Consider the following 70,586-nt stretch of genomic DNA (forward strand, 5'->3'; position numbering starts at 1 on the left):
AAAGATTTGGTTTTATCTATTATTATATTTTAACCGAACACTTTTGCAGTTTGTGAGCAAATTTGCTACCCATGATTCCGTTGGAAAAGCTGCACTCAGGTTGCGCATTGTGAGCAGCAATAATACGTTTAGGAGAATTGCGATCGAAGTCCTGTATTTCACTATAGCTACCCGTATATATATGCATTTGATCAGAATTAAGCTGTTGAAATGTGACTTCTGGAAATACAGGTGTGGTTGTTTACGTGTATGCAACGCGCTGTGCGCTGCTGTTGACATTTGAACCTTAATCGAAGGACAGGTATAGGAGGTTCGATTCCCAGTGCGCCTTTTTTTTTAATAATTAAAGCCCGGCACTGTACCTTCGCGTAATCAAAAACTCACTTCTGACGACAATCGTTCACACAACGAGTTGGTTAAACAACCAGTATTTTTCGATTGCACAGTCGGAGATAGAGGAATATAGTTACGAAAAAAAAAGCTCTATCAAACCGAAGTCAGCAGATCGCGTCGCCCAGAGGAAGTTCTTGTGCACGAGGAACGTAATTACGTGTCGAGGACGTCGAGGCGTGAAGCGGCTGCTTTAGCCGTGGCAGCATATTCAGGAAAGCCGTGGCCTCCGCGGCTGTGTTTGCAAACGCGCAAGCCTCGATCATGCTAGCTGCGGCATCCGACTGCCATGGGCTTTCATTCGGTTCCTGAGCATCTCCGGCTTGGTAAACATTCCCATAATCTGTGTGTATATGTGCCTGTAAAACAGCTGCGCCGCCAGTATCCTGCATCGACCGCTGAAGCACACGTACCAGCTCGCCCTTACCTGCAGCTGTATGTATACAGGCATCTCGCCTTGCAGTGCGCCCGCACGCAGCCCGCCCGTAGCCCGCTCAAAATGTTATTAGCCCTCCGATACCAAAAGACATATCGTTCTCTTCTTTAAAATTTTACTGCCGTCCGAGCCACGAGAAAAGGAATACATATAACCGAGCGACGAGGCAAGCGACACGGCAAAACACTCCCACGAAGGCGCCGTCGCTCGCCATTCTCGCGCATTCCCGCGAAATATTGTGCATGTACGGCTACGTGGAGTTCAGCCTCACTCAAGGTGTTCGATTTGGTTTGGTTTGTGGGGTTTAACGTCCCGAATCGGCTCAGGCTATGAGGGACGCCGTAGTGAAAGGCTGCAGAAATTTCGCTGCCGGTCGCTGCGCGCAGCGATATTTTGCATTAACAAGCCTTCATTTCTTGTGCAAAGTAACTTAAAGGATATATAGAGCTCTGATCATCAGTGCTGACGGGAAACTTTAACAACCTGCCGACCGAGTAGCGCTATATGAAAACATCTAATTCCACACATGGGACGCGTTTCTAGGAGAACACGGCAAGCACACGAAATACCATTTAGCGTAAAAGGCCATAATGACTACCCATCTCCTAAGCTGGTGTCATTCACTCTTGTTCATCACTGACAATGTCTGCCATGCATGACTCCTTGCTTAGGCTATTTCTGGCTGTTACTGAAAGCAGGTACCATTCATTTCATTGAACCATTTGAATTTAATGTAATTTGGGAAAGACAACTGTTTCACTAAGCATGCATGTTGCATATCTGTAATAAATAGCCAGAAGAGAATAAGCATATATGAATGTTTTAATTTGGAATGACAAGTTTCAAACACATGCCTGCAGCCCTTCAGTGCATCAGATAGCTTGCACTTACTCCATCTCACAGCTTGCAGTTGGGTGTTATGAACGTGATGTGATGGCTTCCAGGCCCAAGTGACCTTGCGAACGCATGAGAATGACACATTCACTGGTAGAGTGGAAACCATCGCCTTGCATGCTGCAATAAGCCGCGATATAAGGTACAGGTGCGTTGAACGTGGCAATGGGTGTGCCACACGACACGTATTATACAAACATGCTGCTAATAAAATTGTGCTTAAAATTTCTACGTATGCCTCAAGTTTACTGCTTATACACTTGCACATCGCTGCACAGACACGCCTGGCTTCCTTAATTCACTCAGCCACCAACAGTATGCGCCGTCATGGAAAAATATGCAGTATCTACAAAGCATTAAATGTCGCTGAGGGCAGTCGGGGTGACTCTACACTCACCTCTAATGTTGAGCGCATATATATACAGTGCTACGCCAAGTCAGCGGGAGTACACGCCAGATATATGCGATTCCACGGAATAGGATCATCTCAGACAGCGGACCACACATACTGTGCCAAAGGCTGAGGTGTACCATAGGAGGAATAGAGTGCGCTTTTTTTGGTCTTCGCATCCCAACACTCTTCAAGATGATGCACGTAATTGTTGTTCTCTTGCAGCTTCCTCGGATACATCATTAATGCACTATCAGCTGCCCTTGTGGCCTGTTTGCTAACCTGTGATTCAGTATTTTGATAGAAAGCACATTTTGTATCTGCAACCTGTCTTGGAGGGTGGCACAGTTTTTGTAACATCACCTAGGTAATCCAGGCATAGATGTTTGAGTTATATTGATAATGGATATTGATGGTCGTTTGAAACAATATTGAAACTGATACCTCATTACTATATTTGTCCATCCAACCACTGTTAAGAAACAAGTGCTTCATTTCTATTGTACCATTGTGATCTTGAGGTTTTGTTAGACGTAAGCAAATGTACCTTCTCTCCTTGCCTAATTGCATGAGACATGTCGCATTTGAATATGAAAAATATAGTGTGATGTATCACCAGTGTGCCATAAGGGAGCTCTGAAAGGGGCTCTGATAAAGTTGCAGTATGCCTAGGCTGTTAAAGCATGCCACTTCGTGAATATTGTCCAGCAAGAATTTTTCTCAACGCACTTTGTAGAAGCCGAGTTATCTACAGTCAAAATTTTAATTTCAGTGTCTTCGTGCCTTTCCTTGTTCTCTCATCACTATATGTGTGCTGGAAGGTCGATGCACCTCCTCCGGCCTCACCTCCGGGGCCAGAGCTTCCAGACCTGCTGAAGCTACGCCGCTTATTGGCTGCACTCATGGTGGCTGCCTGTTGTCCGAAAGAATCTAACCAATAGCCACCTCTCAACATGTATACACAGGTGCGAGTGACGGAGGAGGCTGCGAGTATTAAAAAGTAGCTGGGAAGGGCTCGCCAACTTTCGAGCGTGTTTATGGGTTCTCGACTGTGTGCAGAAGTGTATTATTTGGCTCCAGTGTTCATGACAACAAAGTGCAGCAATTGAGAGAGTTGATGTGCTCTCCTCAGAAGGTATTTCAGAGCGCCTTTAAGATTTCAACAGCACACTTCTGACGGGATTCAGAAGGATTCAGAAGGCATAGGTAGCATACGAGTCGCCTTGTGCAGCACCACAAAATTTATCGTGTATGGTCTTTTACAGCACGTACTTTACCCATTGCACAGCATTCTGTATTACAGGTGCACTATGGCTCACTGTGCAGAATAGCAACCTGTAAACTCGGCACGAAATGGTGAACTTTAAGACTGCATGCTTAACTGAGATGCGTACAAAATCACTAAAATACATTTTGCACATGCATTCCTAGTGAGTTCCTCAGTGAGGTAGTGGGATAATGGTGCACAGTTGCAACATATATTCAGATCAAAGTGTACCTTGCCACAAACTGTGGCATTTTGTTCCAGTTTACGCGAACCACCAACCTGCGTGGTTCAAAATTCACAACCACACCTATACCAACAATTCACAACTAATCAGAAGAGAGGCTTCTTAACTCTTAGGCACCTTAATACTTAAGAGGCGTGTAGCCCACCATAATTAATATCCATATAAGTTTTTAGAATTTTGAAAACGCGGTTACTCTCGGCACTGTGGCCCAACAAATTTTGGCCATTTCAGCCAATTGCATACAATGGAGAGGTTGCTTTGCCTGCAAGCTTCTCGAAAGCACGTATATTTTGGCATAATGTAGACAGAATTTGTTAATTAAGGAGCCTAACATTAATAGTTAAAAAGATAACTATATTAGTTAACCAGCCTGCTAGTTAGCACGTCTTACCTGCATTCTGATGTCCTACACCGCTAACGATGGTATACCAAAATAGCACTCTTCTAACTCAAAAAGCCTATTTTAAAAATTGTGTAAAGTCTTAAGTGAAACACCCTATATATTCATACCTAACTGACACGGCCAGGCTTGCTTGCATATGTGATTATCCAGATCAGAACAGCTGTTGCTGCTGGAGTGAAGCATAGCGAAGTGTGAAGGGTAACAAAACAACCTAGTCAGCAGCATTTTTAATTTTTAACCCCTTTTTTCACTCTGCAATACATCATTTTAAGTGTCAGCAATAACCAAAGCCTGCATGTGAAAAATGTGATATGTTTAACAACCACTGACATTCACGAACAGTGCTGTTATAAGGCACCTCTTCCTACAGTCTAATTTACTGCTCAGTAATATATCATACTGCATCATGAAATTGTGCCATAGAGACCTTGGTGCTGTGGTGCTATATTGTAGAGGGGCCTAAATTTGGAGTATATGGCGTTTCTTCCGTGCACTAGTCTTTTCGCACTTCAGTATCCATTATGCAGCACGTAAATTTATTGACTGAATAGCCACGAACCTTTGATTTAATTTGTGTTGAATTTACTGCCTCATCAATGGACAAGGGCAAATACTCTTACATATCTACCTAGTTTAAGTGTGATATCACAGCAATAATGAAAATAGCACACAATGTTACATACACAGAACAGTAACTGATTTCTCTGCAACCACTGCAGGAGGATGAAAGAAGATTTGATGGAAATGCATTCACTCATTTGAGCTCCGAGAATTGAATCTTGCCTGGTCAGCTATATTGTAGCAGGACAATGTATCGATGAACAGGCTGACTGAACTAAACTTTCTTGGTTACCTTTAGTCTTACTATAAAATACTGTATTTATTCACATCATAAACGAACCCATTACTGTGTTCGTCAAAATATACATTTTTGCTAATAGACCATGCAAGAAATCATAGTGCTTAAATGTTCATTAACTTCTGAAGAACAAGTGCATGAATTGTGTGCCTAAATATAGTAAGCACAAATAAAACATCAACTATTGCCATGCACTAACAATCATCATCATCAGCCTGACTACACCCGCTGCAGGGAAAAAGCCTCTCCCGTGTCTCTCCAATTAACCCTGTCCTTTGTCAGTTGCCGCCACTGTATCCCCGCAAACTTCTTAATCTCATCCGCCCACCTAACCTACTGCCGTCCCCTATTACGTTTGTCTGTTATATAGTTTTTTCTTGAGAGATATTCTTAAATTGCCATTCATGATCTGAGAGAGCCTGTCATATATGCTCCATCCCATTCTTATTTTCCTAGTTATTTTTCTCTCATGATCCGGATCATTGGCCCCTACCTGCCTTAATTACCATTTTCAGCATCTCACTGCCAATTGTGAACTGTTTTTTCCTTGTGAGACATTTGAATATGACTTTGGTTTTCTGTATGTTGATTTTTAGCCCCACCATTCTGCTCTGCTTGTCTAACTCTGATCATGATTTGCAACTCGTGTCCTGAGTTACTTTAGCAAGGCAATGTCATCAGCAAATCGTGGATTACTCTTATCCCCAACTCTCTCCATTTCAGGCCCCAAAATACCTCCTGTAAACAGGCGGTGGATAGCATTGGTGAGATTGTGTCTCCTTGCCCGAGACCTTTTCTTATTGCAATTTTATTGCTGACTTTATGAAGGACTATGGTGGCTGTGCAATTGCTATATCTTCCAACATTTTCACATAACACTCTTCTACACCCTGATTCCGCAATGCCTGCATGGCATCAGAGGTTTCCACTGAGTCGAATGCTTTCTCGTAATCAATGAAGGCTATATATAGGGTTTGGTTATATTCTGCGCTCGTAATCAATGAAGACTATATATAGGGTTTGGTTAAATTCTGTGCATTTCTCTATCACCTGACTGATAGTGTGAATGTGATCTATTGTCGAGTATCCTTTACGAAAGCCTGCCTGATCATTTGGTTGACTGAAGTCTAAGGTTGTCCCGACTCTATTAGTGATTACCTTAGTAAATACCTTGTAGGCAACGGACAGTAAGCTGATCGGTCTGTAATTCTTCAAATCCTTGACGTCTCCTTTCTTATGAATTAAGATAATGTTAGCGTTCTTCCAAGCTTCCGGTACGCTCGAGGTCACAAGGCATTGCGTATACGGGGTGGCTAGTTTTCTAGCACAATCTCTCCTCCGTCCTTCAACAAATCTGCTGTTACCTGATCCTCAACAGCTGCTTAAATTTCCCCCTTTGCATTGCTCCTAAGGCTTTCTTTACTTCCTCCTTCATTACTGGCGGGATGTCCCATTGCTGTGCTCAACTGCCTCTCTCAGTAATGTTCTGATTGCATTCACTACTGTATAGATTTGTGTAAAACTGTTCAACTACTTTAACTGTCTTATCCATATTGCTAATGACATTGCCCTCTTAGTCTTTTAGCGCATACATCTGGTTTTTACCTATACCTAGTTTTGTCTTCTCTGCTTTTAGGCTACCTCCATTCTTTAGAGCATGCTCGATTTTCTCCATGTCGAACTTCCTTATGTCGACTACCTTGCTTATTTATTAACTTCGATAGCTCTGCTAGTTGTCTGTGGAGTTAGATGTCCTCATACTTTGCTGTTTCTTAATCAGATCTTTAGTCTCCCGAGGTAGCTTTCTGGTATCCTGTCGAAGCATCCTACCACCTACTTCTGCGGCGCACTCCGTAACGATAGCTGTGAGACTACCGTTCATTGTTTCAACATTACGGTTGTCTTCTTCATTTAAAGCTGAAAGTCTGTTCTGCAGTGATATTCTGAATTCCTCTACCTTCCCTCTTAATGCTAACTCGTTAATAGCCTTCTGATTCACTAGTTTCCTCCGTTCCCTCTTCCAATCAAAGCTAATACGAGACTTCACCATTCTGTGGTCGCTACAACGGACCTTTCCAAGGACCTCCACATCCTCTACGATGCCAGAGTGAGTGCACAGTATGAAGTCTATTTCATTTTTAGTCTCACCATCGGGGCTCTTCCACGTCCGCTTCCTGTTCTCTCGTGCGGAAGAAGGTATTCATGATCCGTAAAATGTTTCTATCTGCGAACTCTACTAATAGCTCTCCCCTGCTATTCCTAGAACCTATGCCATAGTCACCTACCGCCTGGTCTCCAGCCTGCTGTTCAAGACTGAAGCAATATACATCACTACGCCAGCTCCAAGACACATTTTGTCATATGCTTTGCCAGGGGGCATGCAAAATATGTGACTACGGGGCATGGTACGGGGCATGGTGACTACGGGGCATAACAACAGCTGAGTTATCAAGAAGTTTTCAAGTTATCACTCTTTCAGTAGGGGTCTTAAGTCATGAGGCTCTGGCCATGTGCCATGCTAGACTGGCCAGTCACCATGTCACCATGGCTATCACCAGTCACCATGGCCAGTCACCATTACTGGCCAGTCACCATGTGCTCTGACAGCTGGTACAGAAAATTCAGTTTACGAGCTAGAATCGAAGCACTCGCTAGCCCTTACAGGCATATCAAGCGGGTTCCTCTATTCATTCAAAATCATGTAATATTTTCTTTCTAGAAAATGGGATGGCACAAGCACCTCTGCTTTGAAGCATAGTGTTCACAAAGTACCAGCACTTTCATATTTCTCGACTGAAAGCTGTCGTTGTACGTTGCAGTCAAACAGTTTTAATCGGGTAAATAGTCTGTTTTATGTCATAAGCAGGGACTTCAATAAACCGCACTATTTACAGGCCTCAATTTCTCTCAACAGCATTCAATGATTATGGCAAGGAGGCAACCAGCCCTGAAGGTATGATTTTCTTTCAGAAGCATTAAATGATTATGATTATGAGGCAATCAGTCCTGAAGCTGTGAAGTATGAGAGGTATGCAGTGAGTTCCGACTTTTATATCTTGCTTGATTAGGTGAATGATTTTAAAGATGTCATATTATAACGAGAGCCTGGAGCAAACACTTTTTCCAAAATTATACTCGCTCAAATAGTCCCTCCCCAAGCTTTGACGCACTTTGCTACCAGTGCATTAATGTCAGCATGTCACCATAGAAGAATGGGAGTGACCTTATACGAGACCAACAGCGCACAGAATTGTTGAAAGAGGTGCAGTGAGAAAAGCGAACACTTTGGATTTGCCTCTTCTTAAGAAATAGCCATGGCCTAACGACATGAGGCCAGGGCTGCATGGCATACAAACAACTGCCCTTGCTCTACATCAGCAGTGACCCGCACACTGCTGGCAGAAATATATTTTTGCATGTGGGGAGTGCAGGGAACAGTGATGGGTTCCTCACGTAAAAGGACATTAGAAAATTACATCCCGAGGCTTTAATTATAGCACACTACTTCCATCTCATGTTCAAGCTCTACATTAGTCAGTTGTGACTTTTTGCAATAAAGTTCATTTACACATTGCTTTCAAGCAGTTATACCCCACACTAGTCTGCTTTCTGTAGGACACTACTGAGTTGAGATGATTTTCGAGAGGAGCACGTGGTTTTCAGAGGCGCAGCTGCAGCCCTGCCAGCAGATTTTGGGTGGCCCCGAAAAGGGCCGTTATCTTCAGAGATGAAAGCAGCGCCAGGCAAGGTTTCTTCTTCAAAGGCTTCAGGGCTGGAGATGTCGATGTAGAAAGGTACATACACACACATTTTGGTGCATGCACCTCAGAAAGGATGACTCCAAAGCTGTGTCATATATCTTCAGTGGCTTATGCCAGCACAACTGCTAGCTGTCTGAACGGTAGTGGCATCCTGCTACTAAGCACAAAGCTACAAGTCACATGCAAGCTGTGCTGCATTTCGATAGATGCAAAATACAGAAGCAGTGTGGCTTTGGCATCCCTGTGCTGATCTCAATGACACAAGTTTGATCCTAACAGCAGCAGCCATAGTTCGATGGAGGTGGAATGCAAAAATGCTTGTGTGCCATGCGATGTCAGTGCACATAAACCAAACCCAGGTAGTCAAGATGAATGATGCATACTTTGAGCTGTTCCCTTCATACGGAACATATTACTTATGGCAAAGGCTTGCCGCGGTGGCTCAGTGGTTACGGCGCTTGGCTGCTGACCCAAAAGACACGGGTTCGATCCTGGCCGCGGCGGTTGAATTTCTTTGGAGGCAAAATTCTAGAGGCCCGTGTGCTGTGCGATGTCAGTGCACGTTAAAGAAATCCAGATGGTGGAAATTTCCAGAGCCATTCACTACGGCGTCCCTCATAGCCTGAGTTGCTTTGGGACGTTAAACCCCAATAAACCAAACCGAACTAATGACAAAGGTTCTGCCAATACCAATTCTGGCTTTCAGTGCAGGTGAAGCAGTGGCAAAATGACATGCCCTCGCTTATATCTCAACTTCAGGCATTGGACCTTCTCTTTGATGTCTGACAGGGGCCAGGTCATTATCTCATCGCCAAGAGCACGGCAGCGCCAAATGTTCAGCCTTGATGAGGGGAGTGGGGTCTTGTAAAAATCCTTGGCATTGGGCAAAATGCCAGCCTTGACAGTATTTTCATACACATCGATGATGACAACAGGGCGATCTTCTACAAGGTAGCACTCCCCTTCCTTCACACTCCTCTCCATTTGCTGCGTGCTATGGTGTGGCAGCAGTCCTTTCTCCGACAATCTTCTGCTTAGCTGCCCTAGAGGCTTGCTGGACGTCCGTAGCAGCTTCTTCATTCTCCCAAGATGGCTTTCGAATGGGAAAGCACTGAAGCTGTCCAGAGGCCCATGGTCCAGGCATTGCTGTGGCAGATGAATAAGCGAATGAACGTTGTAGACAAGTTGCTTGTGTCCATACAGCTTGCCGAACTCCTGCACAAAATACATGAGCAAGTCCCGAGCAAACTCGTTCAGTGCTGCATGATGTTCTGGCGACACGAGTATGCGTACAGCCACATGAAAAATCACAAAGTGCTCGTACTGCTCTTTTGTTAAAATAGAATTCAGCACAACTGGCCCCAGGTAAAGGAGAAATGAACGAAATTCCGTTGCCTTCCACCTGTCCAGTTCTTCAGTTCCCCTCGGCTTCCGCTGAAAGAAGCTGGGGAAGTCTGTGGCTGCTTCTCGTAACCTGTTATTGAGCTCAGCCCTTTGAACTCTGCCCAGCCTTGCTGCGTGTCCTTTGCAGACCCAGTTTCTGAGAAGGCGCCGCATCACGCCCAGGCAGACGAGGTGCATGTATTCCGTTGGGAAACATGCCACCATGTCGATATTTAGAGATGTAAATGGCGAAACGCCAGTGTGGTGCCGCTGGTCTGCCTGGGAACGAAATGATTCAATTGTGCGCTGCGGTGCATGCAGCTCAGGAAACGTGAGCCTGCCTTCAAGGTAGCACCCTTTCTGACTGCAGCGTTCACATGCGTGATAGCCACTATGGCCAGTAATGGCTTTCACGAAGCTCCTAGCAGGGGCATCGCAGATTACAGCAGCGAGAGTAACATTCGCATGACTTCCTTTGATGACCAGTCCATGACAGGTCAGGTGGTCAACTTCTTTGAGGAATGGGGCCAGGTAGTCTGCAAGGCACGGCGGTTTCCCTGCACCACAGTATGCGCTGACCATGAAAGGTGCAGAAGCGGTAATGTTGGTAACACGGCACAAAATAGGCCACAGCGCAGTCTGGGTGCTTTTATGCAATGGCAGTCCATCAATGTTCACATGAAGCTGGACATTTTGTGGCACAGGTCCATGCCCAACTGCCTGTGCAATTCCGTCCGCAAGGCCAAAATGCACAAAAGACCCATCGTGCTCCAGGTTGGCTTTTCTTTCGGTTTTCATCAAGGTCCTTGCGTCTTTAGGAAGGCCTGCGATCCCTTGCCGCCGGCAAAAATTGAGGACGTCATTAAGGCACGTGTGAGTCATATTATGCTTGCTTGCAATGAGGGCTAATTCTTGTGCTGGAGAATGCTCTGCTTCCACAGGCATTTGAAAGAAAGCTTCACTTTGCTGGCTGCCCGCTGGGTTGACTGGGGATGCAGCATCAGCAGGCATTACTTCACTGCTATCGCTGTCATCTGACTCACTGTCATTTGAGTCACTCTCGCTAGAGTCGCTGCACTGGCTGTTCTGCGCTGAACGATCACCCTCATCTGCGCCGCCTTCTAAACGTGATGTGGGCAAGCGTCCTCCTTGAGAGTCTACTTCGTCGGCTAGTCCGCTGCCGCTGGCGCAAGCACCGTCGGCGCCGACTTGCATTTTCAGCCGCTTGCTTGCCCCTGATCCTGAGGGTGACGGGCCTGGAATGCCGCACAAGACTTCCGAGGGGGCTTCGCAACCTCGTCGCATCGGAGGGAGTGCAGGGGAAGGCTTGGCTGCGACTTCAGGGATGCCGAGTTCCTCCAAGATTTGTAGATACTGCTTCCTCACGGTGCGGTACTTTTGCCACTTCGATGGCATCGCGAAGCTGAAATAAAGCTGCGCAGTTCCAAGCAGTCCCAAATGTCGAACAAACGATGACCACGAACGAGAACCGACCGCGTGCAGGGACAAACGACAAAAGAGGAAAAGAGGAGAGCGCCAGCAATAGCCAAAGCAGCGAGGCAGCCAGCAGTAGCCAAAGCCAGCAGCGTCAGCGACGTTAGCAGCGTAGAGGAAGGTGGAATTCATCAATAAATGATTAATAAATGAATTCATGATCAAAACTCTGTAGAGGTTTTTTGACCGTGGGTGGAGTGCTTAAAAAGGACCCCATTTGATTCTGCCACCTCCTTTAATTGCTCTTCAGGCCAGTTATCTCTTGCTCTCTCGGTCTGCTGGACAGCACTTTCGCCCAATGTTCAAGTGCTCGGTTGTTACGGCGAAAATATGTTTTAGCAGCTCATATACGCCGGTATATGGTGACGCTGGACATAATCCCGTTGCATGCGCCGTTGGTACGTCCTGTCGTTCCGCGCTTCCTGTGCACCGAATAGCCAAGTGTGAACGTGGGGACGAATGTTGCAATAACCATCAAAGGCTGCTGTCATGAATTAGGGCAACAGTCATGGCACTGGCAAAGGCGCGTCATCGTGCAGGCCTGCATGTTTTCGCGTCCTTTTGTATAGTGTACTTGCGATGTTAAAGAACCCCAGGTGGACGAAATTTCCGGGGCCCTTGACTACGGCGGCCCTCATAGCCTGAGTCGCTTTGGGATTTTAAACCCCCATAAACCATAAACCAAACCTTTTGTGTAGTAGTGGTAGGTTTATTTCTTGAGAGCCCATGCATGCAACACAGAATGGACATTTATTCTGATATCTACTGCGGTGTATCTTGTGCAAGATTCTCCGAAACTCCGCTCGCTCCAAGGACACGTCTGTTCTGTTCAGTGTTCAGTCCTTCTGGGCTTCATTTGCGCGCGCCACCAGCGTGGACCACCACATGTGAACTTTTCTGCTCTACTCCCCCTCCCAATAGGTCACAGATCAAGTAATCGTGATAGCAATAAAAAGATTTAATCAGTTTTCTTATGGTAGGTCACGGTGGAAGAAACAGTGTGGTAGGTGCCTCTTATTTACTTGTTAGCTTTTCTCGCTGTCCCTCCTGCGGGACTTTGGATGAAAGCGCTTAAGTCCTCGGGCAGTGCCGTGCCCACCGTTTTTATCGTGAGCTACTACATATGCCTTATGGGCTCGGGGATTGCTGCAAGATTCGAACAACGACTTTCGATATTTGACTGCGTGTAGTTGCTGAGTCATTGCTGTTTCTTCAGCTTCCTTTGGAAGCCTCGTTCGAATTGACGCGCACGCTCTTACTCCTAGCTTATTGTCCACGATTACTGCTGTCATCGCGTCCCTGTCACCGTATTCCGCCGTACGTTATACATTTATTCGCATTTCATTTGGTGTCTCGTAACATTCAGTATACTCCGGGTGCATACTCCTCGGTACGGGGGAAATGCGGAAACTAAATATGCATCTGCTACCTTACTTCCAGTGACCTTTTTGGCCTATCATGACGATCTTTTTCAGAAGTGTACCCTCCAACGAGTTTTACTTGTGACCATACACCTGAGCCCACAGTGTACCTGAACCACCGTGGCGCTAAAACTTCTCATAAAGAACTTGCAAAACAAAAAATTAAAAATTTTTCTGTTTGTCGCCTGTGGCCGCTTCGTTGGGAGGGAAAAAATGGCTTTTTACCTACGCATCAGTTTCAATACGCCAAAAATTGAGGGTAGTGGCGCTAGTCAACGGTACGCTTCAATGTGTTTTTTTTTTTTCAAAAAAGACCTCCATGACGCGTGTTCTTCCTCGATCTCAACGTGCTGTCCGCGCTCCCACACGTGCGAGTTCGATTGTCCCGCACGTGTTTTTCAAGTGGAAGATCCCCATTTGAAATCATCGTGCGAGCCGTAAAGTCGATTCGCGTAAGTATACCTGCTGTTCTGTTACGTCGCCTGCTTTGGTTAGGTTAATGCCGTGATTGTGTTCTGTCGAATACCTGTGGTTAGTTGCTCAAAGTTTCACTGAGAAAATTCGGAAGAAAATTGCGCGGGATTGTTGAATAGGTCCTGACAGGGTCCCTATCGCTTCCCCGTGCAGATCAATTACTGAGAGGCGAATTAATAAGAAAAAGAGAAGGTGCTCCGCGCTCAGCGCAACCGTGCGCGCTGGAGCGATAACAGTGAATGCATGCCAAGCCCTTTCTACTGAACTGCTGTGAGCGTTTTCTAGAGACGGCCGAAAAATGCGATTTGGGCTTATTTTTCTCCACTAGCACCAAACGCGAATTTTTGCACGCGACTTGGTTGCCACGTGCAATGGCGTAGCTTGTCACGGTCGTATTTGCTCTCATTGGCGCTGAATTCTTGCTTCAGTTGTGTGATTTAGCGATCTAAAATGCGATTAGGCATGTTTTTTTCCCCTACCTCTTAACACGATTTCCTATACGCGACAGTAATTGCGTAAGATGTAGCGTAGCTTCTCTCTCTAGTATTTTCTTGATGTGTCGCCGAGTTCCTATGTTTAGTGCTGCATTAAGGCATAATTCCGCGGCAGTTCACGTTTCCTTTGCTAATTGATAGGCGAGCCTTGCCGCGGTGGCTCTGTGGTTAGGGCGCTCGACTGCTGAGCCGGAGAACGCGGATTCGATCCCGGCCGTGGCGGCCGCGCTTTGATGGAGGCGAACGCAATGCTCCCGTGTATTGTCCGATGCCAGTGCACGTGTAAGGCCCCCAGATATCGGAAATTACCGGCGCCCTCCATTACGGCGTCCCGCGCCGATGTCGCTTTGGGAACCTCGTGCACCGCTATTGATAGGCGAGTAGTTGGATGTGTTCAGCTACTGACATTGAAGCGTTGCATGCGCAATGTATGGAACGGCATGTCGAATTGCGAGTGTGTGTGAAATTTATGCTTCCCAGCCGTCCTTTTTGAACCCTCAAAAGAAAACATTCGACAGAAGTCTGTCTGGTTGGGAAATTTAATGTTAGGAGAAGGTAAGTGACGCCAACCAAGTAAAATACAGGAAAAACACGACGTTTCGGGACCGGCTCGGCCCCTTCTTCACGGTGTGACTACGGGCGAGCGCAGCTTGGCTTTTTAAGCCCCTGTGTGGAGGACCTGCGGGTCAATGGCCGCAGCCCATGGACGTAGGATGAGGGGAGAGTCCCCAGGGAACGATTAACATTCTCTCGTGTTTGCTGTATGCGCCACGACTCGAGTAGAAGCCTCCTGCGTGGGTTAGCTTCCGTTTCCAATACAATGGTGCTGTCGAAGTCAATTGGGTGGTCACACCCTTCACAGTGTTCGGCCACGGCGCTGCGTTGACGATTCATGTGACGGACGTCCGCTTTGTGTTGGTTCATCCTTTCCGCGTCTGTGCAGCATGCCTAAGCGCTTTGCTGTGGTGAGGTTCCCAGAGGAAAACAGTGTGGCAGCTGTCCCCCTGACGTGGCTGTCAGAAGACCACTGTTCATGCCAGTGGCCAGTGACAAGAGGAGTTGACGTCCTCCACCTGGCAGAGGAGGAGGCTGACCCAGCCTCTGCTGACGGCGAGTGGCCACAGTTTCCTGTGTCTGTTGTCGCCAGGAGCCGTGAGTAATTGCATTATAGACATTATGCAATGAGGGCATAAATGATGAGTCTGCTGTTGTGGAAAGCTCACTGCCTGCCGAGAAGTTTCATTCCCAGCTGCTGCTTTGTCACATATCTGCGAAAGCAAGAGGGTGGATGCATTCTCACCCACTACATGTATAAAGTGTTGTCTTTACTTAATTTGCATTAACTCTACATGGGCAGTATGAATGTTGCATCTCGAAACCAGGGGATGGGAAGCCGCCACTTTTTGAGAACACTTGCTGCTCCCAAGGATCATAGTTTAAGGGTTTAAGACGGCGAGATCTGGTCTGTGGATGTGTCTCTGGCTTTACCATGGCTGTTTGAGGTGTTTTGGGCTGCAGAGCAAGAATCCAAAGGTCTGCTGCTAAAGAGAAGGAATAGCCATACGGCAAAAAGGCTAGTTTGCCTGCAGTTATCATGAACCAGTGCACAGGAATAAGGCTGTTGTGCATACAGGTCGTCAACAAAAATGCTTTGAAAAATGAATAATCGGAGGAAAGGATATTTTCTAGTTATACCTATGTTTACAACATTTACTGAGGCACTTAAGCCTCTTCTTCCTTTTGCCGTCGAGATTGTTTTGCACAGCAATGTACTGCAGGCAAGCTTTTCTCGATAGATGTGTGCTCAACAGTGCAGTGAATGTTCACATGTCCACTCTCAAGGAGGGACATGCAGATTATAAAATCAAACCTCGACTGGGTACCCTGTTTGATGCCGGGCCATGGACAACTATGTAGGCTACTGCCTCGACATCTTCACATTTCCATTGCTGTAAACACTGACAGTATAGGTCAAATGTTTAAGGGAATACCCCAAGGTGGAGTAAATTTGTAATAAGGGAGTAATTACTCATTGGCATCCACCCGAGCGCAGCCATAAGGCCACAAAGGAAAGCTATACAGTTTTCTCAGAAACTTCGTAGTTAAAGAAAAACTACTTTAAATACGAAGTTTCTGAGAAAGCTGTACAGCTTTCCTTTGTAGCCGTATGGCTGCGTGTGGGTGGATGCCAGTGAGTAATTACTCCCTTATTACTGACAGTATAGCAAGTGGGATGCTGTTGCAGCGAGCACGCTCCATCCACTGTGGGGACGCCTTCGTCCCCTGCGTTCACTTTCCCGCACTGCACCCCACTGTTGTTAGCTGCCCCGGAAAAGCACTCCCTTTAGTTTGGTTACTCTAGCTAACAGGGGAGGGCGCTCGCGTCGCAGCGACAGCAGCGCCACGGATGGCGTGTTTGGCCGCTCGCGCGCGGGGGAAGGCTAGGTCTCTTCTCTCTGGGATCGGGAAGCGAGCAGACGTTTCGCTCGCAGCTTCGCTCTTCGTCGACGGGCGCCTCTTGGCCGGAACTTACTCCCGCCGAGCCCGTCCCGCTCGACCTCGGAGTTTATCCCTTTGCCCTACCGTGGGCGGACGTTCGCTCGTAGCCGTGCTGGTGAGTCGGACATCCTAGATTCCTCAGTGTATTTTGTTGCTAGCTGGCGTTATTGTTGCTATAGCAATAAATGCCTTGTTTGTGTCAGCCATTGTGTCGTTCCTTTGTTCCCGTAGAGCACGGCCCGCCGTGGTCGGCATGCGCTCGGTAGCGTACGCGACCACGGGGTGGGGTCCGCGCGGCTTTGAACTGTGTCAGCCGCGCTTAAACGGGGAGAACGTTTATATCTCCCCGATTTCAACCCCACATCTGGCAGCCCAACGTGGGGCCTGCTCTTGGAACATTGGACGACAGTCTGTTCGGTTCGAGGAACGCTCTTTGTCCGGACTTCTTGAGGAAAAACACAGCGCACTCTTAAGACACGGACAAAGAAAGGCAAGACGATACAGCGCTTTGTCCGTGTCTTAAGAGTGCGCTGTGTTTTTCCTCAAGATGAACTACCAACTAGCCCGCTCTTCCACCCTTGTCCGGACTTGACAAGTGCTAGGCCTAGAGTGAATTTTGATCGCTAGGACCTGCGGCATGCTTTCTTGAGTGCGAGGTGTATTGCGCTGCAGCATGTTTGAACTTTTCGACATGCTCAGCATGTTTTTTTTGTGAAGTTTTCTTCCTGGAGTTTCTTCAAGAACCACTTGGTCCGCATCGAGGGAGCGCGAGGCCTAGCGCCCGCGGAGTTGCCGAGCCCGAAGCGAGTGAGTACGGAAGCCGCGTGGGTGGTCCGAGTTTTCTGTATATATTTTCTCGCTGTCTCTTTTTCGACTCTGGGAGTCGCGGCTCTGGGAGCCGGGTGGCCTGGGGCCACGGGTGCCGTAACGAGCTCGCTGGTATTGCAGCTCGGCACCGGGCGTTCCGACACCGTCCGATACGGTGGGCGCCGATCACTCAGCAGCTGCTTCGTGCAGTGAGCGGGGAGGACCACCCCACAACGCTGATGTCTCCTCGCGGCTGCGCGCACGAAACCCGTTTCGGGTCTTTCTTTTGTTGGGGGTCGTCGACCTTCACAGTGGTAGTGAGGCCTAAGGCTATTCATAGCTGCCTGCACCTTGTCAAAAGTGACACGACCACCGGACCGTGGTGTTGAGAGGGGGCGCACTTTGCTGGCCGCCTGTTTTTTTTTAACCTCGCATGAACCGAGCATTCTCGTTCAACTCAAGAAAGGGCTTTGTTCACTCGAACTTTGCGTTGCACAGCCGCCCGTCACGTTTTGCTAGCGAGTTGAGCATTGAGCCACGTGGCCCTTGTGTACGCCGTTTCTCCTCCCGTGACCTACGTTAAAGGCATGCGGAGTGTGTTTTGGCAATCTTTCAGATCCAGTGGAGCCACTCCGGCTTGCTGGCGTGTGCACATCGTCTCGCTGCCGCCTGCTGCGACGGAGCGGCCTGTATCCTGTTCGCCGCATCCATCCGGGGCAGCCGTGGCGAGACCAGACAGCAGCCACCTCCGGCTGCTGCTGCCCTGGCGACTACTGCGGAACCTTGGCCTGCAGTGGTCAACCGGCCCTCCTCTTCGCGGGCCTGCGGGCACATAGCCCGCGGGCCATGCGAGTCGTCCCAGCGGAGACCTTCACGCCGCTTTCGGAATACCGCGGAAGACTGCGTGCACCCTGTCGGCGTGACCTCCGCTGCACGACCTGCCTCAAGTGCATGAAGACCAGGAGACTCCTCCATAGCATGTAACTTGCAGGCGCATGGGTCTATTTAAGGTTGGGCGGATGTGGGGACGCCTTCGTCCCCTGCGTTCACTTTCCCGCACTGCACCCCACTGTTGTTAGCTGCCCCGGAAAAGCACTCCCTTTAGTTTGGTTACTCTAGCTAACAGGGGAGGGCGCTCGCGTCGCAGCGACAGCAGCGCCACGGATGGCGTGTTTGGCCGCTCGCGCGCGGGGGAAGGCTAGGTCTCTTCTCTCTGGGATCGGGAAGCGAGCAGACGTTTCGCTCGCAGCTTCGCTCTTCGTCGACGGGCGCCTCTTGGCCGGAACTTACTCCCGCCGAGCCCGTCCCGCTCGACCTCGGAGTTTATCCCTTTGCCCTACCGTGGGCGGACGTTCGCTCGTAGCCGTGCTGGTGAGTCGGACATCCTAGATTCCTCAGTGTATTTTGTTGCTAGCTGGCGTTATTGTTGCTATAGCAATAAATGCCTTGTTTGTGTCAGCCATTGTGTCGTTCCTTTGTTCCCGTAGAGCACGGCCCGCCGTGGTCGGCATGCGCTCGGTAGCGTACGCGACCACGGGGTGGGGTCCGCGCGGCTTTGAACTGTGTCAGCCGCGCTTAAACGGGGAGAACGTTTATATCTCCCCGATTTCAACCCCACATCTGAAATCGGATGTGGGATATACAGATATCCCTCGCCTGCCCGCGCCGAGTCACGAGACGAGAGCGCACGCCGCAGGGAATGGGGAGAGGAGGGCACCCGGCAACTCTCCTCACTCTCAGCTCGGACGTGACGTCACGCCTACGCTCTGGCGTCTTAGGAACGGGGTGAACGACCCCTCTTGGTTGCAACCGGTTGCTCAAGGGGGTGCAATGTCGTAGGGGTTTAAGGAGAGCTCACGCGGGAACAAAGGCTGTCTAGTCTCTCCTCTCGCGGTGGTGACTGCCCGATTGCCCCGCCGACCCCGTCTCCTGCCCGCGCCCTCCCGGATTATCCAACGCCAGTCGACGACGACTTGGTAAGCTGCTGAACCTTCTATTATCGGATAGAACATTCTTCCGCAGTGTGCTTTGCCTTGCGCTAGGTAAATAAACGGTTTCCTAGCGTACTCTGTTCGTTGCCTACTTCGTCCGAACCCGCCGTGGCTGTGACTTTGCGCCACGGGTTGGGGACACGAGAACGCCCGCGCATAGCTGGCACGGAAGCGCGCCTTCCAGGCCGGCTGCACGCGAGTGACCCCATAGCTTGGCACCCGAACGTGGGGCGAACTAGGCATTGAGCAGTGTACTTTGTTGGAGCGAACGACTGTCGACGCGCTAACAAAGGATGGCAGCTGATAGGCCTGACTTCCAGTCTTTGTTCATGCTGTCAGAGCTAGCGGCACAGAGCCAGGGCTCCCTACTTGACTTGCCTTTGGAAGGCGTAAATCTTGAGTGTTCCACGCGGAATAGCCGAGTTGCATTCCCGGGCGCGTCGGCAGGACTTAGGCCTGGTACGGAGGGCACCACATCGGGCACCTCGCCGCTCCGTGGTGCGAACAATGGGGCACCTACGCCTCATCATTCGACACCATCAGCGGCTGCGCCCAACTCCGGGGGCGTTAGTCCGCAGTCATCCGAGGTGCTCTTGCAGAACGCGATGCAAGTTGTGCAGAGCTTAGCGGGTATGTTGCAAAACAATTTGCAAGCCCCGGCCCAGGCACCCCGTCTTAGGTTAGACGTACCTACCTACACGGGGTACCATGACAGAACAGGGGCTAATGAGTACCTCGACCGTCTGCTGCATTATCAGCAAGCGACAGGGATTGCAGACGCCGAACTGCTCGCGCGTGTTGTGCCTGTCTCTTTGACGGAGCAAGCGGCCCGCTGGTACCGACTAACCGGTAACCGAGCGAGGACAATGGAGGAGTTTAGCGCAAGCTTCCGCGACGAATTCCTCCCCGCAAACTACGAGTGGCGTTTGAGGAGGGAGCTGGAACTCCGCACCCAGCACCCCGACGAGTCTTTGTTAGAGTACGTCCGAGCGATGGACGAACTGTATCGCCTCGCTGACCCTCGCGCCACAAACACGGAGAAAGTTGAGCGTGTCACACGACAAGCGCACCCGACTTTCGCGGCCTACCTGAGAGGAGGCAGGTTTAGAGACCTGGACGAGCTAGCAGCTGAGGCGAAGCGCATTCAGGGAGACATCCTCTCTGCGCGAGCGTATCGGCCGCCGCCACCTGCATCGCAGTCACTTGAGCCGCGCTGCGCGTGGAATGGCAGCTCAGCGCGTAGTCCGTCTAGAGCTGAAGCGACAGCACAATTTGCTGACGAGCGTGTCCCGAGGGGTTGGGAATTGTCCGACCGCGCTTTGGACCCATTCAGCTACGCGCTGCGAACAGCACACGCTGCCGCAGAGCGGAACACCTGTAGCCGAGATCGCGAGGCCGACACGCGGCCGCACGAGCGGCCCCCACGGTCCGCACCGCGAGATCGAGATCGAAACGACCGACCGGAACGTGGCGACCAGCGCCTAGCCCGTCGGAGCCCGAGCAATCGCTGCTACAGGTGTGACCAACCGGGGCACTTCGCCCGCGACTGTGGCCGCCTCCCCGCCCGTGACCAAACACAGTCGGGAAACGGCTACAGCCGCCGGTGATCGACCTTCGATCCCGCGCGGCTTACACAGAGAACCCCGGTTTATTAGCGCCTTTGGCATGTCGCGTAGGAAGTTCTGTTGACTTGCCAGCGCCGTTCATTGAGCTAACGATAGCTCGAAAGAAATTCACCGCGTTACTCGACACAGGGGCAAGCGCTTCTTTGTTCGGTGACGAAGTGCTAAACCACCTCCGCCAGAACAAAATCCGGTTGAGAGAGTGCGATACCACTTTTCGCCTCGCGAGCGGCACAGCGCAATCAAGCGGTGCAGCTAGGATAGTGGTTCGCTGGGAAAGACGCGTGCGGCGACAACGCCTCGTTCATCTTCCCTGTTTATCCGTTCCTGTAATTCTTGGTCGAGACTTCCTAGCCAAGACAGGCATTGTGATAGACATAGCCAGCGGAGGCTATCGAGAGCGCACCACCGGCGCCTTGAAGCTTTTTGCAAAAGCGCCCGCGGCCTCGCAGTCAATTACGGCTCCGAACGCGGAGCTAGCGGGGAGTGACCGTGGAAAATCACCCCCGCCGGCCCGGAAACAAGCATGCGAGCGGACAGTCGCCGCTGAAAGAGGGCCCACAGAAAATGTTGTCGCGGTAGAAAGCTGTTCTACCGTGCCAGGGAGGGCAATGCACCCTTTGTTGTCGGAGGTGAACAGCGTATCGGAGAGGGAGAAGGCACGCTTGTCATCTCTCCTCTACGAATTCAACGCGACATTCACGGACCGGCCTGGCCTGACTACACTAGTAAGGCACAGAATAGACACGGGTGATGCACTGCCTTGGAAGTGCAATCCTAGACCAATCAGCTTGGCTAAGAGAAAAGCACTAGACGGCGCCTTAGACGAACTTATCGATACTGGCGTTGTTGAGAGGTCTAACAGCCCTTGGGGCTTCCCGGTAGTCTTAGTTCCAAAGAAAGACGATACATATCGGCTTTGCGTGGACTACCGCAGACTGAATGAGGTTACGAGAAAGGATGCGTACCCTCTACCAACCATTTCTTCCCTAGTGTCCAACCTAGGTGGGGCGAAGTACTTTACTACGCTCGATGCTAGCCGCGGATACTTTCAGGTTGAAATGGATGAGCGTGATAAGGAGAAGACTGCCTTCACTTGTCACAGAGGTCTTTTCCAATTCAAGAGAATGTCTTTTGGCTTGGTAGGAGCACCCGCTACTTATCAGCGCCTAATGGACCGTGTTCTGGGAGATGCGAAGTGGCACCACGCGCTCGCATACCTAGACGACATCGTGGTGTACTCGAAAACGTTCGAGGAACACCTGCGCCACTTGAGGGACATCCTAGAGAGGCTGAGGTCCGCGGGAATCACTTTGAACCCGAAGAAGGCGCAGATCGCCGCGACCCGAATAACACTGTTGGGGTTCACGATCGACAAAGGCCGCATTCTGCCGTGCGAGGATAAACTCGAGGCTTTGCTTACGTTTCCGTCGCCGTCAGATCTAGCTGGTCTCAGACGCTTCCTGGGAATGGCGAACTTTTATCGCCAGTTCATCCCGGATTGCGCCGCGCTGCAGGCACCTTTGACAAAGCTTTTGAAAAAGGGCGAGCGCTGGAGTTGGGGTCCCGAGCAAGAGGCTGCACTGCGCAACCTCGTTAAGGTGCTCGCGGACACGGCTGAGTTGCAGCTACCCGACCTAAACAGGGAGTTTGTGATTCAAACCGACGCAAGCGACCTGGGCTTAGGAGCAGTGTTGCTTCAGGAGCATGAAGGCGTCCTCCGACCGGTAGCGTTCGCGAGCCGCTCACTGACGCCGGCAGAGAGGAACTACTCGGTGACAGAGAAGGAATGTCTCGCGATAGTTTTTGCTCTGCGGAAGTTCGACTACTACGTCGACGGGGTGGCATTTGTGATCGAGACGGATCACATGGCGCTCACCTGGCTGAGACGACTCAGCGAGCCGAGCGGCCGCCTGGCGCGTTGGGCCCTGTTGCTGCAGCGCTACGACTTTACCGTGCGCTACCGCAGAGGGAAGAACAACGCCGTGGCTGACGCACTCTCGCGAGCGCCTGTCCAGAGCGAGGAAGGTCACGCGACCGACCACCCGACAGAGAGAGAGAGTGAGGGTTTGTCCCCAGCCGTAGCCGATGTAAGGGACGCGGACCGACCGTTGACCCCAGGCGAGAGCGTGAACCACGTGGACTACGCGAGTTCCGTGGGGATCGCGTTCAGCAGAAAGGAGCTGCTCGAAGCTCAGCAGATGGATTCATTTTGTCGAAAAGTGTTCGACGGGCTCAGGGAGCCGGGCGGCCGGGCCGCCGCGCACACGGGGACAGCTGGTTTTGCTGTCGGTGCGGAGCGCTTGGAAACAGCTGGTAGTGCTGTGAGCGCGCTGGATTCTTATCTGCTGGATTCCGACGGCGTCCTGCTGAGGTATATCCCCTCCGAGAACGACACAAGTGAGGCGTTCAAGGTGGTGATACCGCGAGTGTTGAGAGCGGCACTGTTACGCTACTTTCATGACTCGTGCATCGCTGGGCATGCAAGCGGCCCCAAGACTTACATTAAGTTGTGTCGCTTTGCTACCTGGCTTGGCATGAAAAGGGACGTAACACGCTACGCCCGCTCGTGCCATGTGTGCCAAAGCGTGAAGCCCCGGGGTGGACGACCGCCCGGCCTCATGCAGCCGATTAACAGCCAGACTCCCTGGCAAATCGCGGCGTGTGACATCATGGGACCGTATCCCACGACACCGAGTAGGAACAAGTTCCTGCTGGTGGTCACGGATCACTTCAGCAAGTGGGTTGAACTTTTCCCCCTTAGAAAGCTGACGGCACGAGTGATCATGGAGAAGCTGATGGACGTATTCACCAGGTTCGGTTTCCCAGAGCAGCTGATAACGGACAACGCGTCCTACTTCACTGCGAAGGTGTTCGTAGATTCGTGCGCTGCACTCGGCATTAAGCACAAGAAAACGACCACCTATCATGCTCAGTCGAACCCCACGGAACGAGTCAACCGCAACATTAAGCACATGCTTGTCGCGTACTCTGAGAGGCACAAAGATTGGGACTCCTATCTGCCAGAGATCGCGTTCGCTTTGCGTTCGACCGTTAACCGCTCGACTGGGTATGCGCCGTCTTCTCTCAATCTGGGTAGAGAGCTGCTAAATCCGATGGACCGGGTTCTAACGGACAGCAGGAAGACGCCAGTCGCTTCGTCAGCACGAGCTGAATACGCGACGCAGCTGCGCGCTAAGATGACGGAGGCCTTACACAAGGCTCGCCGAAACCTGAGCACTGCTAGGGCGCAGCAGAAAGCACAGTACGACCGCTCGCGCCGGGATGTTCACTACGAAGTGGGCGATCTGGTGCTTCGGCGCCAACACGTTCTCAGCGATGCTAGCAGACAGTTCGCGGCCTCGTTGGCGCCGAAATGGATCGGGCCGTTTCGCGTGCGAGAGAAGCTTTCCTCGCTCGTTTACAGGCTCGAGGACTTGCGGTCGAAACCGACAGGCGGACCGGTGCACGTATGCGACCTGAAACGTTACGTGCAGCGAGATGAGTGGGTCCAGGACACAGCCCGACCCGCGCCGCAGTCGGAGAACGAGCGCTGCGATCAGCCGGCGAACTCCGCGTCCCGCTATAACTTGCGCCGTAGGCAGAAATAAAATCTGCCTGCGCGGACTAGAGCGAGGGCGCAGACCGACACGCAGTCTCGTCAAATGCATGAACGTACGGGCCGCTCATGCCGATCAATGTTACGTAAGACTTACTTGCGTTAACCCTCATGACTCTCGTGAGGGCCTAACAGCTACGTAGCACGCGCTGCGGGAGTTGGTTACATCTGCGTTGACCTCTTTCAGCGCAGATGGAAAAGAAGCAGGGCGCATCAGAACGACATCGTTCGCCACTACCACCAACCATCTAGAGCCACCATCCAGCTTCGGCAACGCGCCGCGCCCATGGCCCGCCGCTACGCCCAGCCCACGACCTGAAGCCGCCTCCCTGCTGCAGCCAGGCGTCCCTGCTACCTGCCACGCCGCATCGGAGCCAACCGCCTGCCTACCGACTGTACGCCGCCGTACCCGCCTACACAAGAGCAAGCTGGCCAAAAACAAGAGCGCTGCCGAGACCCTTATTACCACCTCAACCCTGGGCCCTCACCAGCTGATCAAGTATGCCAGGGCGGCCCAACCGCGGCCTCTACCATGAAAGCGTCGCGGCCCTCGCCTCTGAAGCCACCTGACCCAGTCTCTCAGAGCGGCGCAGCCACGGACCTGGCCTCCAAGCAGTCGAAGCCGATGCCACGGAGGCGGTCAACCACCTTCACCGGAGCGGTGCAAGCGCGGGTAATCGGAGGACGGCGACCGGTGGCAAGCTAACGTTTGGCATCGGAATTGACATCGGCATCTTGCGGGTGGCCAAGCCTACGGACCAGCTGATCGGTGCGGGCGTGGCGCGGACATCAACAAGTGTACCAGCGGGAGCCGAAGAACTTCGATCCCTGGATGGCGAAGAAGATTAAGTAACGTTGCGCCCGCTTCTCTGTCCGGGAGGCTTCTTAAAGAGGGGAGGATGTGGGATATACAGATATCCCTCGCCTGCCCGCGCCGAGTCACGAGACGAGAGCGCACGCCGCAGGGAATGGGGAGAGGAGGGCACCCGGCAACTCTCCTCACTCTCAGCTCGGACGTGACGTCACGCCTACGCTCTGGCGTCTTAGGAACGGGGTGAACGACCCCTCTTGGTTGCAACCGGTTGCTCAAGGGGGTGCAATGTCGTAGGGGTTTAAGGAGAGCTCACGCGGGAACAAAGGCTGTCTAGTCTCTCCTCTCGCGGTAGTGACTGCCCGATTGCCCCGCCGACCCCGTCTCCTGCCCGCGCCCTCCCGGATTATCCAACGCCAGTCGACAACGACTTGGTAAGCTGCTGAACCTTCTATTATCGGATAGAACATTCTTCCGCAGTGTGCTTTGCCTTGCGCTAGGTAAATAAACGGTTTCCTAGCGTACTCTGTTCGTTGCCTACTTCGTCCGAACCCGCCGTGGCTGTGACTTTGCGCCACGGGTTGGGGACACGAGAACGCCCGCGCATAGCTGGCACGGAAGCGCGCCTTCCAGGCCGGCTGCACCCGAGTGACCCCATACCACAGAGCCTGGAACATTGCTTGAGCTGCACTATAGGTTTCAACGCAGTTCAGAGCAGCCCCAGGAAACATTCAGCTTGAGCTTTCATTTGTATAGTTTTGAAAGTTGCCGAAATTTTGCTGATCATATCCTGATTTATGCAGTTCTTTTTCTGAACACTACCTCACTTTTTGCAAGCCCCGTACGGCTGTCGTAAGCAGTGAAACCATAGCACAAAAGAAAACAAAGCAATCATTGTCTTACAGGAACAAAATGAGCATGAATGCAGTGAGTTTGAACGAATACAAAGTTTTACTTCAGTAGCAACATATGAAAAGGCTGTAAAGTAACTCACTAAGAATGATGACACGCTTTGATGCAAGCTGCTTTGTTGCTATGCCATTCACCCATCTGCTGGTAAAGTAATTATACATAGCTGTACAAGGACTTGTCATCTGCAAAGTGAAGTGATTTCTCGAGAAGACAAAGCAATTTAGCGATGCGAGTGCATCACATTCAGCGCAGCATTCTGCCAGATGCAGTTTGTAAGGATCGGTGCCATCACACATTTCAATTTTCAGTTGGAAACATAGTAGACTTGGTCTCGTGAGCTTTTCAAGCTACAAAGGACCAAGCACATGCACCTTTTATTTTGTCATACTGCTTAAAGTAAACTGAATTAAGACATCAAGCTGCATCACAGTGGTAAACAGCTATGCATCCAGACTAGGGCGTTCTCAAATATAGCAAGTGCTTGCTTTGCGAGCCTGAACTGTCAACATGTGCGAGTGATGTATAGGCCATTGCCAGTTCCTTCTTGGGTTTTTATTCTTCAAAAAGTGGTTGGAGTTGAGCGTAATAGATGAGCTGAATTCCAAAACAGTGTGTGGCAGATGCCTTGGGCTGGGCTGCACTGTGTTTCGTTTTCAAACAGTGATCAGTCCTTTTTTTGGCATTTCATGTTAAGAGTTCCAATGAGGTCTGTTGAGGAAAAAAGTTAAATTTTTCAATCCGGTGTCCTTGTAAATAAGTGAAGTTCTTTGCTCCCGAATAAAAATCAGTTCTAAAATAGGAAACAAACTGGATAGAGTTGTCGCTTTGAGGAGTATTTGTGTAATACTTGAATGCAAAATGGGGAAAGCATGCGGACTACATATAATCTGCAGCGATGTTATTGTTCACCAGCCCAATCATGGATCTCTTTTAGAAAAGCAAGAAAAGTTAGAAAAGTTGATCATAGATGTGCCGGATTCCTGTGGATAGTTTAACTCATCAATATGTAGTGCTCTTTTTCTTTTTTTTGAACTTGAGGTTAGTCACAGGCATCATGCAGCAATAAGTTTCTCTTTCACGCTTTGGTTTAGGGCAAACTCAAAAGCCGTGTGTGTACCATGTGATTTCAGTGCACATTAAAGGTGGTGGAAATTATTTCAGAGCCTTCCACTACGCTGTCTTTCACATCTTATGTGCAGCTTTGGGAACGACAATAAAGCCACACATAACTGTTCCTGGTAGCTCTTGGTTTGTGTATTGTAGCTGGAGCAAGCAATGATTGTTTTCGAAACTTTTACCAGCGCTGCAACTGGGGACAGGGAACAAGGAGAGACGGAAGGACGAGCGCTACTAACAACTGGCGCTACTAGCAGTCAGCAGCGCTTCTCCTTCCATCTCTCCTTGTTCCCTGTCCCCAGTTGCAGCGCTGGTAAAAGTTTTAAATATGACCCAACCAGCTCAAATCTCTGTGAAACAATGATTACAAGAAATACTCTAAGCTTAGGGAGTGGTTTGGAATACGGGCAATTATCTTTCTTCGCTTCTTTCACCCCCTTTATCCCTTCCCTTACGGCACCGTCGGGTGTCCACTGAGATATGTGAGACAGTTACTGTGCAGTTTCCTTTCCTCAAAACCAATTTTTATTTTTGTTTTGTATGTGGCACTTCATTGCCCATGTGTGTGCGTGCGTGTGTGTGTGTGTGTACTCTCCCCAGGGCTGTACTGTTCTTTTAAATCACAAACACGCATTCCTCTCAGGCTTTGCACTGGATACCTGAAAGAGCATACCATCTGTGCCAGTGCATTAATGCCTAGAATTTTATGTTGTAATTTCTTGTTTTATCAGTGTTTGTGAGGCGTTTGGATGCTTTTTGACGTCCAAGTGTAGTCTGACTTTTGCTTGCACTCAGATGTATCTTAATCAGGGGTTGACCTAGCAAGAGCCCAGGCTTTTGCTTTTGTGTTCTGTACGAGTACTGCCTCATGTGAGTACTGCCTCATGTCTGTCGGTGTGTCACTGCCATGTCCTTTGATTTTGTGGAAAATGCCGCTTTCAGCATACCTAAGATTTTCCCTTTTTTTCAGGCACCTACTTGAACGCAGAGAGAAAAGTCAAGCGATACCAATACAACTCTGCAGTAGAGAGCTCTGCAGTTTCTGGTAATTGAAAACATTTAAATTTATAAATAAATTAATGGAGGAAGAGTATCTCAGAGAAAAAGAATGACCATATTTACTCGCATAATAGGCGCACTTTTTTTTTCAGAAGGTCTGGCTCAAAGTTCAGGGTGCGCCTAACTCGGGGTAAAATTTCAGAAAATTTTTCGTCTGGCATTCTCGCACTTTAAAACTGAACGTACCATATAAACGCACACGTGTAAGGGCCTTACCATGGTCTCCCGAAGGAAAGATTAAATTTAAAAAAAAAAGCTTTTTGTGGCTGTCGAAGGCACGGGTACAGCAACTAGAATTCTAGGCACTGTAGCACGGGATCTGTGGTAGCGTGTTAGTTTATTGTAATTGTAGCTTTCGTGTGCCACAGCAGAGCGGTGCAATTTTTCCACAATGGACAAGCACCTTAATAGGTACACGGCTGGGAGTTTGCTCTCAAACACAGGAAGTGTGCAGCGGTCCTGAAATCGACGTAGCTGAGAAATGCAGCAGTTGCGACTGGGCGTGCCTAAATTTTCGTATGTGACTACAAGTGCCGTGGTTTTCGTGGGCTGAAGTCGGGAAGGTTTCCAGCTGGAGATGAAGCTTTCCAAACAGACATTTAAAGTGAGCATCCCTGTAAACTGCGTGTGGCTGTTCCATGCGATGTCGTTGTACGTGCTGTGGGTCCGCAGCAGCTGCGACGGCAGTAGCTCCAGTGAGGACTAGTAGTCAGTCCAGCTGTTAAAATAAGCTCGGGTTGTGGAAAGTGCACGAGTGTCTTCTTTTTTCTTCACCCGAGATGGGGGAGGCGGGAGGGCGTCGGCTTGCAGTTGTGTAAATACAGTATTGATCAAGTGCAAAGTTCTGGGTGCGCCTATTATGCGAGTAAATACGGTATTTATGAAGTCTCAGTTACGAGATCTTCATGGAACATGTGGTTCTGTGTGCCGATTCCAGTTATGCCATTTAATGCTATGTAAAAGAAGCCCTTGTGCATATGATTACTATGTTGCAAGGTTTTTGTCTGAAGCTTTTAAGATTATTTTACTGCTCCAAACTTGCTTAAATGGATGTCATTAATTTGTCGTGACAGCAAGGAATGTAATAAGGGCAAATTTATCACCTTGCTAATCGCATAACTTGTGGAAATGGAACCAAGAACTTCCTTTCTCATTTCTAAACTGACCACTTGAAAACCTTGACAGAAATTTTATGACAGCCAGCATGACGTATTACTCGTATTGCATTGTTTACAAGGCAGTGGTATGCATTTTGTAAGTTGCCTGCAGTGAAGATTTCTTTAAAGCCAATGAGAACAACATTGCATTGCATATACTGTAAAAGCTTGTTAATTTGAACCTCAATGGACCAAGAACATAAATAGTTTAAATGTCTAATGACCTTGAAAAAACTTCAGAAGTTCTTCCATGACAATAAACTTATTTTGTAAGACTGGGTGATGGGTTCCCAGCTTTTCAGATAACAGCTTGGCACTGACTAGTTTTTCATGTTTCCATTAATGATTTATTTTGGGCAAACTTTTGAGAGTATTTAAGTAGAATTGCTCAAGATCACAAGGGCCTTCCTGGCATACTGTGCGGTTCAACACGGTGCGCTGCACTGCTGCTGTGTCAAACCCCTCACAAGTGGCACCGTCAGCGGTGAGAAGACTTCACTGCACAAACAGCAAATGGCACATGACAAGCGCACAGTTTCAGCTACTCTCGAAAGCTACTCTGCAGCATGGAATTCATCTTGCCATGCCAGTCATTCCGGTTCGATATAATATAACAATTCCTTCCTGAATTGGTTCCACTTTTGACTTTCCCATCCTTTGCCATTCACTGGAGTGACACCATGCCCTAGACTTCAACAAATAACCAAGAGTGAATGAGGGGCGTGGCGTCTCTACAACCAATGAGCATATGGGGAAATTCAAAAATGGATTGGGATTGGTTTGGGAATCATTATATTATACCACCCCTGTGTGTTGCCTTCAGTCAGGGGCCCGTTCAAATAAACCGGGGCAATACCCATAGCATCTGAATTAATCATCGGTATGGCGCCATAGACATACTGTATTTACTCAAATGTAACGCGACCACGATGGTAACACAGTGGTCGACTTTGTGTACACAAAACAGGAAAAAAAGAGTGTGTGATAGTGATGTGAGAAACGAGGCTGAAGTTCGACAGAGATTTACTAGCAAGTATAAAAAAAAAGAAATGGCTTTCCTGTGGCTCATTTTCATAGAAAATTAAGGACATGCCTGTACAGGAGTTACTACCAGCGTTACCACGGGAAAGTTTTGCGTGCCCCTTTTGTCATGAGAGTAGTGAAAAAGATCAGATAAGACCAATATGATAATCAAGGATTCCCGCCATGCTGTCGCTATGTCAACTTCTTTTCAAAACTGAAACTTCTCGCAGTCTTTCAACCACGAGGGTGAGCCTTCCGAATGCCAGTGGTCGTCCTTGGCAGCATTTAAAAGAGCTATCATCCAACGCTTCGAGCCGCTGTAAAATTTCGTGAATTTGATGCTAGCGAAAAGTCTGTCAGGAACGGAGAAGAGCAGCGAGGGCACCTTTTCGGGCGCAACAGCAGCATTAAGCTTTCCGTGCTCCGGAATCTGATCACTAGCGTTAGCTTGTGACATCAGTGGTTCTGCAGGTGTTATAGTGTTCACTGAACTTTAAGAGAGCAAAACAATGGCCTTTACAACCTTGTGTGTTGTACTGTTTCCTCTGGAAGGTGCATGGAATTTGCGCTCAGTGTGCTAGGGAGCCATCTCTGGTGAATAGGTTCTCGCTGCTTTGCTGCTACTCTGATATGTGAGGTGCCGTGCCGCCGCCTCAGCTAAGTACTTGTGGCTCAGACTTTCTGTTGGTAAGCCAATGCGGTATTCTAACTTCATTCTTGTTCTTTTTTTTCGTTTCCTGAACTTTGGGACTAACTTGTCCTGCACCTTCAACAAACATTTGCATAAATTAGGCATAGTGTAAATTTTTCTTTTAATTATACTCGATTATAATGCAAGGGCGGACTTTGTATTTTCACTTCTGGTTAAAAAACTCGATACATTTCAGTAAATACGGTAAAGCACCTTTGGCCAGTACTAAGTAGTAAATAGGTTTTTGAGGAAAGGAAATGGCGTAGTATCTGCCTTATATATCTCACACCTGAACCGTGCGGTAAGGATAGGGAGGAAGGTAGGAGTGAAAGAACAGAGAGAGAAAGAGATGCCGTAGTGGAGGTCTCTGGAATAATTTCGACCATCTGGGGATTTTCGACGTGCACCGACATCGCACAGCACACGGGCGCCTCTTGCATTTCAGCTCCATCAAAACGTGGCCGCTGCAGTCGGATTCGAACCTGGGTACTCCGGCTCGGTAGACCTTACCACTGAGCCGCCGCGGCGGGTAGTCTAAGTTGGCAGTTTCAATTTTCCGGGTTTCTGAGTTCAGGGGGGTCGAAACAACGAGCTTTTACTGTATTACATAAGGAGGCAGGCTTATTTTTGCATGTAATCAAATGGCATTTTTGGAATCTGCAATAAACATATGTATTCCTTAAGATTTCATAAGTGAATTCATTCACAAATTTTGGTCGAAGATCCTCTTTCTTGTAATGTGCAACGTGTATGCTTACCTGCCTTCTGTCTTCTTTAGGGGATGAATTGGCTGCCCGTTTGGAGCCTCCGGTTCAACTGCCATCGCCCCGTAAGCCATCACTAATTTTTGTGTTCAATTGTAGAGTTCAATTCTTTTCACGCAGCCTTTTGGCACTCACTTTCTTGTAAAAAGTGTGCTCATGTATTATGTTGGCAAGTGTTGGAGAGAAGTGTGAATTTGAACTAAGGGAGGGAGGAAGGACTCCATATGCTGACTGCTTTAACAAGAGGTAGTTAAGCGCCTTCATCAAATTGCAGATGAGGACAAGTTTTCCATCTCAAAAACAGTGGTCACTGTGCTGACGCTTTCCTCCCGTTTAAGTTTGCACTTATTCCTGCTCAGTTCTGCCAAAGGAAGCTTGGAAAGTTCCCCTGCCATTTACCAGTAGCACTGTTATTAATTGCAGTTTTTCACGTTGTTTGCATTGCCACTAATGCTGCATTTCTTGTTTGCCTTCAGCCTCATTCTGCAATGCCCAAAGGGATAAGGAGGGAGAGGAGCACGGGGACATTACAGAAGCTGAGGCCACCAGCCATCAGGCCGCCGCTGATCGTGAGGCTCTTAACTTTCATTACTCATATATCTGTGTCACCTTTTGGAGTACTAAAGCTTGATTTGCCAGGTTTCAAAATTTGTGCATTATGAATAGTTGCTGCTGGTGCAAACACTCGCTGCAGCATTTTTTCCCCTTTTTTTTGGACTTAGAGTTTGGAACATGTAGAGCCGATCACACACAGTTCTGTACTGCAACGAAGGCGGGAGCTGGGAGGGGAACTGACAGCACTGGCATGCTTGGCTTTCCTACAGCATTCACAGTTGTGAGCACAAGAGGAGAGACCACGCCAGTGACGATGACTGTGATTTTTCTACGTATAAGAGCGTGCCTGGAGGGAGTGTGTGGGCAGACAAACACATTTGGTCGGGTACCATATCCATATCTTGAAAACAGGTGCTGCACAGTGAGAAAGCGCTGGCACGTAGTTCTGTCTGTTTGCGTGGTCTCTCCACTTCGGTACTGGTGCAGACAGAAGTAAACGGAGCGTGCTGCACAAGAAAAAACTGTATTAGCACTGCCTCACTGAGCCAGACAAAAGCTTAAAATCGCCAGGTGCATGTGCACATCCCTAACCGGTGCGACCCTCCCATTGCTTTGCTTGCCTTGCTTTCGGCCGGTGTCAGTGTTGCACTATTGATAGTATGATCTGATGGTTGGGCCCTTTGTAGTGAGTGAGCATTTTGGAATGTGCAGACTGCTGCCTTGCTTTATCTGGGACAGCTGTAGGCATGTTTCTGCAGCAAATATCCAGTGTGTTTCGAAGTTTTGTTGCCGCTGGAACTCGACCGCGTGTCTCTGTCGACCAAATATGCTCGAAACACTAGACATGTCACCATAGTTTTCAGTTGGTTTGTAGTTACCATTTATTTTCTGCCTTGTTTTTGCGTGGCGCCAATGCAGCCAGCAATGCAAGCTCCCTGTACATCTCTCCTGCAGCACATTGCTCCTGCACTGGAGCGTGCTGTAGTTGCTGAGCTTAAAATAAGGTGAAACTCCTGCTCCTGGCGCCGGTTGTAGTGCATTCCAGCGTCGCCAGGATAGTGCTTGGTTGCAATATGTGTACTGTAAAACAGACTGATGTCTGTATATAACCCATCGCAGTTAAGCTCTCTAGCTCGGACAGAGCAGCTACAACTGCTGGCTGGAATCTCTCGTGGTTCATTTCATGATTAGTGGGTGCACATGGGTACGTGGGCCAAATCGTGCTCGGGTGGCACACACCAGTGACGCACCCGAGCTTTGCTCCGCACATGAGAGCATGATATACAGCCGACTGTCTCGGTGGCGTTAAGGTAAGGCGATAAGAGCAGGTTTCAGTGCAGGAGAGACAGGACGTATGCATTATTGCTGCTTCGGCACCCCGCAGGAGCAAGGCAAATCATCAGTGTGACTATAGTAAATGAATTCGAAACTGTGGTGGTAAATAGAGTGCTTCAAGTGTGTTTGGCGCAATTGAGTGCCCAAACAACAAAACTTCGAAACACGCAGGTTGTTTCCGGCACAAATATGCCTACAGCTGGCTCAGACAAAGCTTCTTAGTGGCAGCGTTGTCCTTGCTGGTTCTGCCATGTCAAGGCAGTGGTCAGCGCATTGTGAAATGCCTGCTCGCTACAAAGGGCGTGACAATCCCATCATAATCATCATTAGCGCAACACTGACGCTGGTCGAATGCGAGGCAAGCTAAGCAATCAGAGGGTCGCACTGGTTGAGGCCTGCATATATATGCACGTGGCAATTATTAGCACTTAGCATTAGCGTTAGATATCAGCACTTTGAGGGCACAACATATACAATGATCGCAGCATCACTGGCATAAACAGTAAAACCTAATTTAATTGGAAGTCATCAGGACTGCAAAAAATATTCTAATTAACCGGGTTTTCGAATTAACAGACCGCAGCAAAAAAAAAATGGACGCAGACAAAAATTTTGTTGCAAGAATATGCTACCTTTGTGATTACATTATAATTACCTACGAAAGGTTGACTCTCCAGCTTGTAGCCCTTGCTGGCCCTCCCCCCGAAAAAGGTCATTGCACATCCTAGCCCTGCATGCTTTGTCCCACCGCTGCATTTTGTTTTGTAGTTTCCCACTGGATGGCATCGCGGCGCACGCGAAACTGAAAGCGACAAATGTGTAACTACGCAGGAAGCCACTGGAAATAACAAGCAGAAAAGCGGTGTTCCACACTCTCATGTGGCCTCTATGACAAGCAACAAACTAAAGTACGATTCTGTAGTTGCATACTGCGGTGCGATGCACACCCTGGATATTAACGGTTGTAAATGTGCCCTTGTACTACCTACCCCTTGTCCAAGGAAGTGATCGCCAGCACAAATGAGCTGGGTAAACAGAGCACAATTTGAATTTTCTTCAGAGGAACTGATTAGCATGCGAATTAGCAGCTTTTTTTATGTAAGGAGCCCCATGCATCCTGCCGGTGAACAGGCACCAGCACGGGGTGCGTACTACCTGGTGCTCGTCCAAACAACCTTAGACACCATTAGATAGATTAACTCTGTGTGCAGGTCGATCCCGAATTTCAGAATGATCCTAATTTGAAGGTTGACCTAACCCTCCTATCATGGCGCACTACTCAAAGAAACGGCGCAGGGTGGCATTGCGTGCGAGTCAACCTGTCGCGGGCACATCAGAATGGTCGCATTGTGAAGCACACACTGACGATGTTAGGTGCAGGAGGTGCTTTGATGCCAGCACCTCTTCTAGGTGCTGTCTTGACCACGACCAGGCTGGAGATGAGCAACAAGCATGCACACCACTGCCTCTAGTTTGGCCATGTCTTGACGAAGCGTTGGGGAGCCTGTCACGTGGAAGCTGGTATTCTCGCCTGTGTTGCAGTATAACATGTCTTTTCCTCTGAAGGCGCATGCTTCAGCGGTCCACAAGTCGTAGCTGATTCATTTTTTGCTGAGAGTACTGGGACTGGGGTGCTTTGCATATTGAGCATCGGCATTACTAATCGGCAATGCTTTGCAGCGCTGCCTCGCGGCTGGAAGTGGCTGTCACTTCATCGGTTTGTGGCAAAATCAGGATCGGACATCCTCGCATGGCATCTCAGATCATCAAATAACCGGGCTAGTGCATGCCGCTGCTTTGAATTATATGAGCAAATTTTGCAGTATAAATAATGGGATTGCAGAAATTCTTCAAATTATCCGTGATTTCGAACCAACAGAGTTCGAATTATTGAGGTTATCCTGTATGTGGATGTGTCACTGTCTGATGTGCAGAAGCCTCCTCTGACTTAAATGTTTGTTTCAGCGATCACTCTGCGGGTGTTGCACCTTCTCCTGGAGGTGCGCCAGCAGCTGCGTCACAATTCTCAGGAGAATGAGAAGATTTTGGAGAAGCTGGCGGCGCTGGAGGCAGCGAACGGGGCTCAGGCTACCGCTTCAGCCCCTTCAGCCCCAAGTGTGGAGCTGCCCACCCTACCTGCCTATACCCTGGAAGAATTGGAGGTAGCGGAAGCAGCAGTTCGGGATTCGGGCGTGGCCGCTGCTGTGGTAATCTCCTGTTTGTTTAGTTTTTTGCAGTGATTGCAGTGACCAGTAACAAATGTATGTCGGTTTTGTGCTTGTTTTTCCTAGTTCTATTAAGAAATAAGACACCCGCCAAGATTAGTTGGATGCAGTGGTTAGTAATGATGCTTTTCTTACCCATAATCCCTACTTAATGTGGCATGTGTATATACATATTAACCTTTTCTGGTCAGGTATACGGTATTGTTCATGTTTATCGTGAAGGCTTCAAAACATTTTTTCGCCTCAACCGCTGGCTCGTTTGGGGTAAAACTGGGCACAGAGCTTGTGTGCTGTGGTAACTTTTGTCCCATAGCATGCTTTGCAATGATACTTACTTGAATCAGCCGCAAATAATGCAACTCTGTAATCGTTTGCACCGAGATCCACGAACTGAAAGCCGCCGCCAACACCAGATTGCCACGAAGGGCGGCAGTGGCGCCGTCGAGGGACCTGCGCAGCTTGTGATGTTGATCTCGACACTCTTTGTGTCGTGGATAATTCCTCCGTAAACAACAGATGGCGCCACGAACACCATTTTGTCAAAAACCTACGGTTGCCGGCTTTCAGTTCATCAGTTTCGAACCGAACGATTACGGGTTTGCATCATGTGCGGCTGAACCAGGCAAGTACTGTTGACAAACTTACTACGAGTCAAAAGTTACCTGCAATACCCAAGTTCAGTGCACATTTTCAGTATAAACGAGCCAGCGGTTGGGGCGAGAAAATTTTTTAAAGTCTTCGCAATAAAGGTGTGCAATACTGTTCTTTCCCCACTGACTGCTTCACGAGTCAGTGTTCGTTTAGGTCTTTAGCCTCTCGCAAAGAAAGGGAGTGGCATGTCATGATTTGGTTATAAACACTTACTTGGTTATGAAGCATTTTTTTTTCAGCTTCGCTGGGGCTTCAGCGGAACTGCGTCTCCTTTCTGTTTTGTTTTCTGTTTGGTGCTGACAGGTAACTACTACGGTTGAAGATACAATGTTATGACCAAAAAGAGGTCGTGTCGCATTTCTTATATTTTTGTAGCAGAGGAACCTGGTCCGCTTGGGTGGACGGTCCTTGCGGGAGGTGGGGTCGAATATTATGACGAACATCATGGGTGTGAGGGTGCAGGAGCAGTTTAGCCTTCACGGACGGAAGGGAAAGAAGGCATTCATCAACATGACGCTGTGCAAGGTGGCGACAGGTATATTTCATTTTTATTTTCTATTCTTCTGCTGCCTGTAGACAGTACTACGTGCTGCCACATATTTCAAGAGTATGCAAATATTCCAGCAGTTTGAATAGTGAAATGAGCACCCTCCTATGTGTGGGATTATTCAAATGAATCAAATCTGTTTGTTCAAAATTGTTCATAATGTTGTCAACTGCTGGAATGCTTTCAAATAATTGGCACAATGTTCAAATAAGACCTGCTGCATTTTTCTTCAGCTGTTTCAAAAACGGCGCCTACACCAATGCCATGAGCCATTCTGACGCAATTCATATGCATGGGACGAAGAGTTCAGTGCCACAGCATGGTCCATTTGTGTAGCAGTATACACAGGACTCGTACATGGCCTTGAAATCTGGACGGCACATAGGGGCTCAAGCAAGCTCGGAAAACCATGCTTTGATGGCAGATCTCTGAGGCTATGGCTCATATGTAGCAGGCACCCATGTTTTGTTCACAGGTGCAGCCTCTATTTTATTCTCATCAGTCAAAAATAGCCCGTACATATAACGTTATGCTTATAGATGTAATATGCTGACTTCATGTTACAGCCACTTAGAGGAGATTAGGGTTGCATCTTTTATCTGCTGGGAGGTTAGCCTTTAGTATTGTAACACAGCACCGTCACTGATGCTATATTTGGCACGATTCTCATTTTGTACGAATATTAGAACAAGTAGTGAATATTAGTTTGATTCCTCTTCAGTTTGGTTTTTAGCTAAACTATTTGTATTTGATGTTGAGAAAATACTGTCGCATGCCCCTAAATGTTGTATTTAATGTAAACTTGTTTTACACAGGTGCGATTACTGAGAAGCAGGGGGTTGACCAGGCTGAAGCACTGGGATTTATTCGAAGGTGGCTGCCGGGGTCAGTTGACCGAGGAGGCGGCAGGAAGAGGAGGTATGCCGAGGAGTTTAGGCAACCCCTCCAACCTGCCGTCTCGGCAGCCACCCAGCCCAGCGCTGGCTCTTCCCCCTGCTCGCTCGCCCTGCACCCCACCCCAGGCCCTGCCCTGCACCCCACCCCAGGCCCTGCCTGGCACCCTACCCCAAATCGAGCATCCCACCCAAAGTCCTGCCTCCCACCCAGTCCTTGCCCCCACCCAAGCCCTGCCCCCACCCAAGCCCTGCCCCGCACACCAGTCCTGCCCCGCACACCAGTCCTGCCTCGCACCCTTGCCCTGCCACGTACCCCACCCCTGCCTCGCACCCAAGCACAGTACCCCACCACTAGCCCTGCCCAGCACCCCACCATGAACCCTGCACAGCACCCTACCGCAAGCCTGGCACCCCACTTCACCACGAGCCCGGCACTCCATCCCAAGTCCTGTCCCCTTCCGAACCCCTAGCCCTCCCTGCCTAGCGCACCTCACGTTTCAAAAAGATTTTCAAAAATAACAGCGCGAAAAACGGGGATGAAGTGTAGAAAAACACAGGACAAGCACTGTCCTGATCAGTGCTTGTCCTATGTTTTTCTACCCCTCGTCCCCGTTTCTCGCGCTGCTATTTTTGAAATGTATCACCAACTCGCCCGCCTAGCTATCGTGTCGAAAGAATAAAGATCTTATTTTGTGAATACTTTTGGTTGCCTCATTTCGTGCTTACCTTCCTGTGGGTTGGTAGGTGGAATTGTACCATATTTGCGAAAAGTAACCAGGGTGCATAGTTTGCATCACAGTTGTATAAGGGAATCCTTAATTCCCTAACGATGAGTTCTGGACGGTGAGGAGATCCTAGGGTTCTTACCCTACATATGTTTGTTAATCCATGCAAGTAGCCAGCCACGCAGCCTGGTTACTTTCGAAGACGATCGAAAATGCTGGTCAGTAGCCAGCGGCTGGGTTTGCATGCGCCAGCGTTCAAAAGCTGGATGCCATTATTCGAAAGCTGGAAACCATTATTCGAAAGCTGGATGCCATTATTTGAAAGCTGGAAACCATTATTCGAAAGCTGGATGCCATTATTCGAAAGCTGGAAACCATTATTCGAAAGCTGGCTACCAATGTTTGAAAGTTGGCTACCAATGTTTGAAAGCTGGCTACCAATGTTTGAAAGTTGGATACCAGTATGAGACCTTTGCTGGCCCATGCTGCAGAACGAACATTGGTCTTGCGTTGGCCGCTTGATTGGCTGAACGTTGGCCCAAAACTCGCATGAAAGTAGGGCCAATGTGTGAAGTGGTAGCGCTCGGCCCAAATGCCAGTGTAGGACCGATGTTCGTGCCAATTTTTGCCAACAGTTGCCCGACGTTCGACCAATGTTGTTGTGCTGCCTGGGGCGCCTCCAAATCACGTGACACGATGATGCCACACCACGTGACACGATGACGTCACGGCAGTGGCGAAACGGGGGCCCACCTCGCGCCGTCGCTGTGGTTGTGCGCCTCCAAATCACGTGATACATGGCGTCACACCACGTGACACGATGACGTCACGACAGTGGAGAAACGGGGGCCCACCTCGCGCCGTCGCTGTGCGCCTCCAAATCACGTGATACATGACGTCACCCCACGTGACGTCACGACAGTGGAGAACCGGGGGCCCACCTCGCGCCGTCGCTGTGCTTGTGCACCTCCAAATCATGTGACACGATGATGCCACACCACGTGACACGATGACGTCACGGCAGTGGAGAAACGGGGACCCACCTCGCGCCGTCGCTGTGGTTGTGCACCTCCAAATCACGTGATACATGACGTCACACCACGTGACACGATGACGTCACGACAGTGGAGAAACGGGGGCCCACCTCGCGCCGTCGCTGTGGTTGTGCGCCTCCAAATCACGTGACACGATGACGTCACGACAGTGGAGAAACGGGGGCCCACCTCGCGCCGTCGCTGTGCGCCTCCAAATTACGCGACACGATGATGCTTCGCATTCTCCAGGCTTAACCAAGTTAAGCCTCAGCCATTTTTCCTCTGATCTTTCAAATCTCCTCTGTCTGAACGTGGCAGCGGTGGTGGCTCGGCTCAAGCCAGTAGGCAGGCCCGTGCAATTTCCTTTTCACCCTTCTCTCAGTCACAACAATAAATGCTTTTTGTTTGTTCGCCGTTACTGGAGGATGGGCTCTGTGCCCGTAGTCTTATTTTCGCGCCTTTTTCTCTCGGCTGCAATGCAACAATATGGACAAGCGACTGGCAACAAATGCCTAATTGCCATCAGGTGCCTATCTATAATAGTTCACCATGAGAGTTTAGTTGATCACTGTACTAGTTAACATGTTTCTTCTGGTTTCGTACGTCCGCCAATACTGGTAATCACCATCAGCTTGACTACGCCCACTGGAGGGCAAAGGTCTCTCCCATTACTCTCCAATTAACCCTGTACGAGCTACGGCCACCATACCCCCACAAACTCATCCACCCATCTAACTTTCTGCCGCCCTCTTCCACACTTGCAATCCACTCCGTTACCTTTTAAGGACCGTCAGTTACTTTACCTTCTCATTACATGTCCTGCCCAAGCCCACTTCTCCCTTTTGTTTTGGACAAGAAATTCAACTGCATTTTTTAGATACAATCCCTGGTATGCCACTTAAACTAGGGCTGGGCTCAAATTGCAAACATTTCTGGCAGGTCTAAGGCTTGAAACACGCTCAAATATACAGTTGCCAGGGAAGAATCACAGCTATGGATGGGCTGAGCTTCAGTCTCATTGCCACCAACTCAAACCAATGGCTTGCTGGAATACAGAGACGCCAACTGTTATAACAAGATAATACTATACAGATTTGGAGCAGGTAGTAACCGCCGGTCTGGATCAGAGTGAACTAGAAGAATCAGAATGGGGTGGTGCGCAATAAACGATAGTCAGCTGCATCTTACCAGTACTCATTTAGTGGTCAGAAAATGGAGGCTAACAAAAGTGTGCAACTTAAGTTGAGGACAACGCAGCGAGCTAAGGACAGAAAAATGACAGGTGTAATGTTCAGAGACAGGAAGAGGGCAGAGTCAGTCAGGGAACAAATGTGGGTTAATGACATCCTGGTCAAAATCAAGTGGAAGAAATTGGCTTGGAGAGAGCATGTAATGAGCTGGCACGATAACTGATGGCCCTTAATGGTAACGGAGATTACAAGAGGAGGCAACCATAGCAGGAAGTGGCAGAAAGTAGGTGGGCGAATGAGATCAAGTGGTTTGCGGGGATACAATGGCCAAAGCTGGCAAAGGACAGGATTAATTGGTAAAACATCGGAGAGGCCTCTGCCACCCATCAACATGGGCTTCGCCGCTCTGAGAACTCCTCCCTCAATATAGTGCTCCTTGAGCAGTCTCTGGGAGGCTATGTACCATTTATTTGCCTCATAGAGGGAGAGAAGAAACCTTTATTTTGCAAGAAAGTTATGTAGGGCCTGGTTACACTGCCCTGTTATATAGGCAGCAGGTCAAGTTTACAGGTGATCACATAGGCGCATTTGAGGGTCCGCCGTTGCATGTCCAGGTCCGAGCAGCAGGGTCTCCCCGTCGCCAGGATGCAGGATTTCCCTGAATTCTGGACAGTATGTTTGTGGACACAATGTAGAGTGGCCACTTTTTCACCCTGTTCACCAGTCCCATGTCATCAACATATTGTTGAATGCTCGCCAGCATCTCTTCCTGCAGGCGGACACGTTCACCCTCTTCCTTAAAGGGGCCCTGCAACGCAGACAAAGCATCAGGTTTGCATGCCGAGTAAGGAATATTGTAACTCCTGAACGCCCAAAGAGACAGCCGAAATTATAATAGTTAATATTTAAATTTTCTCCAGACATGCCCACTTCGAGCTGATGGTATCGCGAATATTGTTCGCGATTGATGGTATCGCGCATATGAATATTGTTTTTTCATACTTGCGAAATGGATCCAAAATATTATGACTGAGTACTCAAAGCTTTTCGCATGCCAAAAAAACTGGAAAGTAGCAGCAAGAAAGAAAAAACCAATAAGAATACCGCTAGAGACGACCATTTCATTCCGCTTCAAGAATTCGTGGGGGCGAGCGCAGTTCAAATCACACAAAGGTGGCAGTGAAAAATAAAGAGAGCCAGTTGACATCTTTCCCAAAAAAGTCAAAGACTGGACAAGAGATGGGAGGCAAGGTTGGGGACAGCCGACAGCCTTCCAATCCTACTGACAAAGAAACATCGTGGAGCTTCCATTGTTGTTAGTCGTCCCTGCCCTGTCTATGGCACCGTGTTCACGGGGAAACGATGCTGTCAGCTGTGGGTCACTCAGACAAAGCAAAAATTGCACGGAAGCTGCAGCTGCATGTGCGCTTGGCGCGGTTTTGATTGGTGCTGTTCAATCTCAGTACTGGGTAAGTAAAACGCGAGTGCTGAAGTTCACTAATAAAGTCCTTAGGCTGTAGCTCCCAATTTTAATCCAACTGAAATGCCTCCCGGAGGCATTTGCATTACAGTGCTTTAAATAAACATCACCTGCATGCTTCTGAAAAAAAAAATTATTTCATGGATACTCAACCCTCTAGTTTAAGACTGGAAAGGCGACAAATTCTCAAGGGGAACTGAAAAAAATAAACCCAGAGGTGCACGTTTAGAGGCAGCTTTCAATGTATCTCGTCATCTGAGAATTTACAGAAAAAGCTTATAAGTTTTTAGGATACAAAAAATGTCCTAGAAAACGGATCTACCACATAATCAAGCCACGTAAGCTCACTCGGCTAGTGACCTCAACAGTAAAGAGCCATTACGTCCACGAAAAGGGCTGGTTTTGAAACTGTGAAGTAGCAAGGTAGGTAAGTACGAAAGACTTATTGCTCTAGAAAGGTGCTAGTACCAGACGAGAAAGAAGAGGTCCATCTTCCTTCTTCTCACAGGGTCGGTGCCCCTATTCCAGGGCTCCGCTGAGCTTCGCTGCTTGTTGGCAACCCAGATTGCCGCTGGAGAGCCGGCTCTCCGACTGTTCTGCACTCGGTTCTTTACGAAAGCTGTCGTTCTTTCTGCATTCCCACGTGATGTGGTACAACTATGGTTTGCTGCCACACCACAGGCAAGTGTCCCGATATTGCATCGGGTAAATCTTGCTAAGGATATGCAGGTTTGGGCGCTACACTGAGAGGTCAGCTGAAAATATCCGTTAATTAGCTCCTGTGCCAACTGAAGCCGCAAAATGCAATTTCTTTAAAACTGCAGTGTTAAAGAGACACCACATCACAAGTCGGGCACAGATATCTTACCAAAGTTAAACTAATGAAGGACCTTTCCTTGACCTTTTTGGCTGTTTTCATCGTTAGTACTGGCAGTGACCTTAAATAATTGCGGCGCAACTTCCCATGTCTTCCTCTTCACATCTAAGATCACTCGTAGACACAACGGTGGGCATTGTGCCTCTTGTGGCCACATCTGGATGCTACGTAGGCATTGCAGATGACTTCTGCAAAATATTTAGAACAGCAACGTGTGCTGTTGTGCGTCTGTGTGTGCGCCCCGGCGGCAGGTCATTTTTGAATACGCAAACTTCTCTAAATATGCTGATGCACTAAGTGGATTGAAATTGCGTCATCAATCTTTTAGATACTATGATATCTATATTACGACTGAACAGCAACAAATAACTAGTTCCTTCTTTTCTGATGTACCCGAAACTGCTATCACTACACCACAGAATTTGTCTTTTTACATAGGAAAGGATACTATCAAAAATTAGTGGCGGGCTTCCCTACAACACCTGGTATATACCTCGAGTCGGGCTGTCATCACTTCCCTATATCACAAACATATTAAATCTTTGCCGTAGGTCAGTGGTAGAAATGGTGGCTGTTTTATATATGGCTGTGATGTCGATAAATCAGTCACAAGCAGCGCCTCTCATGGATGTGGAACAAAGAGAAGCACAGCAGATACTTGGTACCCCAACTCCGATGGCCACAGAACCCCAGGCCATGACCGACGCCGCTGCTGTACACATTCTGACGAAGACGCGATCAGGCTTCAGAATGACTACATCAACCAAAAAAGCCCCGAGAACGCAAACTACCTACCATACACATACCCAACGAAGCCGTGACCTGATGCACCGCCGAAGGGCATCTTATTAAGCCAACAGGGTGATGCAAAGCGCGAGTGGCCGTCAAGGGACACACCTTTCCCGTGACCTTCGTAGTACAACAGCATGTTCTCGCGACGTGATACTGGACATATTGAAGACTAAGAAATATTGAAGACTATTATGCTTATTATGTTGTCCAGATTCGATTCGAGAAAAGCATATTCGAAAATTTGCAATTAATTGGCAGCGACCGAATACTGTGCCAACATCAAGAACTCGGACCGTGGCAAAACGACAGTATACATGAGCAGATTAGAAGAAGATCAATTTTAAAGTGTCGGCAAAATGATATGAAGGCATCCTCTCAACTTTTTCACACAACCATTTGTCACGTGGACTGCTGATGTTTGGGCACTGATAGGCTCGGACCTCAAAAAAATGCGAGTGAGCTTTCACACGTGATAGGAACAAGGGTACCCGACCACGAGCTCGAACAATGTCAAAGCGAAAGCACACAGTTTCTCGCTTTATCCATCCGTGTTCTTTTCATGCTAAACCCCACACCTTTAGCAGTATTCCTGTGACATCCAACACTCTTTTTAGTGAGGGCTCTGAAATCCTGTTCACACAAACCGAGACATACAGGAAAGCCCATTAACAGAACACTACATACGACTCCCGCAGGGTGTCTAGTTGAAGTTTCACAGGCCATGCAAGGGACCTTTGAAGACCGCACCTTTTGGATGGCGCGTTTAGCTAAATAGAAAGCACTCGCAGAATGTCGCATCGAGCCCAAGAAGCCTACCTATGTTTAAACTTGATCAGTACAACCCAGGAATGACGGACGAGAGAAAGAAATAGCGCTTTCGTACCGAGTCCTTAAAGGGAAACTGAAGCAAAATCTTAAAATTAAAAACGCAGGAAATAGATTCTCGGAATGTGATTACACCGAAATTTAGTCGTCTCTGCGCATATTGTTCAGCGGATGGTTTTATTTTCGAAGTTTCATGAGCGCGCGCCAAGCCCTCCCGGCCGACGCGAGGTGAAGAGCGTGACCTCATGGCACCCTCCCGTGGCGACAAATATTGCGGCGCTCTTCGATGCATGAAGCTTCGCTCCGGACTGGTTTCGTCTTTGTTACTGCCTTCTTCAGCGCGTTCACTGGCCATAAATGGGCCACCGGTCTTTCGCTCCGTCTCCTGTCGCCCATAAGAAAACGTACGAGTAATAAATTTGCTTCATTTTTGTTTAGAGTGACGATTCTGCCTCGTTTAGGCTAAGAGGGGCGTCGGTTTGTTGACAACAATAGTTCCCCTCCTAACCACCAGATGACGCCACTAGTCTGAATGTCGTCGGGCTTCTGTTTTAAAAGTGAGAATGTTAGAAATGGTGCAAGGTCCGGAAAAAATAGCTGCATTTAGCGGACGTAAGAGTGCATACGGTTATGGTATGTAGAGAGCATCGATTAACATCTTGAAATATCTGTGTAGGCCGTGAGCAGACGACAGGCTTGGAAAAGCAGCGAGTAGCGATGGCAATCGTGCTTCTGCGGGAACGGTGGGCGCGCGGGTGTAATGACGTCTAGTCGCAGCTTCCACAGGCGGCCATGCGGCCGCCAGGTGCAACGATACGGCAATAAATCGCCAAAAGAAAACGTGTTATCCGCCTTTTTCGCTAAAATGCTTATCGCATTTATAAATTTTAGCAGTGAAGCTCTTGATTACGTGTAAAAGAGCGGCTCCAAAAGTTTGGTTCAGTATCATCCCTTGTGGGAATCCTGGCTTTCCGCCGTTGCCTTTGCGCGGCTGTGCCGGCTTCCCGCGTTGTTTCTCCTCTTTCCCTTGCTCCCGCCTCAGGCGGTGGAGAGGCGGCTAAGTGACTAATCACTGTCATTTGGCCACAGCTCCGCCCCGGCTCCCCAACGGCCTTTGCCATTGGTGCCTTTTGGCGGGATTTCGGGACCCGCTGGGCGGCCGCGCGACCGTCCGAGCGGGGCCCAGGGAGAGATCCCTGGGAGACAGCGTAAGGTGCGTACGCTACTGCTTGTCCCTGCCGGCCTTTGCCGCTCGGACCAGTGCATATACTCGAGCTCGCCCGCACGTGTCCTCTGACCTGCAGCGGCTCGAGCCTGTCCAGCGACCTCCGACAGGCGTACCTTGCGTTTATTGCCCACTCTCTCTCGCAACCCGCCCAACGGTCGACACGAGAGGGAGATCACAGCACTGCCGCGGGGACATTCTCCTGCAGCGGCGTGCTAGCGGCGCGCATTGCTCGAGTCGCTTCGTGCGCACAGCGGAGCCTTGCACCTCGCGCGCCCCCGGGACGGGGTGACGATTGAGTGTGTGTGTACTGCTGAAGGACGACGTGAATAAACGTCTCCTTGGTGAACTTGGAGGTCTATTTCTTTGCGGCGAATCGCTCTCCTCCCAGCGGAGGTTGAGTGCGCTGCAGCGGTGTCCCAGTGTGTGTGTGGTGACGGCTGATCGGGGCCCTTGGCTCGCGCGAAGCTCGAACCCGCGGTGGGTGGTGGCCTGTGTCCACTTAGAAACCACAACTGGCGCCCAACGTGGGGCTCGAACCCACGACCCTGAGATTAAGAGTCTCATGCTCTACCGACTGAGCTAGCCGGGCGGCAAGGAGGGGGAGCCCACAAACGGGTTAACCCATTCCGCTAACCAGGCAAGCAGCGCTTCGCAAAGCGGACGAGAGGCAATTTTGGCTGCAAACCTGAGTGGGGACGAGACCAGGCTCCCCTCTGGGATGACTGGAATTGTTTTCAGCCGTAAATAGGTACTGAAAGCCCAGCAAAATGACCCCTTTTGTCGCGAGGTGAGCGACGGTCTCAGGGAGACGGAGCGCCGTGACGCTACTGGTATTGTAGCGGGCGCAGGGGGGCAGAAGGCAGCGTGTGTCGCGGCGAACCCCGGGGATTCATATTTGCTGGACAATGACGGGCTCGTGCTGAAGTACATAGCCACCGATGACGAGTCCATCGACCCGTTCAAGGTGGTTATCCCCAAAAGTCTGAGAGGCGCACTGCTGAGATTCTCTCATGACGAACCACTGGCCGGTCATCTGAGTGGCTCCAAAGTTTTTGCAAAACTGAGTCAATCGGTGACGTGGCCCGGCAGGAAGCGTGACATTTTCCGCTATTGCCGTTCCTGCCATGTCTGTCAAGCGGTGAAGTCATTGGGTGGCAAGCCACCTGGAATGATGAAACCAATTGACAGTGTGCGTACGTGGCAGATGGCCACCTGCGATTTGATGGGGCCTTTCCCCAGGAGCAAGCAGGGGTTCATTTACCTGATGGTAGTCGCTGACCACTTTTCCAAATGGGTTGAGTTGTACCCCCTTCGGAAAGTGTCAGCACGAGCGGTGTTGGATAAACTCCAGGAAGTGTTCTGTCGGTTCGGCTTTCTGGAAAGACTGATCACGGGCAATGCGTCCTATTTCACCGCTCGGGTGTTCGGTAAAAAATTCAGGGGGCACTTTGACTGTCTAAATTGGGCAGAGGCGGAAGCGTTTTCCGCACCACCTTCGCTGTTTCTGTGGCACTGGTGGCGTCACATGTAATTGAGTACTAATTACTGAGTGATGACAAATCACTAATTTATGGTTAATTACTGATTAATGCCTGAATACTAATTAACTGCTAATTAATGACGCTTAAGCTTCGCCTTTAGGAGTGGAACGCGACAGCGCGTTGTAGCGCTGCCAGGGAGTCCACGGAACGCCACCACCCGTTCGGCGCGATGCCTTGCCCTTTGAACGCAACGCTTTTTGAGGAAAGGAAATGGCGCAGTAATTCTGTCATCTCGGTGGACACCTGAACCGCACCGTAGAGGAAGGGAGGAAGTGGGAGTGAAAGAAGATAAAGAGGAGCCGTAATGAAGAAAATGAAAATTGTATTTGAGGAAAGGAAATTACGCAGTAACTGTGTCACAAAATTCAGGGGGGGGGGGCACTTTTTTGACCTAAAGTGTGGTCACTGATGTGTGGTTAAGATGTTAAGCTTCGCCCCTAAGAGTGGAACGCGACAGCGTCTTGCAACGCTGCCAAGGAGTCCATAGAACGCCATCGCCCATTCGGTTCTACGGCTCGCTCGTCGGTAAATTGGTTTTTGAGGAAAGGAAATGTATCTGTCTCTCATTTGTCGGTGGACACCTAAACCTCGCCGGAAGGGAATGGAGGAGGATGAGAGTGAGTGAAGACACCGTATTCACTAGACGTGCCTTTGTTCATTCCAAACCATCGAGCTGGCATGGCGGAGTGGATAGCATGCTCGTCTCTCACGCCGAAGAACGGGGTTCGATTCCTGAGCTCGACCTATTTCTTAATCGGTTTTATTTATTTATATGGCCTGACTAGTAAAGCTAATTAGGTTAATTGGGTAATTAAGCAATTAACTAAGCTCAGTCGCACGCACTTGGAGCATCACTATACGATCCCTTCAATTGGTTGCATGGTTACTAGCCGAAGTACAATTGCCCCGTTTGAAATTCGCGCACTCTGACGTCACGACCGTTTCCACCAATTGAAAAGCGTGACATTTTCTGTCGACAACTGCTGCTTACAACGATGAGACATTAAAGGCTTCCGCCTTAAAAGGTGCCGTTCCCTCGGAATCGAGCACTACACCACTTCACCCTACCACCCCCAGTCCAATTTGACCGAGCGAATCAGCCGAACGCTCAAGCCAATGCTTGCGGCCTTTGCCGAGTGTCAAAAGGATTGGGCAGACCATTTGAGCGAGTTTGCGTTCGCCATCCGAACAGCTGAGAATCGCTCAACTGGTTTCTCTCCCGCCTTCCTCAATTTCGGGAGGGAGCTGGCGAATGCGATGTCAAACGTCGTGCAGAGTCAGCTCGGGGATGAGCAGACGCGGGCAGACTGCTCTGCTTATGCGTCGACGCTTCGGGACCGGCTTGATCGGGCTCTCAACAGAGCAAGGCAGAGTTTGGCGGCAGCCAGAGCCCAACAGAAGGCTGCATATGACCGCAAGCACCGCCGCCTGACTTTTCAGGTGGGTGATCTTGTCCTGAAGCGCAACCACGTTCTTAGCGATGCGAGCAAGGGGTTCTCAGCCTCGCTCGCTGCTAAGTGGCTTGGTCCGTACCGAGTGGTCAGAGTCTGGTCGCCACTCGCGTACCTGCTGGAGGATCCCCTTACGGGGAAAACCAGCCGTGCCCAGGGTTGCCAGATGGCTCCGACCTCAAGTAGCCAAATTGGCCTCCGTAGTAGCCCAAACGTAGCCAAAAGCGAAATTTTCGCGTAGCCCAAAATATTTTTTTGACGACATTTCTTAAGCATATTGAATTAATTTTCGGCAAGAATATTTACATATTAGATTTATTTCCCGCAGATGATGTCTGAGGGGGTGCGCACGGCGTGTTCTTTGCGTTGTTACGTTTCCCATCCGTAATGCGCGCTAACCAGGTCCTAAAGACGGAGCCGCAGTTCCACTTTGCAGGCGCGGCAGTAGGCCATATCACCTGAGGCGGGTGACGCCCGCCAGTCTGCATGCGGAAAAGAAAGGCGGCGCTAAAAAACGCGATTGCAGCTCTAGTTTAGGGATATTTCACCTTTTAAATGTTCGCGCGCAGATTAGACACATCGACAGTGGAAATACCTTACTGTATACTTACGCAGCCTCACATTTAAATTTTATGCTTTAAGAGAAAGGTTCTCACTGAGAGCGTCGCCTCAAAGCCTCGAGCATGCGCCTTCTTGAAGCTACATTCTACGATATGCATGAGCTCAGAATAAATCAAGGATATATGCCATTAGATGATAATCTATGTCGATTTTATCTTCAGTCTAACAGCACGTTCACAATAATGAGAAAAACAATTACCCTTGAATTCCGGCTCCTTTTTCCATTTCTTTTTGTAGTTCCGGATGTACCTACATCGCCAACTTGCCCATTCTGAAAGTTCTCGTAGCGACGGATCTAATGCCATGTCATGCCACTAACTTCCGCCGCCTTCGATAGTTATAGTGGGATCCGCGCAGCGCCGAAGGATGGCTCCGTATGAGTGCACGCAGATTACGCAACGGACACGGCACTCTCGCGTCGCTTGCAATGAATCTCGAGGGCTGCACGTGTGCCTCTTGAGGCTGCAGAAAAAGCGTAGGCTCTTGCGAGTGGCACGCTTGCTGTGTCCACCACGAGAATAGGAAGAAACAGAAAAAGACCTTATTAATGCGCGTAAGCATTACTTGCCTCATGCGTGTCTTGAGCAGAATGTGTCCACAGAACCAGAATAAACAATACAAGAAAAGAACATGCCTGCCGATGGGTTTCCAACCAGCCACCTACCGCAGCCGAAGCGGACGCCCAAACCACTAGGCCACGTCTATGGTTAACGGTTAACACGTGAAGATCACGAAACCAGGCAACAGAAGCGAAATAGTAGCATTTAATGCTTACGCATTCGCACCACGTAGGGAGACTTAAGTTCTCTTAATGTTTTCTCTCTATTCTGGTACCATCGTTGTCACGGTCACCCGAGGTGCACCGTCAATGGGAGAACGCTCACATGTGCAGACGGCAACAGTCTATATTCGGTGGCGCGCGCGCGCGGGGGGGTGGCGTTAGTTCGCGGATTAAGTGGAATCCATAGGCCGTGAAGTGTTTCCGGAGGGCAACTTTCACGTAGTGTCCACTCTTTAGAAATCGAAAGGCCATGATCATTGACCGCCTGAAGTACAAGTTTTCTCGAACACAGCGTTTACAAATTGTCATTTTGTAGCAAACGCGTTCAATTTCTTTAACCTTCTATAGCCTGCATTTTGATTCCAGCATGCCTTTTATTTCTGTCACTGTATAATTGTAACAGAGCACATTATAACTACTTAAACTTTTTTTTTCACGCACGAAAAAGATGTAGCCCAAAAGTAGCCACATAGCCAAAACGAAATTTCTGACGCCAACTCGGACAAGAAGTAGCCCAATTTGGCTATTAATAGCCCAATCTGGCAACCCTGGCCGTGCCCACATCGCAGACCTGAAGGCCTACGCGTCACGGTCTGACGAGCTTGCGCCGGTACCCATTGGTATCAAAGGCAAGCGCAAAGGCACAACTGGTGCTGCGGAACGCAAGCGTACGGAGCACCGGTACAATCTGAGGCGACGGTCACCGGTGTGATTGATGCCGGACGGCGGACTTTTCCGCAACCGAAGGCACGCAGCCTCAGCTAGCTGGCGAGCTTTCTCGTCAGGCCCTACCCAGGTGAAGCACGGTGTGTTATTTTTTTTTGTTGTTGTTTTTGCAGCATGCTCAGTTCCAGCCTTGTGTGTTTATCAGTTTATTTGTTTGAGTCAGTTTCTAGCCACTTTCGTTTCCTGCTTGTTCGTCTGTTTTTGTTCTAACGTACCGAGACGTACATAGGCAAACTTCAGCCCGCTCGTGCTTGCTCTTATCTTCTAGAAGGAATAGATTGGATTAGGTGTCGTTTGTACAGCGCGCCTCCGGCCCGATTCCGGTCCCGACTGTGGGTGGTTGGCTCGTTAAGGAGCCGTGTGTCGCGGTGCGCGAGTTTTGTGCGGCCCGTATGGAGGGGAAGTTGGCGGGGCGTTTGGGGCGATGGGGGACGGAAAGTGCACCCTTTGACCTTCGCCGCGGCGCCTCTGGACGCATCTGATGAGGGGATCGTTGTCGCCGACCAGCGTCCGCGCACGTGCCGCTGTATGCGTGTTTGTGGCTGTGGCTGTGTGCGCGCGTAACCATGAGCCAAGGCGACGCCTGTGAGTTGTGTCGTTGTGTGCTTCTGCGTGAGCGCGAGGATGAGAAGGACCCCTCGCTGTGGCCAAGGTTACACATCAGGACGCCGCCGAACGTCCTCGCCCGTTTCAGCCGGCGTGAAGGAGGTGCACTAACTGTCTTGTGCAGAACGTGACGTCGTGTCCAAGGGCGCGAGGTTAGTGCTCTGCCGCGGCCCCGTCGTCATCAACGGAAAGAAGACCACCATCAGTCATCGCCCCTCCCAACCCGTTCAACTTGAAGTCTGCGAGCGGTGAGTCGCTGACAGGCCCACTGGGCCGCGCCATCGAACTTTGAGGCTGGCATCCACCTGTAACACACCTGTACAGTTGTATTCACATCTCCTTGTGAACCGTGTATATAATCTGCGTGCTGTTTAGTTCCTTGAAGCGTATGCAAGTGTTTGTTTGTTTGCCTTGTTTTCCTTTGTTTGTGTGTTTTTTTACGTTGTTCTGGCTGGAACTGAAGAGTAGCTAGTTTTTTGTGTATTCATTTCTTTATTTTGAACTGAAGTGTAGCTTTTTTTGTGTATTGCTTTCTTTATTTTGGCCGCGTGCTTTGCCGATGGGTTGGAGGGCATTTAAGGAGAGGGGGATGTGGGAATCCTGGCTTTCCGCGTTGCCTTTGCGCGGCTGTGCCGGCTTCCCGCGTTGTTTCTCCTCTTTCCCTTGCTCCCGCCTCAGGCGGTGGAGAGGCGGCTAAGTGACTAATCACTGTCATTTGACCACAGCTCCGCCCCGGCTCCCCAACGGCCTTTGCCATTGGTGCCTTTTGGCGGGGTTTCGGGACCCGCTGGGCGGCCGCGCACCGCGCGACCGTCCGAGCGGGGCCCAGGGAGAGATCCCTGGGAGACAGCGTAAGGTGCGTACGCTACTGCTTGTCCCTGCCGGCCTTTGCCGCTCGGACCAGTGCATATACTCGAGCTCGCCCGCACGTGTCCTCTGACCTGCAGCGGCTCGAGCCTGTCCAGCGGGGTCCAGCGACCTCCGACAGGCGTACCTTGCATTTATTGCCCACTCTCTCTCGCAACCGGCCCAACGGTCGACACGAGAGGGAGATCACAGCACTGCCGCGGGGACATTCTCCTGCAGCGGCGTGCTAGCGGCGCGCATTGCTCGAGTCGCTTCGTGCGCGCAGCGGAGCCTTGCACCTCGCGCGCCCCCGGGACGGGGTGACGATTGAGTGTGTGTGTACTGCTGAAGGACGACGTGAATAAACGTCTCCTTGGTGAACTTGGAGGCCTATTTCTTTGCGGCGAATCGCTCTCCTCCCAGCGGAGGTTGAGTGCGCTGCAGCGGTGTCCCAGTGTGTGTGTGTTGACGGCTGATCGGGGCCCTTGGCTCGCGCGAAGCTCGAACCCGCGGTGGGTGGTGGCCTGTGTCCACTTGGAAACCCACACCCTTCATGCTTTAAACTCGAACTTCGGATGATTTGCAAAGGTATTGGGCGTTGGCAAGGTCAGATTTATAAAAGTCTGCGTGGTATTTGAACACTACTCAATACTAGGAAGTTCTCAAATATAAATTTATCCAAATGATTTCCAACCATGTAACACACATATAGTAAACACACTTGAAAGTCAAGAATACTAGTTCTCCCAACACAAAATTTCTGTTAATAAATGTAGTGAAAATGGAGGGCCACATCTAGCTACAATCCTTTCCGATATCTGTCAAAAAATTATCATATTATGCACAAAAGTAGTGCTTACCTTGTATATTCATTAAAGGATGCTGTAAAAGGGCATTTATGCAGCCAAAAAAAAACTTTTACTCATGTATTTTCAGCTCCGAACACACCTACCCAAAATTAAGTACACCATTAAATGTTTTCGCTTTACACTAGACAAATATTTTGACTCCAAGCCTTGCGCTGAAAACTTAAGCCCTGAGCTGGCACTAGCAGGCTATGGTCTCAAAGCTGAAGGCATTTTCATCTTCCTGTATTAAAATAATTTGCTTCTTTCTCTTTCATTCTCATATTGCATACCATTGCAAGCCACGGCTTTGCACATTTAAAACCTATTTGGACACAACTGTTTGATTGGAAAAATTAGCGGTGTGAATGATGCCCCCTTCAGGTCTATTGCATTCGAGCAGTGATTTATTTTTCTGGGTGAAAGTATTTCTCTTCACGTAATCCTCTTAACTGATTGTCTCCATTTCAAATGATAACGCAATATGTAATAATCACTCATTACGGTTAGGCGTGCTTGTGATTCCTACCCATAACATTAAATATGAGTAAAAAAAATGTTAATTCACCAGTTAACGGAAACACGTATGGCCAATCACTGTTTCAGTATCGTGGTTCAAATAAGAAAAACCTTGCCGATAGAAGTCTGCTTCAACGTGGTGTTCTCCATAAAGAGGTTCCATTTTTCAAAGGTAAGTTAAATAAGTTGCGATGCCTACATGAAGCCAATGCTTTGTAATCAAATTACATCATTCCTGCACTGACGTATGTTTTCTATCATTCCAACTGATTACACTACTGTTCAATCCTGTTTCGGAAGCTGCTGAACTTATGAATGCATACCTTATGTGCCAACGCAAGCTTTCGCTATTGCCCAAACAGTCATTTGCTAGTGTTTCCTGTCCAGTTTCATGATGAAATAAACTGAATGAAGATTTCTGGTGCTTCTCTGGAAATGAGCTTGTGACCTCACCTGGCAAACTTCCTGTGTCGTCAAAAGGAAGATGACATGGCACCCACGTGATGATAGCACTCTAGATAAAAATGTGAAGAAGGAAATATGAATAAGGAATATGATACGATGGAAATTCTCAAATATAAATTTATACAAATGATTTTCAACCATGTAACACACATATTGTTTACGCACTTGAAATTTCGAATATTAGTTCACCCCACACCAAAGTTTCGTCATTAAAAAATGTAGTAATGGAGGGCCACATCCAGCTGCAATCCATTATAATATCTGTCAAAAGATTACCATATTATGCACAAAAGTGGTGCTTACCTTCAATATTCATTAAAGGATGCTGTAAGAGGGAATTTATGCAGCCAAAAAAAAAAAACTTTTACTCGTGTATTTTCAGCTCTGAACACACCTACCCAAAATTAAGTACACCATTAAATGTTTTCGCATTACACTAGACAGATATTTTGACTCCAAGCCACACGGTGATAACTTAAGCCCTGAGCTGGCACTAGCAGGCTATGGTCTCAAAGCTGAAGGCATTTTTATTTATTTATTTATTGGTACATACTGTCAATCCCATATGGGATTATAACAGGAAGAGCATAAATTGAACAGTCTAAAGCACAATAAGGCAAGCCAGCATAATACAAAGGTAAACACTCAGCGTTGTGGGGGTAAGATGTTTAACAAAAACTCAAGAATAGAAGTAAAGGGGTATAAACTTTCAAATCGACGGAACAGAAAACAGTAATCATGGAACAGAACAGACACTGGAAGCCAATGAATCAATATTTTAAAAATAGGCAAAAATGGAAGGTAATGCAACGGAAGAACATATAGAAAAGCGCACACAATGAACACAATTTGTGCCTGACTGGAAGGCGGGTACATATGAAAAAGTACGTCAAGCATTTATTCCGTACCCAGTTGGTGTTCGACGAGGGCTACAAAGGTATTTAATGATGAGCAAGGTTTATCTTCCTGTATTAAAATCATTTGCTTCCCTCTCTTTGATTCTCATATCACATACGATTGCAAACCATGGCTTTCCACATTTAAAACCTATTTGGACCCAACTGTTCGACTGGAAAAATTACCATTGTGAATAATGCCCTCTTCAGGTCTACTGCATTCGAGCAGTGATTTATTTTTCAGGGTGAAAATATTTCTCTTCACGTAATCCTCTTAACTGATTGTCTCCATTTCAAACGATAAGGCAATATGTAATAATCACTTTCAAACGATAAGGCAATATGTAATAATCACTGATTATGGTTAGGTGTGCTTGTGATTTTAATATGACATGAAAAAAATGTTAATTTACCAGTTAACGGAAACATATGTGGCCAATCACTGTTTCAGTACCATGGTTCAAAATAAGAAAAACCTTGCCGATAGAATTCTGCTTTCAACATGGTGTTCTCCACAAAGAGGTTCCATCTTTCAAAGGTCAGTTAAATAAGTTGAGGTGCCTACATGGAGCCACTTCTGTGCATAAATAGGACCTACCATATAGACATGCACCATTCTAGTTGAGTAGCTTTGGAGCTCTCTGTAGATGAATCTGGGAAAGAATAAAAAACCTGGTACCCTTTCTTTTTCTAATAATGGGTCCAATGCATCAAGAAATGAGATTTTGAAATGTTTAATGTGAAACACGACAAACCTATTTACTTCAATATTTTACTAGAAAAACAAAGTCAACCTTCTATAAGGTAGCCAATACCTCTGCTATGTCACATCTCCACTTTTTTGCTTGCCAGTTTGCTTCTGGAGCCTCTTTCCTCTGCTCTGCACCTCCCTAAGTGCCTTCGGCGACTGTCCTTGTCACGCAACCATGTCATGATGTAACGCCACGGTTGTATGCCAAACGCTTTAGCAAGCTGCCGGAAATATCACAGGGCGGAAAATGGGGCCATGCTGTCATCACCGAATGCGTGAACTGCATCTAAAATGATAATTAGGAGATGTGCATTCAAAAACGTCCATTCTTTCCTGTGCACAGTCGGACTAGTTGGGTAAACCACTCAGTGGACTTTTGCCTTCGCTTCTGGGGTCTTTCGAGCAAAGGGTGTGACATGCATCCTTATCGCTAGCTATAGTCGGATACAACTTAAGTCTGCAGTGAAGCTCCGCCCACATTCAGCCTCCGCGCACAGAATTCCTCCACGACAAAAAAGTAATCCGCTGCTTAAACGTTTCTTGCGACCAAAACAAGAAGCTCACCACAAGAAAAAGATTATAAGCTCTAGGATTTTGACATGGAGATTGTTTGATATAGTCAAGCATTAAAAAGCTGATTTCGTTTACAGTTGCGGTTGGCCAGCGGAGTAATACAGGACGCCGCGAACCGCGGCCCAGTGTTAGCAACTGCTGTTTTTTTAAGTTGTATCCTACTTTAACATATCGACACATGTGGCCCAATCTGCCGCATGAATCTTTTCCAAGTCTCTTCAACAAACAAGAAAGAAACATCATTGAAATAACTACCTAGATCTCATGAAATCATGCACGTCACCTTAAGTAAGGAAAACGCAAAGCAAAACATGGCCGCATTCAATCAAACATACAATGTACCTTATTTGCTTTGTCTGCCAGGTGTTAAAAAATCAGCAGAGGTAAACGGAATTCCCAGTTTTGCTTCGGAATCATCTTTAACCGCAGAATTGCGAGCGGGTGTGAACTCCGGAGAATTTGGGTGCCCTTCCTCGCCAGTTCAAAACCCAGGCTGTCAGAGAGAAATTAATAGAACATTTGGAATGGGCTGCTGGGAAAGAGCGCAGGAACAGGGACAAGATAAAAGAAGACGACGGGACAGGTGCTGCCTGTCCTGTCTTTTCTCTTATCACTGTTCCTGTGCTGTTTCCCAGCAGTATGTACCAACTCGTTCAACTCGCCGTTTTACTGAAATTTGGAATGGGCCTTGGTGGCAGATGACGTTTTAGCTGCAAATTGTACGACAAATTAGCATTCTACTCAAATGTCAGTTATTCGCTCTTTAAGACTCTTTACAACTGCACAGAAATAGATGCTACAGGAATACTCGGGATACACTACATCACCCATACCCGCCCATGTGCAACGACATAAACATTGCATGAAGAAACAAAATGACCCCACCCTGCGAGTGCTGCACGATGGTATTGTTCCAGCGCCTAATGCACATCTTTATTTAAAGCAGCAGGTTACCTCGCGCACTTGTTATACTAACCCAAGTGTTTTCGAGCTCTCTAATTACACGAAACACTGCAAGAACCAAAAATAAAAAAAATCTAATTTTTCAGTACTCAAAAACGGAGAGGGAAGCCAGACATAGTCTATCATGAACTTTTTCCTGTGCTCTGTGAAATAAAGTGAGACAAGCAAGCATATTGAGAACAGAATATATAAATTTTTTCCCATTCCGACGCGACATAAAAAAAAAACAGAACAAAGAAAGGCATTGAGGTAATAATATAGAAAAATTCTTATAGTAGTTAGTTTTTGTTTGCTTGGTTCTAAAATCTCTGCAACGATTTGACATACGAACTGCAAAAGAATGTTGCTTTGCATCCGAACCTGGGCTGAAACTGCACCGCGTGCACACACCTTACACTCAGAAATTCTGGCTCGACACCCAGTGCGTTAACTCCCTTGTTTCTTTCCATGCATCCAAGACAACTTCTATCGACTCACTCTGAAAGGCCTTGTGCACCCTGGGTGTACCCACGTGCCTGACCTTCGTCTGGATGCGATGCAGGTATTCTACACGAGCTCTGCAAAAATTAGCACACACAACGAAGAATCCTCTTGAAGCAGCACATATATCTCATGGCTGGAGATCTACCCTGCAACACACACACATCGAAAGTATCTAATAATGAAGCCAAAATAGGGTGTGAATTTAGGACTGTGAATTCCTTATGCTTGCAGACTGGGTAATTCTGTGTATGCGAGACCTATTATTCAAACGAGCTTCACGTTCTCGAATAATAGATGTAAGAATTTTATAAATATAATTACACCCTCTCATTGCCAAAACCACCAATTGACACTTTCACTACACATACATCAGGATGATGTAAGAAGCATTTCTAATCTTCGTTCTCTGACCGATGTCCGAAGTCTACGTCATCCCCGCTAGGAGCTCCCTGTGTAAGCAGCACGTCTTCCGCTCTACCACGTCCCGGCAGGTTACTCTTCCTGGTCCTGACACTGTGCTGAGTTAAAGCTCGATTAACACAGAAACAATGAAGATAGAATCCAGAGAGAAGTACGAATAGTTGTCTGAAAGTAGTTTTATGCCACAGCAAGTCATAGAGAGCCCGGTACGAATTCTCTTGAAGGAGAAGAAACCTGTAAGCGAATTAGTGATGCTGCTGTGCGTGATAGTATTTTGTGCAGACTATGTACAGAGAATAAAGTGGAATGACTTTCGCCAGAATCTGGAATAGCACCTCTTTTAATTAAAAAGAAGCCGTGCTTTCCATGCTGACAAAGACTCTGCATGTGGCAACCGTGCACAGTCCAGTCTTCTACCTGTGCCCCTGTCGTTCTTAGATTTGTTCAATTTGGGCACAGGCCCAATGGACACTTTGATGCATTGGAAGCACGAACACTTTATGCAGCGTCAGCCATTGCAATGAAGGCCGGTTGCCTCAGGCTCAAGCCGGTGGGCAAATGGCAGCGGCGTCGTTATTGAGAATAGTCGAGAAACGGACCAGTGCCATCCTGAACTAGCAGTAACATTCTACTGCTTGGAAATAACAGCTTTCAAAATATTACAACAAACTGCAAAAAAGTTACAAGAATACGAGTAGGCAGAATCAGTTTTTTGAACATTGAGCTTTAAAGTTAAAGTAATCCACGTAAGTATTTGGAAATGACTTCAAAGTGACTGCCAAAAGCCAACCTAAAAGCATTTCACACACGGTCGTAGAAATATACAAACATTTTTTGCAAGATCTGATACTATTAAGACCGTGAATCTAATTTAAAGGAGTTCTAGAACACATTCAGAGGAGAGCGCAACATGCTTAATCCCTGCAGTGTGTTGCCATAAAAACCTGAGCCAAATAATACACTTCTGAATGCAGCAGAGAACCCACAATCACGTGCGACAACCAAAGTTCACATGCTAAGAGCTCCAAATTTTCCACAAGTGCAAACAATGCCTAACAACAGAATCCTTACCTTTATATATTGGCAGGGGCAATGCTTGAACACTGCCATGTGGAACTGTGCTCCTTTGAAGAGAAATAGGCGTCAGTGCCAGAGCCTTTCATAAATCTTTCTTTAAACAGGCCAAGATGACAAAATTTCCAGTTTCAGAACAAGGCCTACTTTGCTTCTGCCAAACGCTCTCCTTAAAACCTAGGAACCACAACTTAACACATTTCAAGCTCAAAACTAAACACGCAACTTTACACATCACCTGGCACGGTCAGGCCAGAGCCAGGCCTCTCACAAACCAGGAAAAGTTAAAAGAGCCACATCTTTGCAGGCTACTAGGAGAGCCTACAGATAGGCATCAGTAATTTATAGATCACAGGTCTCCATTTCTACACTTCACAGTATGCAACACCATGCAATTTCTGGACTACCTAAGTGCTCACAGACTAACATTTTCCCCAGCTTTTCAATGAAGACTGTGATTGGCCCTTCGTTGGGCTCGAAAGTTGGCGAGCCGGCAGAAGAGCGGCAACCTTCCAGCGTGCAAAAAGTGACAAGAGGAGAGGGAAAAGCGTGAAGACACTGCAAATAACAATTTCACTAAAGATAACTCAACTTCTATGTAGCGCATTACCAAGTTCTTGCTGGAATATATTCGTAGAGCGGTGTGATTTAACATCTCAGGCATACCGCAACTTTATTAGATTCTCTTTAAGAAGCCTTTTATAGCCGTAACAGAGCCCACTTGATCTAGACATTTTCAAGACTGGATTTTCTACAAACAACACAGCGTATGCAGATAGATCGCACAAACAGCCTCCCGAGCCTTCTGGCCTCTCCCTCACAATCTGTTCGTACCAAAGTTACTACTCCCACTAAGGTGTCCGGTTTCTGAAGTCAAGAACAGTACGTGACTGCCTCGCACCACTGACATCAGCAGTCATTGCCACCAAGGTGGCAGCCAGTGAATGAACGTCGTGCGGTATGAACGGCTTTCAGACTTAGTCTTTCGTGGGCGGACGCTTTGTACCGCAGCACTTTGCGGGCTGTGTACAATTGCGCAGATAACCAAAAGAGTGGGTGCATACTCTGCGATATTAGCCGGAAGCGTGAGGCGACACTACTACTGCACAACTGTGACTATACGTGAAAACGCCAGTTTGCCCAGCTATTATATTTCAGCGAGGTAAACCCCTGTCACTATATATTTCATCTCACGGCAAAAAGCCAGCCACCGAACCCCTCGACAAACTTATATGCGAAGATATTGTGTGTATGTCGGACGTGTAATCACCATCTTAATGGTCAGCTGTACACGAAATGTAACGAATACGTGACACTTGATTAGCAGATACCCTTGGTCCTTCCTGTGAAGACCATTCGCACAGGCAATGTAGATGGCAACATACTAATTCGGATCTGATAAAAAGGAAGCCTTCCAGATTGTGCCAGTGGCATTCCGAGCCTTTCCAAAGTGTGGTTCACGGCTTAAGCATAGGACTACTGCCAGAATCGTGGATATACTCTGTAGCCAAAATACTGTGTTCGTCGCCAAGAGTGTAGCTCCACACCCTGTGAGAGCTTACATTTTCAGAGAAACATGCCACTTATATCTAAAAAATGCCTTTGAGGTAGTAAGGTGGATTCTGCAATATAGTACTAACAATTTTGGCGGATGCCAGAAAACAGATGAATGCTGGTAACCAGTAAGCTGGTCAACTTAATTTGAATAGTTAATTTTTTAACGATTAGAGAAAGGCACTTGATTGCAAATGGAGATTTTGTAGCTGGCCATCAGCAATAGGCAAATCAGTTTTTAGAATTTCGAAAGCGCTATCACTGTGGGCACTGTGATTCAAAAAATTCCAAAAACTTCACGCACGATTCGAAAATTGCCTTCTGGCAAAGCACACAGTGACATCTGCTTTTGTACATCACTCCAAGGGGGCAAGATTGCAAATTGGTCGAATCGCACATTATATTGAGAAGCAGAGCAGGTTTGAACCGGTTTGGTTTGGTTTGGTTTATTGTCTCGAAGCGACTAAGGCTTTGAGAGATGCCGTAGTGGAGGGCTCCGGAACGTGACCTGCTTGCATGTTGGGGCTTCCAGGGGTTCTGACGTAGCCGTGCGCCCCCCAGGCTGTTCTTTCTTTTCCGGCAGGAAACGCAAGTCTCTTCCCAAGCAAGAAGGCTGAAAAGGAATAAAAAGGATGCTAGCAGTAATAGTAAAAAAAAATCTCACAGGATGGTTACAACAGCATAACTCGAGCAACAGCTATTTGCGATGAATGCAATACTGGCTTTCCTTACTGGCATTTCTCGGAGTGTACGTGCCTTAGTCTCGTCAACGTGTTCTCACTCGCAATGCCACTGGGTTCCCACCCACAGTGCGGCGCGTTGCCCTGGCATGTTGCAGAGACATTGTGTGTGACGACACGGCATGCTGACCAATCATTGTGACGCGCTATTGCACCCAAGTCACCACCGCATAACCGGGAAATGTGCCCTTAGTAAAGTTGTGGTTGGTTGATGGGGTTTAACGTCGCAAAGTGACTCAGGCTATGAGAGACGCCGTAGTGAAGGGCTCCGGAAATTTCGACCACCTGGGGTTCTTTAACGTGCACTGACATCGCACAGTACATGGGCCTCTAGTAAAGTTGTAGTGGAGTTCATTTAAGGTTTAGCGCCTAATCATTGTTTGTAAATGTTGCTTCTAATGTAATCATTGTAAACACATCGTGAAGAAGGGTGCGGCTTGTTTTATTTAGAAGGTTAGTCGCAACGCAGCAAGTAATTATTCGTCCAGACTACGTTATCTCCTGTTTTTACTATACGCAGATATTCCTGAACATTTCACTGAGCGCAAAAATGTTTTAAAACTAAAACAGAAATCGAAGACAGGCATGGAAAAGTGCCTGTCATCTCAAACAGCTACCAAACAGCTATGATTTTCCAAAAGTGCTCTGGCGCAATCTTGCCTACCAAACACAGTGATAACCCTTATGCTACCGGCGATACACAAAGCGCCAAAGTCGAGGTCCGAAACGATAAGAACACTTCGCGAGAGTTTTCGATTCTGCCGCGAGTGCCTTAACACGAGCTTCAACGTGATCTGTGCGGACATACCATGAGTCGGGATCCTTCCCGATGTTCGGGGTGGTAGAATGACCCTTGAGAATGGCAAACACCGACAGTGGCTTGTTCTGGGCTGGTCAGAGGGTGCTCGCTCTCTTTGGTGGGCATGAGCGGGATCCTACAAGACAGAGGGAAACTCAACTGTGATGAAATATTGAAGCGATTTTCGGCAGTGGATATGAGGTGGCAACCAAATTGGCCGCACCCTTTTTGATTAGTCGGACGTACAGTTCGAACTTAATTTTTATGTACTCGGGAAAGGGATATAAAATAGAATGTCTCTGAGCATTGTCACCGTTTCACTCGAGAAAGAAACAACAAAAGAAAAGGAGTAGATGCGACTGATAGTTAATACGAATCAAGCTAAGGCAACAGTTTTCGTTTTGCTTAAAATTATCGTGAAAGCGAGTGCTGCTGTTCAAATTGCCAATACCGAGAAGGCACCGAAGAACAAAACGTCCGGCGCCACAGCCAAAAATGTGACCAGAAGAGAACAGAAAACTGAGGGCGGTGGGCGGACGGGCGGCCAGGAGCTTTTCATAAACAGGTCGAAGGGTGCCGGCACGTTCGACACTAGACTGTGCTCGTAGAACAGGAAAGAATTGAAAAGTAAGCTCCAGCACGCTTTACCCGGAGTCCAAAAAAAAAATCGTCTTTTTTTTTGTGGTCATGAAAGGGCTCCTGTAATCGTCATGTAAGCAGAACTCCGTCACCGGCAATCTGAGTGGCTGGGTCTGCCTTGGCAAGTCAACACTGCGTGCAAGCTTGTGCTGCATGTGTGCAGCACATGGTTCGCATTTGTGGCACCTAATCTTTGGCACTGGGCGAGTGAAATCGAAATGGGCTTGTGAAATGCGATTTTGTTTATTTTTCGTGTTTTCTGTACAGTAAGGGGATTAACTGCTGTTTGCACGCACCGATTTCAGCAAATCTACCCTCACTGATGTCTGGCTCATTCTCATGAAGAACCCTGCGCACGCCTATGGATGCTATTCAAAAACTTGTCTAAGCATCTTAGCTGCCGACGCTATACAGGCACTCATGATCTCGGCAGCAAGTGCGGGAGCACACGTGTGTAGAATTCGGTGCATGGAATATGCGTGATGAGTGACTACTTTCCTCGAGCATCAAAACTGTGAAAATTGGCCAAATAGCCCGACAAAGCCTGGGCAGCTCACTACCACATCTATGCGTCTCAGGCTATGCTAGGGGAGCCACGAGGCCAGTCGGCCATGACAATAAATCTCTCATCCGCTCCGTCGTCAGCAAACAAACAAACAGTTATTGAACGTGAATGAGAGTGAGCGAACGTGAATGAGAGTGAGAGTGAGTGGACATGAGGGTGGTTGAATGGTTGTGAACACCAGTGAGTCATTGTGAGAGCGAGTGGTCATGACTATGAGTGAGTGGTTGTGAGTGTGAGTGGACATGAGTATAAGTGAGTGTGAGTGGTCATGAGTGTGAGTGAGTGGTTGTATGAGTAGAGAAGCGTGCAATTGTGAGTGAGTGGTTGCGAGTGTGAGAGGACATGAGTGCATGTGTGAGTGAGTGGTTGTGAGTGTGAGTGGACTTGAGTGCGAGTGTGAGTGAGTGGTTGTGAGTGCGAGTGGTCATGAGTGTGAGTATGTGTGAGTGGTTGTGAGTGTGAGTGGTCATGAATGTGAGTGAGCCACCTCTCATGGTGCCGCGGTATGTATTCCAGACATGTCAGCATAACCAACATATAGAACCACAATGAACTGGAACCACAACAGATAAGGCTCCAGAAGCAAAGGCTCAAAGTTTTGCACTCAATATACACCGCCAGGATAGGCACTGATAAGGGAAAGTACCTCTAAGCACCCCACTATATTTCTAACAAGGCAGACCGCAGTTTTAAAATATGGGAAATTACTGCAAAACGAACTACAAAAAGTACTAATTTTTTCCCAATCGTTCCCCATGCCGCCGTGCTTTCAGCGTCCCACGCTGCCAAGACATAAGAACACAAAAACCAAGACGGTATTAAAGACGAGAAAAAGCAGTAAGAGAATAAAAAAGCAATTAGAACACTATTCGAACACACGTGCATGTGCACGTGTGCATTCAAACACACGTGCAAATTGGTTACCCAGCACACTACCCAAGACAATACATCAGCTTTCCGGTGCCCGCCAACAATGGTGACACTATGCCGCAAAAGCCATACTTTACCCCTAAAAACAACTTTTGAACCACCGCAGTGGCTCAGTGGTTACGGCGCTAAGCTGCTGACATGAAACATGAGGGTTCGATCCCGGCCGCGACGCTCGAATTTCGATAGAGGCGAAATTCTGCAGGGCCATGTCCTGTGCGATGTCAGTGCACATTAAGTGGGGACATGGGTCTTGAAACATTTCTTTTAATTACAGGTCGAATGCAATGAAACTGCACAGACTTATTCAGTTTTTTCTGCTGATTTCAAATATGCAATGTGTTTATTTCTAGGCCAATTATTTCCTGAGATATTAATATATATCATGCCATTGTCTGCTCAAACAATAGAAAAAAATGGGCCACCAGAAATTTAATTTTAATATGTGGGTAGGTACTACAATGTGTGAGGAATGCAACGCTGGAAGCAGTTTTCAGTTTTTTTCCGTGTGGACAAATGGGTTTAATAGTTAGTTTCATGTGTGTCATGTGTTTTCTGACACTGTATGTCTGGTTAACTCACTTGAAAACTAACTATTAAGCCCATTTGTGCTGAGGTTGTCCACGCGACTTCGCACCTGCTACTAACCACAAAAGGCCATCATGCAAATTTAGCTTGTCCAGTTATAGCCTTTATTCGTAGAGTGTCGGTCTGTGAGTGGGATCTCAATACTTCACTTTAGCAGCGGTCAAGGAGCACTGAATTCGTCCTCCCTTACCCTTGAGACAAGCGGATTCAGTACATGCCGATGCGATGTGTCATCCCTTGACATGCACAAAAAAACTACATTTTATACTTTACTTACCGCATTTTCAGCCTTTCCCACTCGAGGAGCCGGCTGTAATAACGCTGCCGTTCTTTTGGTCGCAACGAGACTTTGAAAATACGGCGTCACAGAAGGGACATAACCAGGGCAGCCAGGGGTGATTTCTGCATAGAAACCACAAAAAGTGCTCTTTGCAGCGCCAAAAAGCGAAACCTTACGCACATTTAAAAGGTGCCATTCTGACTTAAGCGGTGATTTTTTTGCACCAAAAATTAAGTGCTTATGTGCAAAGTGTTGGAAATTCAAATTTTCGTTGGATTAACTTATGGATTTCTGACGACATTCTGGCTGCCTTTTTTTTTTCGCGGCAGTGAATATTTTTGAAGTGTGCTCTATACTTTCCCAAGTCCTAATGAATTCTGGTCGAGAGGACAGCGACATGTTGGATCAAGATTGTTGCCCAGGTCTGGGTTTTCTTGACATTCCCAAACTGTGTGAAATAGTGTGCCAGGTGCTCCACAGAAGGGGCAGAATGAATTGCGTATGTCTTGATACCATTAGCTCATAAAGTAGGGATTGGACAGTTTGCAGCCGCCGGATGATGTGTTCTTCAAATTTGCTACGGCTTTTGTGAGCTAGAAAATATTTCCTTGTAACAATCTTATCGTAATCTTTAGTTTCAGCGTAGCTTAGTAAGGGTGAGGCATCGTTAATGGTGTCAGAGAGAGGCTGCGTGCCAGATGCTTGGAGGAGGGCAGCTCGAGCAGCTGTGTTGGCCACCCCATTGGCCGTCGTTGAGAGGTGCCCTAGTGTCCAGACCATCTGGACATTCTGGGGATTGGACGTTTCGAAAATGTTCCAACATGGAACGCCCACGCGGCCCCTAATATAACTAAGTACCGCTACGTGTGAGTGGGACATAATCGTTTCCTTGCTATTCTTGGATATCGTTAGTGCGATAGCTGCTTCTTCAGCCGATGTGGTATCCTATACAAACTATTTCTCACCGGAACAAGCTGCCAATTGGAGCTGCGAGTGCTCATCGTGATGTATTTTTATGGCTAATCAATGATTGGTGATTTAACTGTTCTTTCAAATATTAGTTGAACAAATGCACTGCTGCTTCTTCGGTTGTATATTATTTGTTTAATTTATCTGTATACATTGCTTCTTTGTCAACCCTCACTCCCCCTTTGCTCTTTCTCTCATGTGGTTTTATTCAACTGCTCATCACTTTAACGTTGTACCCACTCCCCTGCTATAAAGCTTCGGAGCTGCAGGGTGTACTGAAAATAAATAATAAAATAAACTGCATGCTTGCTATGCAAAAGCTCAAAGGATAAACTTCCGAGTAACAGACTAAAAGGTGCACGAACCCCAGCATAGCAGCACATGAAATAAATGCGCTCACTATACGCTATACAGGCACTCATGATCTCGGCAGCAAGTGCGGGAGCACACGTGTGTAGGATTCGGTGCATAGAATATGCGTGATGAGTGACTACTTTCCTCGAGCATCAAAACTGTGAAAATTGGCCAAATAGCCCGACAAAGCCTGGGCGGCTCACTACCACATCTATGCGTCTCAGGCTATGCTAGGGGAGCCACGAGGCCAGTCGGCCACGACAATAAATCTCTCATCCGCTCCGTCGTCAGCAAACAAACAAACAGTTATTGAATGTGAATGAGAGTGAGCAAACGTGAATGAGAGTGAGAGTGAGTGGACATGAGGGTGGTTGAATGGTTGTGAACACCAGTGAGTCATTGTGAGACCGAGTGGTCATGACTATGAGTGAGTGGTTGTGAGTGTGAGTGGACATGAGTATAAGTGAGTGTGAGTGGTCATGAGTGTGAGTGAGTGGTTGTATGAGTAGAGAAGCGTGCAAGTGTGAGTGAGTGGTTGCGAGTGTGAGAGGACATGAGTGCATGTGTGAGTGAGTGGTTGTGAGTGTGAGCGGACTTGAGTGCAAGTGTGAGTGACTGGTTGTATGAGTGGACAAGAGTGCAAGTGTGAGTGAGTGGTTGCGAGTGTGAGAGGACATGAGTGCATGTGTGAGTGAGTGGTTGTGAGTGTGAGCGGACTTGAGTGCGAGTGTGAGTGAGTGGTTGTGAGTATGAGTGGTCATGAGTGTGAGTATGTGTGAGTGGTTGTGAGTGTGAGTGGTCATGAATGTGAGTGAGCCACCTCTCATGGTGCCGCGGTATGTATTCCAGACATGTCAGCATAACCAACATATAGAACCCCAATGAACTGGAACCACAACAGATAAGGCTCCAGAAGCAAAGGCTCAAAGTTTTGCACTCAATATACACCGCCAGGATAGGCACTGATAAGGGAAAGTACCTTTAAGCACCCCACTATATTTCTAACAAGGCAGACCGCAGTTTTGGTTTGGCTTATGGGGTTTAACGTCCCAAAGCGACTAAGGCTATGAGAGACGCCGTAGTGGAGGGCTCCGGAAATTTCGTCCACCTGGGGTTCTTTAACGTGCACTGACATCGCACAGTACACGGGCCTCTAGAATTTCTCCTCCAAAGAAATTCAACCGCCGCGGCCGGGATCGAACCCGCGCCTTTCGGGTCAGTAGCCGAGCACCATAGCCACTGCCGCCGCGGTGGCTCAGTGGTTCTGGTGAATTCATGTTCCATGACCGGTGGCATTCACCAAGGAAAGACTCACCCTTGCCGTACACGTCGTCACCTGGTTTCCTGAGTGAGATGTAGGCCGGAGGCCGGACGCGTGGCTGCCTCGGAACCTGCAGTGCCTCGGCGGAGCCCGCCGGCACAAGGCCACGGCCAATGCCTTGGACTGCAGGGGAAACATAGTCCGGGTCCAGGAATTGGGCAGCCAGCCGCGAGGATGTCCCCTGCTTGGGCCTCGCGCCTCCGTACTGACTGGCTTCTGAAGTTATGCTAAAAATATGGGAAATTACTGCAAAACGAACTACAAAAAGTACTAATTTTTTCCCAATCGTTCCCCATGCCGCCGTGCTTTCAGCGTCCCACGCTGCCAAGACATAAGAACACAAAAACCAAGACGGTATTAAAGACGAGAAAAAGCAGTAAGAGAATAAAAAAGCAATTAGAACACTATTCGAACACACGTGCATGTGCACGTGTGCATTCAAACACACGTGCAAATTGGTTACCCAGCACACTACCCAAGACAATACATCAGCTTTCCGGTGCCCGCCAACAATGGTGACACTAGGCCGCAAAAGCCATACTTTACCCCTAAAAACAACTTTTGAACCACCGCAGTGGCTCAGTGGTTACGGCGCTCAGCTGCTGACATGAAACATGCGGGTTCAATCCCGGCCGCGACGCTCGAATTTCGATAGAGGCGAAATTCTGCAGGGCCATGTCCTGTGCGATGTCAGTGCACATTAAGTGGGGACATGGGTCTTGAAACATTTCTTTTAATTACAGGTCGAATGCAATGAAACTGCACAGACTTATTCAGTTTTTTCTGCTGATTTCAAATATGCAATGTGTTTATTTCTAGGCCAATTATTTCCTGAGATATTAATATATATCATGCCATTGTCTGCTCAAACAATAGAAAAAAATGGGCCACCAGAAATTTAATTTTAATTTGTGGGTAGGTACTACAATGTGTGAGGAATGCAACGCTGGAAGCAGTTTTGAGTTTTTTTCCGTGTGGACAAATGGGTTTAATAGTTAGTTTCATGTGTGTCATGTGTTTTCTGACACTGTATGTCTGGTTAACTCACTTGAAAACTAACTATTAAGCCCATTTGTGCTGAGGTTGTCCACGCGACTTCGCACCTGCTACTAACCACAAAAGGCCATCATGCAAATTTAGCTTGTCCAGTTATAGCCTTTATTCGTAGAGTGTCGGTCTGTGAGTGGGAGCTCAATACTTCACTTTAGCAGCGGTCAAGGAGCACTGAATTCGTCCTCCCTTACCCTTGAGACAAGCGGATTCAGTACATGCCGATGCGATGTGTCATCCCTTGACATGCACAAAAAAACTACATTTTATACTTTACTTACCGCATTTTCAGCCTTTCCCACTCGAGGAGCCGGCTGTAATAACGCTGCCGTTCTTTTGGTCGCAACGAGACTTTGAAAATACGGCGTCACAGAAGGGACATAACCAGGGCAGCCAGGGGTGATTTCTGCATAGAAACCACAAAAAGTGCTCTTTGCAGCGCCAAAAAGCGAAACCTTACGCACATTTAAAAGGTGCCATTCTGACTTAAGCGGTGATTTTTTTGCACCAAAAATTAAGTGCTTATGTGCAAAGTGTTGGAAATTCAAATTTTCGTTGGATTAACTTATGGAGTTCTGACGACATTCTGGCTGCCTTTTTTTTTTCGCGGCAGTGAATATTTTTGAAGTGTGCTCTATACTTTCCCAAGTCCTAATGAATTCTGGTCGAGAGGACAGCGACATGTTGGATCAAGATTGTTGCCCAGGTCTGGGTTTTCTTGACATTCCCAAACTGTGTGAAATAGTGTGCCAGGTGCTCCACAGAAGGGGCAGAATGAATTGCGTATGTCTTGATACCATTAGCTCATAAAGTAGGGATTGGACAGTTTGCAGCCGCCGGATGATGTGTTCTTCAAATTTGCTACGGCTTTTGTGAGCTAGAAAATATTTCCTTGTA

At 48.2% G+C, this 70,586-nt stretch overlaps 4 protein-coding genes and 1 non-coding gene across 5 annotated transcripts; 2 read left to right on the plus strand and 3 right to left on the minus strand.

Moving 5' to 3' along the window:
• Positions 1–9,332: 9,332 nt before the first annotated feature.
• On the minus strand, positions 9,333–10,712 carry LOC149357408 (uncharacterized). The gene has a single exon (XM_089577920.1). The coding sequence runs from the start codon at positions 10,608–10,610 to the stop codon at positions 9,348–9,350; it is 1,263 nt and encodes a 420-aa protein (XP_089434046.1). The 5' UTR covers positions 10,611–10,712; the 3' UTR covers positions 9,333–9,347.
• Positions 10,713–14,855: 4,143 nt separating this feature from the next.
• On the plus strand, positions 14,856–35,420 carry LOC149357409 (uncharacterized). The gene is made up of 5 exons (XM_089576583.1): positions 14,856–15,063; positions 28,259–28,333; positions 31,997–32,047; positions 32,459–32,551; positions 35,283–35,420. Exons 1-5 carry the CDS (start codon positions 14,856–14,858, stop codon positions 35,342–35,344), a joined length of 489 nt encoding a protein of 162 aa, XP_089432709.1. The 3' UTR covers positions 35,345–35,420.
• Positions 35,421–35,743: 323 nt separating this feature from the next.
• Positions 35,744–37,803, plus strand: LOC149357410 (uncharacterized). Its single transcript, XM_089577921.1, has 2 exons — positions 35,744–36,079; positions 37,124–37,803. The coding sequence occupies exons 1-2, from the start codon at positions 35,825–35,827 to the stop codon at positions 37,322–37,324; spliced, it is 456 nt and encodes a 151-aa protein (XP_089434047.1). The 5' UTR covers positions 35,744–35,824; the 3' UTR covers positions 37,325–37,803.
• Positions 37,804–41,622: 3,819 nt separating this feature from the next.
• Positions 41,623–60,315, minus strand: LOC149357411 (uncharacterized). The gene is made up of 4 exons (XM_089584653.1): positions 59,901–60,315; positions 58,404–58,483; positions 54,732–54,792; positions 41,623–41,948 (listed from the first exon to the last, which is right to left on the minus strand). The coding sequence occupies exons 1-4, from the start codon at positions 59,937–59,939 to the stop codon at positions 41,715–41,717; spliced, it is 414 nt and encodes a 137-aa protein (XP_089440779.1). The 5' UTR covers positions 59,940–60,315; the 3' UTR covers positions 41,623–41,714.
• Positions 46,859–46,931, minus strand: TRNAK-CUU (transfer RNA lysine (anticodon CUU)). The gene has a single exon. It is a non-coding gene; the product is annotated as a tRNA-Lys (tRNA).
• Positions 60,316–70,586: the final 10,271 nt, after the last annotated feature.

Source organism: Amblyomma mixtum, chromosome 3, assembly GCF_055824585.1.
Source record: "Amblyomma mixtum isolate Tamu chromosome 3, ASM5582458v1, whole genome shotgun sequence".
Lineage (NCBI taxonomy): Eukaryota > Metazoa > Arthropoda > Arachnida > Ixodida > Ixodidae > Amblyomma > Amblyomma mixtum.

Bases quoted from the DNA above. Each gene is read 5' to 3' on its own strand.
- LOC149357408 (XM_089577920.1), bottom strand. From the start codon at position 10,610: ATGGTCAGCGCATACTGTGGTGCAGGGAAACCGCCGTGCCTTGCAGAC.
- LOC149357409 (XM_089576583.1), top strand. From the start codon at position 14,856: ATGCCTAAGCGCTTTGCTGTGGTGAGGTTCCCAGAGGAAAACAGTGTG. The intron at 15,064-28,258 runs GTGAGTAATTGC...CCTTTTTTTCAG, and splicing joins GTCTGTTGTCGCCAGGAGCC to GCACCTACTTGAACGCAGAG. The intron at 28,334-31,996 runs GTAATTGAAAAC...TGTCTTCTTTAG, and splicing joins AGAGAGCTCTGCAGTTTCTG to GGGATGAATTGGCTGCCCGT.
- LOC149357410 (XM_089577921.1), top strand. From the start codon at position 35,825: ATGTTTGTTTCAGCGATCACTCTGCGGGTGTTGCACCTTCTCCTGGAG. The intron at 36,080-37,123 runs GTAATCTCCTGT...ATATTTTTGTAG, and splicing joins CGGGCGTGGCCGCTGCTGTG to CAGAGGAACCTGGTCCGCTT.
- LOC149357411 (XM_089584653.1), bottom strand. From the start codon at position 59,939: ATGGCAGTGTTCAAGCATTGCCCCTGCCAATATATAAAG. The intron at 58,484-59,900 runs GTAAGGATTCTG...TAATTTTTGCAG, and splicing joins GCCCCTGCCAATATATAAAG to AGCTCGTGTAGAATACCTGC. The intron at 41,949-54,731 runs GTGAGGTCACAA...TCTGCGTTGCAG, and splicing joins CGACACAGGAAGTTTGCCAG to GGCCCCTTTAAGGAAGAGGG.